General features: G+C 42.8%; 1 protein-coding gene across 1 annotated transcript; it reads right to left on the bottom strand.

Annotated features, from left to right (window-relative positions):
• Nucleotides 1–20598: 20598 nt before the first annotated feature.
• LOC123394148 (zinc finger protein 25-like) lies at nt 20599–42542 on the bottom strand. Its single transcript, XM_045087820.1, is given in 3 exon segments — nt 20599–20862; nt 20864–21513; nt 42492–42542. Coding segments are annotated over 3 exon segments (897 nt in total). The 3' UTR covers nt 20599–20666.
• Between the last annotated feature and the right edge of the window lie 22853 nt (nt 42543–65395).

Raw genomic sequence — 65395 nt, 5'->3', positions numbered from 1 at the left:
GACATTTTTAGGTAGACTTGTTTCTGATTCTGCCTTGTGACCTGACAAAGGTGGGATGGTGGCTCCTGTTACTGCTTGCTTATTACAGCTATGGCATACAGTGGTGAAAGTACTAAGTACTAAGCCACTAAAAATTTTGAGAAAGGATAAGCAATTCTAATAGTAAGGATATTTTCACATACATTATAACTAATTTAATATTTTAGGACTGAAACAAATCTAGAAGAATGTACAGACATTCTTCATCATTTCAGGTACTTTAACATCCAATACTACCCTAATCAAACCCATGGGACTTTAGTTTTATAGCCTTTTCCTTGTAGATGAATCTGAAGAATGGAATCAGTATAAACTACTTTATGTCTGAAAGAATTCATCTTTGAGTATAAGACTTGACCAGCTCCACAGAATTAATAACAAGTACCTTTCTTGGTGCAGCCACATTAGGAAACAGTGTGGAAATTCCTCAAAAAAATTAAAATGGAGCTGCCCTATGACCCTGCAACTGCACTCAGTATATACCAAGAAGATAGAGATGTAGTGAAAAGAAGGGCCATCTGTACACCAATGTTCATAGCAGCAATGGCCAAAGTCACTAAAGTGTGGAAAGAACCAAGATGCCCTTCAATGGATGAATGGATAGAGATGTGGTCCATATACAATATGGATCATTATGCCTCCATCAGAAAGAATGAATACCCAACTTTTGTATCAACATGGACTGGACTGGAAGAGATTATGCTGAGTGAAATAAGTCAAGCAGAGTCAATTTTCATATGGTTTCTTACTTCTGGAGCATAAGGAATAACACAGAGGACATTGGGAGATGGAGGGGAGAAGTGAGTTGAGGGAAATTGGTGGGGGAGACAAACCATGAGAGACTGTGGACTCTGAGAAGCAAACTGAGGGCTTTAGAAGGGAGGTAGGTAGAGGGTTGGGTGAGCCTGGTGATGGGTATTATGGAGGGCACGTATTGCATGAAGCACTGGGTGTGGTGCATAAACAATGAATTCTGGAACACTGAAAAGAAATAGAATAAAAAAAAGAAGTCCCTTTCTCCTTCTTTAAATTTCATAATCAATACAAAAAAATTATATGGTATTGGACTTGAGCTACTACTTGCTGTATGCCCAGCTCTCTTACTGACTTTCTTTTTTTTTTAAATTTTCAGCATAACAGTATTCATTGTTTTTGTACCACACCCAGCGCTCCATGCAATCCATGCCCTCTATAATACCCACCACCTGGTACCCCGACCTCCCACCTTTTATATACCTGGAGGCACTTGCATGAGGCAGACAAGTTCTCAACAAAGAACTTTAATTTCAATATAGTAAAGCATACTGTTTTCCACAGTGAATCTACACTATAGACTATTTATCAAATCAGAAACAAGTTCTGAAAAAAATACCCATATACAGATAGCTAACAAATACACAGCCCGGTACCTCTAAAGGTTAGTACTTCTACATCTTTCAAAATGCATCAAGTTTCTGCTGTTTTCCCCTGATCCAAGCATGCACATTTGTGTGTATGTAAGTAAACACCCAAAGACAACTGAATTAGTAGTCCACATTCACCACATGGATTAATGCCTGTTGTGATCTTTTTCCCTCCCAAATTGTTTCTGATTATTCACTTTAACTAATTTTTCCTGCTTTCCAATAATAGGGAGAAGAAAATTTGCTTCCCCACCCCATCACCAATCAAAGGTATACTTCTGTCCTGTGAGCCTTCATTTTTCATAGGGGAAAACAAACAAACAAACAAACAAAAACCCAAAAAACCCTGAGTAGTGAAACTAGAAATTCCCTCATGTTTCCTTCCTTTCTGGACCTTACTGCCCTTAGGTTGCACAGTTGCCCAAATATTCGCTCCCCCATAAGAAGCTGTAAGTAGCACCTAGTGGATGAAAGATCCAGGATATAAGGAAGGGCTACTCTGGGCAGTTGCATGGCCTGGGATGGTCTGCCTCACCACTGGGCAAGGTCTGGGGTCTGGGGTCACCATACCTCAACACCTTTAAGAGAAGACTTCAACAAGAATGTTTATTTCAACATCTTTGCATGAGAAAATAAACACTGCCTTCAATAAACACTTTCAATTAAAAATTAAAATTTTAAAACATAATTTTAAATATAATTATACCAAGAAGAATCATGACACATGTTGAATTATTTTAGGAGCCACAGTCTTCCTGAGGTACAAATAAATAGTTTGTACAAATAGGTAAAATCATTTATTAGGAAACTTTAAACCTCTTACAATAAAGTTACCATTAAATATAAGAATAAAGTGAATATTTTGCTTAAAAATAAACAAAGGTCACTTTGAAAGAGAATGGCAGCTTCCCTGTGGACATCCTCTATACCAAGCCCAATCAGTATTTACCAAGTACAAGTTTGTAGATTTTGCTAACATGGTAAATGATGGAAATAAATGAGGAAGACAATATTTTCAAAACAATATAAAAAGAACTTCATCGCTCCAGAGGCTAAACCGGGGCGAAGCCCACGCGGGGTCAGCGTGGCCTCAGGTCCCGCAGGGTCACAGAAGGACCGGGGGTGTCTGAGTGTCGCAGAGCTTGCGGGTATTGGAACGGGAAAGCCGGCTACAGAGACAGAGCTGACAGTAAGCTCACAGCTCCGTGTTACCTTGAACCGGTCGCAGGCTCGGTGAGCTCGGAGCGCGGCCGGAGGTCAGGCAGACGGGAGTAACTGGGCGCTGTTCTCTGAGGGCGCACTGAGGAGTGGGGCCCTGGGCTCTCGGCTCCTCCGGGCCGGAGACCAGGAGGCCGCCATTTGTATTCCCGTCCTCTGGAACTCTACGGAAAGAGCTCAGGGAACAAAAGCTCCTGAAAGCAAACCCAAGCGGATTACTCACCCCGGCCCCGGGTAAGGGCGGTGTAATTCCGCCTGGGGCAAAGACACTTGAGAATCACTACAACAGGCCCCTCCCCCAGAAGATCAACAAGAAATCCAGCCGAGACCAAGTTCACCTACCAAGCAGATTTTAAACAATGTTTACACATGTTAATATAGCCTAAACTTGTCTAACCTACCAAGGAGTGCGGTTTCAATACCAAGGAGAGCAGCAGAATTCCAGAGGAGGAGAAAGCCAAGCACGGAACTCATGGCTTTTTTCCTGTGATTTTTTTTAGTCTTGCAGTTAATTTAATTTTTTCTTTTTCATTTTTTTTTTTTTCTCTCGCCTTCGGGTAAATTTTTTTTTTTAACTGTTACCTTTTTCTTTTTTAACGATTTTTTACTAGTTTATCTAATATATATATATATATTTTTTTTTTTACATTTTTCTTAGGTGTTTTCTTTTTTTTTAAAATTCTTTTCTTTTCTTTTCTTTTCTTTTCTTTTTTTTTTTTTTTCTTTTTTCTCTCTTCCTTTTTGAACCTCTTTTTATCCCCTTTCTTCCCACTCACGATTTTGGATCTCTTCTAATTTGGTTAAAGCATATTTTCCTGGGGTTGTTGCCACCCTTTTAGTATTTTACTTGCCCCTTCATTTACTCTTATCTGGACAAAATGACAAGACGTAAAAATTCAACACAAAAAAAAGAACAAGAGGCAGTACCGAAGGCTAGGGACCTAATCAATACAGACATCGGTAATATGTCAGATCTAGAGTTCAGAATGACAATTCTCAAGGTTCTAGCCGGGCTCGAAAAAGGCATGGAAGATATTAGAGAAACCCTCTCGAGAGATATAAAAGCCCTTTCTGGAGAAATAAAAGAACTAAAATCTAACCAAGGTGAAATCAAAAAAGCTATTAATGAGGTGCAATCAAAAATGGAGGCTCTCACTGCTAGGATAAATGAGGCAGAAGAAAGAATTAGTGATATAGAAGACCAAATGACAGAGAATAAAGAAGCTGAGCAAAAGAGGGACAAACAGCTACTGGACCACGAGGGGAGAATTCGAGAGATAAGTGACACCATAAGACGAAACAACATTAGAATAATTGGGATTCCAGAAGAAGAAGAAAGTGAGGGGGGGGCAGAAGGTATACTGGAGAGAATTATTGGGGAGAATTTCCCCAATATGGCAAAGGGAACGAGCATCAAAATTCAGGAGGTTCAGAGAATGCCCCTCAAAATCAATAAGAATAGGCCCACACCCCGTCACCTAATAGTAAAATTTACAAGTCTCAATGACAAAGAGAAAATCCTGAAAGCAGCCCGGGAAAAGAAGTCTGTAACATACAATGGTAAAAATATTAGATTGGCAGCTGACTTATCCACAGAGACCTGGCAGGCCAGAAAGAGCTGGCATGATATTTTCAGAGCACTAAACGAGAAAAACATGCAGCCAAGAATACTATATCCAGCTAGGCTATCATTGAAAATAGAAGGAGAGATTCAAAGCTTCCAGGACAAACAACAACTGAAAGAATTTGCAAATACCAAACCAGCTCTACAGGAAATCTTGAAAGGGGTCCTCTAAGCAAAGAGAGAGCCTACAAGTGGTAGATTAGAAAGGAACAGAGACCATATACAGTAACAGTCACCTTACAGGCAATACAATGGCACTAAATTCATATCTCTCAATAGTTACCCTGAATGTGAATGGGCTAAATGCCCCTGTCAAAAGATACAGGGTATCAGAATGGATAAAAAAACAAAACCCATCTATATGTTGCCTCCAAGAAACACATTTTAAGCCCGAAGACACCTCCAGATTTAAAGTGAGGGGGTGGAAAAGAATTTACCATGCTAATGGACATCAGAAGAAAGCAGGAGTGGCAATCCTTATATCAGATCAATTAGATTTTAAGCCAAAGACTATAATAAGAGATGAGGAAGGACACTATATCATACTCAAAGGGTCTGTCCAACAAGAAGATTTAACAATTTTAAATATCTATGCCCCCAATGTGGGAGCAGCCAACTATATAAACCAATTAATAACAAAATCAAAGAAACACATCAACAATAATACAATGATAGTAGGGGACTTTAACACTCCCCTCACTGAAATGGACAGGTCATCCAAGCAAAAGATCAGCAAGGAAATAAAGGCCTTAAATGACACACTGGACCAGATGGACATCACAGATATATTCAGAATATTTCATCCCAAAGCAACAGAATACACATTCTTCTCTAGTGCACATGGAACATTCTCCAGAATAGATCACATCCTCGGTCCTAAATCAGGACTCAACCGGTATCAAAAGATTGGGATCATTCCCTGCATATTTTCAGACCACAATGCTCTAAAGCTAGAACTCAACCACAAAAGGAAGTTTGGAAAGAACCCAAATACATGGAGACTAAACAGTATCCTTCTAAAGAATGAATGGGTCAACCGGGAAATTAAAGAAGAATTGAAAAAAATCATGGAAACAAATGATAATGAAAACACAACAGTTCAAAATCTGTGGGACACAACAAAGGCAGTCCTGAGAGGAAAATATATAGCGGTACAAGCCTTTCTCAAGAAACAAGAAAGGTCTCAGGTACACAACCTAACCCTACACCTAAAGGAGCTGGAGAAAGAACAAGAAAGAAACCCTAAGCCCAGCAGGAGAAGAGAAATCATAAAGATCAGAGCAGAAATCAATGAAATAGAAACCAAAAAAACAATAGAACAAATCAACGAAACTAGGAGCTGGTTCTTTGAAAGAATTAATAAAATTGATAAACCCCTGGCCCGACTTATCAAAAAGAAAAGAGAAAGGACCCAAATAAATAAAATCATGAATGAAAGAGGAGAGATCACAACTAACACCAAAGAAATACAAACTATTATAAGAACATACTATGAGCAACTCTACGGCAATAAATTTGACAATCTGGAAGAAATGGATGCATTCCTAGAAACATATAAACTACCACAACTGAACCAGGAAGAAATAGAAAGCCTGAACAGACCCATAACCAGTAAGGAGATTGAAACAGTCATTAAAAATCTCCAAACAAATAAAAAGAACTTTAAAACAAATATCTTGATTCCCCTTATTCTTCCACTCTAATTTGTAGTCTTTGGATAATATGTGGGAAAGAACACATGTACATTTAAATTTTAACTTAAATGTCTACTGAAATAAAATGCTATCTTATTAAAATTCCTATCCGAAATTTAAAAAAAAAAAAGTCATGGTGACAAATAATGTTGACAATCATGTAATGTAATCCTATCTTAAAACTCAAATGATGCTAAGAATGAATATTTCAAAACTAAATGGTTCACTTTGTTAAAAATATTCTTACTGAGTATTTAAAAAAAAATCACCCAATGGTATCATGTTTTTAAACTCATTCTACTCATCATGCATGTATTTTATCCCACCAGTTCTCTCTAATGACTTAGCATTCTTTCTTGTCTGCTCTCCTCTCTCATTTCCTTTCGCCAGCACCAAAAACACAAAGACTCCAAAGTCCTGAGAGCAGACTGGAGTATCCCTTTGTCTTCTAGAAGCTGTGCATTTTGACCCTACTGGTCCATTCCACCTGCCCAATAGGAAAGATTGCCCAATAGGACAGTGCAGTCAGGAAGGGAGGCAAGGACAGAATCTTGAGGGATAGCAGAGAGAAATAATCCCCTTAAGAAAACTGGCAAGAATTCCTATCTCACATTGAGGTCTTTCATCCATTTTGAGTTTAATATTTTGTTCTAATAACACAACTCTGGGTGGGCTCCCAGATGGCTCCTCAGTGAGGACACATCACCAGGAAGACCACACCATGATTAGAATTTAGAATCTTTGGCACCCCCACCCCAACCCCTACATTCCCCCAGAGAGGGGAGGGGGCTGAAAGCAGAGCACATCTATGTAAGGAAGCCTCCATAAAAATCCTCATAGCAGGGGTTTCAGGGAACTTCCAGGTAAGTAAACATATCCAGGTACCAGGAGGGAGATAAAACCCAGCTCCACAGGAATAGACATTCCTGTGCTTGGGACCCTCCCAGACTGTGCCCTTTGTGTCTCTGCATCTGACTGTTCATCTGTATCCTTTATCATACCTTTCATAAATTGTAAATGAAAACAAATGTTTCCCAGAGTTCTGTGAGCCACTCAGTTGAACCGGAGGAGGAGTTGAAGGAACCTCTGATTTGTAGTCAAGTTGTAGAGAAGTTGTGGGTAACATGGGACCCTCCTACTTGTGACTGGCACCTAAATGTGATGGAACAGACTGATGGGACTGAGCCCTTAACCTGTGGGATCAAGGCAGACAATGTCAAAGCTGAGTGAAACTACAGGACACCCAGCTGGTGTTGCAGAGTTGCCTGGTGAGGGAAAAATCCACAGCCTCAGCCACAGTGTTAGAAGTGAAGTGCTCTGTGTGAATATGGTAATATGAAAGCAGATGGGAGAACTGAAATGTTTCCTTGACATACACTCTCACACAAAATATTATGTATGCCAGGTCTTTGCTGATGTGATATAGCACATATTCAAGTTCTAGTGAAATATCATAAAGAGTCAACTCAAAAAACAAACAAACATACAAAATATGGATGAGCTGGGAGAAAATAAGCAATGTTTCCTCTTTCCCATCAAGAGGAATACCATTCCTGAATTATCCAAGATTTTGCTTTTACCTGAATACCATACAGTTCAATAGTACTTGAAGGAAAAAGCATGTTTGGTCCTCAGTGATCCTTTCCCCTGATATGGCCGGCAAGAGTGGAGTGATTCTTGTGGATATATCTTTGCTCCAGAGTGGGGAAAAAAAGGAGTTCTTTCACCAACGTTCAAAGGGTTTTTAAAAAATGGCCTTCATTAAAATACATCTGCCCCTCCTTTGGAACCTGCTCACACTACACTCCAGGCCAGCGAGCATCAAAGGGTTGGAAATATGGTACAAAGTCCCATGAAGCCACCTCTCCCTCTAAACTATTCTTCTCTCTGCCAAATTCTGCTTTGGTCAGCCTAAGGATCAAATACATGTCTTTGGGCAATAAAGTGATGTGCATTAATCAATCAATGGCCCTAACTGGCAAGTTCCTTAAAAACTCATGGGACACAGATGGTTGCCATGACTTTCCCAGGAAGCAGCTACTGTCTTTCCATGAATGCAGCATGAAAATACACAGCTGGGTGAGCAGATGAATGTCCACTCGTGAAACAATCATGCTGAGGACAATAAACAGTAGTTTTGGATGGCAGATTTAAATTTCATTCACAGCCAAGAAAACACTCCAGATACATGATGTTTCCAACATCTGAGTCCTCCCTTCCATTCCTGTTTCCACTACTTCACTAAATGTCGCCTGTCCTCATTGCATATAAAAAAGGCTCTGATTCTTTCTAATGTCTGTAAGACATTACTGTGAACAAGAGCAGGGGATAATTCCTCCTCCAAACCCATTTATGAAATAAAGGGTTCTATTCAGGATCATGACAAGCTGAGGAATCCCTCAAGAGAATTTCCAGAGTCATTTCAACCTGTAAAGCTGGCCAAAATGTTCCTCACCATCTGCCACACCAGGGCTAGGACTGATGAGTGTCTCCACCATGCAGGTCCCTCTGGATGACATGATCGCTGGGAAACCAGGCATGAGGCAAGCAAAAATCAGCACCTGCTCTTCTGCAAAGTTTGTCTGAAGTGCTTGAAGCCACCGAAGAAACAGATTGACTCCTTCAGATCTTACCTAAAAACAAAATTAAAAGTGACAAAATTAAACACATGTTTATGCAGAGATGCACTGCAATGCAGATTCAGTTCTGAGAAAGAAAAACTAGAAGTTAAAGGTACTGTTAAACTCCTGCACCAAGTTCTTAGTGTCAGGGAAGCAGGCGTGCTGCAAGAAGCCCAAGGGTGAAGAGTTGGGGTCTGGAGCCACAGTGCCTGGTTCCAATGCAGGCTCTGCTTTTTGCTTTTTGCTAGCTTAGCTGTGGCCAGTGGAGAACCACCAAACTTCTCCTTTGCATCAGTCTCTACCTCTGAAAAATAAGGATGATAAAAGAATTTACCACAAAGTCCTGGCACAGGGATAAGTGACTTACAACAATGCCTGTATCATCAACTGTCAGTTAATCACAAAAATAATGCAAAGACAATCGTCCTCCAAATTTACAGTGTGTTTTGAATAGGGTTTTTTCTATAATATGCATATGTATCATGGAAAGTTCTTCAAAAATCTCAGAGATAAATAAGACCTTAAAGACCTGGCCCAGTTATTTGACCTTGAAGCCCATTCATCGGGCATTTCTACACCAGCCCTCCTTTTTGCCTGTGCAGGTATCTACCTCAAGGGCTGCTGCCAAAGCATCACTTCCACAAAGAACCATTCAGAAATTTCTAGAACTCATATCATTGCTGGACTTCTGGCATAAGTCCATTGTTCCTGGTGGATGCTACCAGTAGTAGGAAATGGAACATGCTCAATGAGGGCAGGGGGTTGTGTCTGACTTGCCCACTGCCATATCTCCAGCACCTAGAAAGGTGCCTGAAACACATATCTGGCATCCAGTAAATGTATGCAATAAATGAGTGAACTAGACAAGAATAGATATGCACTGGTAGACGTGGCCTGTGGAGTACAGCTTCAAAAGGAGAATATTGAGACTCCTACATGGTAGGTTGCATGGCACTGAGTTAAAGAAAATGGGTCCTACAATCAGACCAAAGGTTAAACCTCGAACGCCGTGCGATCTCGGACAAGTCACCTACAAGAACAAAGACCCCTGTCTTCTATTGATAACAGCTGGGAAGAGAGAATCCATTTCAGAAGGAAAGGGGACACAGGACGGCTGTGTACGACACTTACATTGTGGTCAAGATGGCAGTGTAAATTCACTTCATGGGGTCCCACACCATCAACCCCCACTACCATTTGAAATACTTGGCAATGATAGATGAAATATGTATATATATATATTTTTTTTCAGTGTAACAGTATTCGTTGTTTTTGCACCACACCCAGTGCTCCATGCAATCCGTGCCCTCTCTAATACCTACCACCTGGTTCCCCCAACCTCCCACCCCCAACCCTTCAAAACCCTCAGATTATTTTTCAGAGTCTATAGTCTATCATGGTTCACCTCCCCTTCCAGTTTCCCTCAACTCCCTTCTCTCCATCTCCCCTTGTCCGCCATGCTATTTGCTATGCTCCACAAATAAGTGAAACCATATGATAATTGGCTCTCTCTGCTTGACTTATTTCACTCAGCATCTCTTCCTGGAAGATATTATATATATATATATATATATATATATATATATATATATATATATTTTTTTTTTTAAGATTTATTTACTTACTTATTTATTTGACAGAGAGAGATCACAAGGAGGCAGAGAGAGAGAGAGAGGAGGAAGAGGGCTCCCTGCCAATGCAGGACTCAATCCCAGGACCCTGAGATCATAACCTGAGCTGAAGAGACAGGCTTAACACACCCACTTAGCCACCCAGGTGCCCCTAGATTAAACACATATATTTTTTAAAGATTTTATTTATTTATTTGGCAGAGAGGCAGGCAGAGAGAGAGGAAGGGAAGCAGGCTCCCTGCTGAGCAGAGAGCCTGATGTGGGGCTCAATCCCAGGACCCTGGGATCATGACCCAAGCCAAAGGCAGATGCTTTAACCCACTGAGCCACCAGGCACCCCTAGATTAAATATATTTTTAAGAGAAGAGAAAAGTTAGCAAGTGAACCTCGGTAAAAAACAAAACAAAACAAACAAAACCCAAAACTGACAAACATCTCCATGAAGCAGCAACCGCAGAAATTCTCAGTGATGCACGGATGTGTAGCGACAGGAAAAGATGTCTGGAGGCGGACTTCAAGGAGGACAAGTTGATCCCACTGGAGATAAATGCAGACAGAAAGGCCTGCTCGCTTGCTGCCTGAAGCCACAACTTCAACTGGGCTGGCGGACTTGATTGCACACCACTTGCTTCACCAGAACACTGTGAGGTTTCCAGTAGCTCATTACATCTAAACACTACTGCCTCCTTTAACAAGGTTTCCCTTCCGGATTGCCCCTGACTTACAGGGATAGGCAGTAGGTGTTCCTACACATGCTCCTTCCAAACTCTCTCCTCTCTCTGTTTTCTTCTGATCCACTTTTTTTTTTTTTTAAGATTTTTATTTATTTATTTGACAGAGAGAGATCACAAGCAGGCAGAGAGGCAGGCAGAGAGAGAGGAGGAAGCAGGCTCCCCACTGAGCAGAGAGCCCGATGTGGGCCTCGATCCCAGGACCCTGAGATCATGACCTGAGCCGAAGGCAGCGGCTTAACCCACTGAGCCACCCAGGCGCCCTGATCCACTTTTTATTTATGGGCTAGCTTTACAGAATATCCCTTCTGTGATTAAACAGGTCTTAATAATTCTACCTTTTGTAAAGGAAGCCTTCCTCAATTATTTATATGTTGATAAATATTTACCTCTGAATCTCCATAAATCATCACTTTATATGGCACCAACATGTAGAAAATAAGAATGAAGTTACCCAATTTTCAGAATGAACCATACAAATTACAACCTACCATCTAAAGCCAGAGACAGAAAAAGAACATCTGCATAAACAAAAGTAATGCAGGTTCCTTATTCATTCATATTTATTGTGCAAAGTGGAAGTTTTAGGAGGATTAGAATAATGCATACTTGTTCTATTATATAGGCAACTAATCCTCTGTAGATGGTAATGTATCCATAACTCCATCTCCAATCTAGAATTTCTAAACACAAGAAGGAGAGGGTATTAAAATCTCCTCTGTGGGAGATAGAGCATTACAGTGTCTGGCTCTGGCCTTCCTGCTGCAGGATGAGACTTGCAATTAGTGATGGCAAATGGAATTCACAAAAAAACATTTCTGGGCTTTAGAGGACATCGGAAAACTACCAAAGGACTTAGAAAACGGTAGGAAAAAAAAAGCAGGAAGAAGAGAGGTGGCAGAAACAAGTGAGCCATGGGGCGCCTGGGTGGCTCAGTGGGTTAAGCCGCTGCCTTCGGCTCAGGTCATGATCTCAGGGTCCTGGGATCAAGTCCCGCATCGGGCTCTCTGCTTGGCAGGGAGCCTGCTTCCCTCTCTCTCTCTCTGCCTGCCTTTCTGTCTACTTGTGATTTCTCTCTGTCAAATAAATAAATAAAAAATCTTAAAAAAAAAAAAAAAAAAAAAAAAACAAGTGAGCCAAAACCTGATCTGTAAGCAACAAGCTCAAGAGAAACAAATCCCCCTGGGGATAAAAATATATGTTTATAAAAATAAAAAAATTAAAACCTAAAAAAAAAAAAAAAAAAAAAAGAGAAACAAATCAGGGTGCCAGAGAACAAATGCCATTTTCACTGCAGGATCTCTACAGGCCTGTGCCCTCCAGACCCTGTTCCCACCACATGGTAAGTTGGGGGAACTGAACCTGAGCTTTCCTTAATAAACCAGGACCCTCAAATGGAATCAAAGTGTGAACATGGAACTGAAAGAAGTTAAACAGGGACCAAAAAATCACTGAGACGTAAAACACAACAGAAAACACACCAGAATGGTGGGGCAGTAGATGAGCCCCAAATGAAGGACTTCACACACTGCACACAAGAAGTGAAGACATTCCCCAGAATGCAACACAAGGAGGCAGGAGAAGAGGATGAACGCCAGCTTGAGAGACATGGACAACAGATGGGAGGTTTAAATAAGAATCCCGGGAAGTACAGCAGAAGGACAGAGTCAACATTTCAGAAGACAACAGCAGAGCATATTACAGAAATGATAAATCCAGAAATACAGGAAATGCACAGATATCAAACAAGACAAGAAATCTTCAATTAGACATTTTGTGGTAAAGCTATAGAACACCAAAAACTAAGAAAAAGGTTTTAAGGAAAGCCAGAGAGAAAAGGCATTTAAAGGAATGAACAGGGTTTAAAGCTGCTACAGTGGTAAGGAGATGTTAATAAAATGGTACCTGTAAAGCATGACAGGAGTATTTTTACTGCCACTACTGCTAATACTGTGTCTAATGCACATAACAGCTGAAGACTGTGAAGGTTAAGCTGGAGCAGAAAAAATTAAACAAATTATGACCCTCAAAAGAAGGATCATGCCAATGAATTTCACAACTCTGGTGATCACTTTCAAAGCATCTCCTCTTTTTTATCATAGCATTTGTATGAGATATTACAGCACACATGACAGAATATTTTAAAACAATAGTCCATTTTGCTCAAACTCCATGTTGAAAGCAAATGACTGTGTCAAACATTTTGAAGAAGGTAAAAGTGGTGGAACCATGTTTTGTCAAGAAAGCCCAGGGAGAAAAGCAGGTAGTAAAACCAAGTAGCAGTACGGAGGAAGGGCAGCCTCAGGAAGAAAATGAACACCGTTTTCTTCTGCTTTGTTCTCTTTTTTGTCTTTTTGTTTTTGGTATCTTTTTTTTTTTTTTGTCTTTCCCAGAAATCACTTCATATATATACATTTATCTGTTCAACTTCAGTGAAAGTTGGGAGGAAAAGGTGCCAGAACTTTTGAATGGTTGTCTTCAGCTGAGTGCTTATTTTCTTCCTTCAGTTTCTCTGGGGTTTCCCACTATTCTTCAATAAACATGTGTTGCTTTCTGGCAGGATAAAGCCAAATGAATTTTTAAAAGATGTAATGGCAGGTCATCCATCCATCCAGATCAGGAGAGAGCCCATACCAGGGCAGGCAGAGAGGGTAGTAGACTCCCCTCTGTGAGTTCCTGCCCTCTTGGTCTTTCCTCGGCCCTTGCTCTCTGCTCTGTCTCTCCAGTCACACCCCAAACCCAGAGCAACAAAAGGACTGTTCAAAACTTAAACCCTGTGAGAAGGGCCACGCAGAGGCAAGGAGATCCCTGGAAGACTCTGAGCCATGTGGTCTGTATCTGAGACTGCACATCTCCTCGAGCCACGTTCCATTCCCTCCATGCCTAATGTTGGCCTCGCATTCTACAGAAGCAGTCAGGGCATCCATACACTCTTCTCTGTGTGCTTTTCTGTATACCTGATCCCATCTCAACCCACAACACCCAGCACCATGCACCATCTGTCATCTCCCTTCAGTCAACCTGCAAATAGGTAAACACAGCCTGGAAAACCCACCCTCGTCCAAGCTATGTCTGGAGTTATGATCGTCTGTCTTTACCATCAAACTTTCTAAAAGGCTATTCTTGTGTGTGGCCTCCATGGTCTCACGCCCAGTCACTCTATCTCTCTGTCTGGCTTAGGACTCCACTACTCACCTCCCATTTTCTTTCAGTACTCAGTGACAACCTCCTCGATCTACCCCCACCCCCCCCCCCCCCCTAATCAAGCTGCTTTGCAACTTTACACATCATCGAACATTGCTGACATTTCATTCCTTAAAATCTCTCTTCTCTAGACATCTGTGCAAAAATGCCTTCCTGGCATCAAAGCCACGTCGTCCCTCCCCTTCCATCCACTACTCCTTTATTCTTCCTCTTTATCTGCCCAAGAAAAGAAGGAATTACCCTAAATCCTTAACTGTCACTCTCTCTACAAGGAATATATCCCTTGGCAACAGCATGACTGCATCTCTCTTCCCCCAAGCACCCCCTCCCTACATTTTGACTGTCCAACCAGAACCTACACCTGCGGGTCCCACAGACACCTCAACTCAGATTGCCTAAAGCTGCACTCCTCCTCTTACCTCCTGGACCTGGCTCCCTTCCTGAGTTGCCACGACTGTTGTGGCAGTTGACACATCAGACTCAACATTCTGAAAGCACAGAGGCACCCCTAAGCCTACTGCAGCATTTTTTTTTCCATAGCCGAGATATGGAAGCAGCCCAAGTGTCCAACAACAGAAGACAAAGTGGTACATACACACAATGGTATATTACTCAGCCATCAAAAAGGACGAGATCCTGATATTTACAACAGTATGGATGTATGTAGAGGGTATTGTGCTAAGCAAAACAAGTCAGAGAGAGAAAATCAAATACTGTATCTCCAGGAATGAATCCTTGAAAAATGCCCTACATATTCAAGTTTTAATGTAGGACCATAATCAACAGTTTTAGCATATATGACCACGATATAAAATAAAATCTTTAAAGAAAAAAGGAAATAATAGGACAACAGTAGCTAGGGTAAAAAGACTTAACAATTGTCTTGCTCATCATCACCAGCACCACACCAGTTACACGTCTGACTCCCAGGCCAGAATAGCAGGTGTGAGGACAGGTCCAGGCAGAGAAAGTGTTACTTGTCACATTTTTTGAAAAATGATAAACAGAAGGGATGCCTGGGTGACTAGGCTGGTTGAGCGGCCAAGTCTTGATCTCAGCTCGGGTCTTGATCTCACGGTGGTGAGTTTGAATTCCACACTGGGCTCTGCACTGAGTGTGGAGCCTGCTTAAAACTAAACTAAACTAAAGTAAAATAAAATAAAATAAAATAAAATAACACCTCTGTCAAAAGTATGTGAATTCACAACTTACATGTAAGTCAAATTCTACTTGTTCTAAGACAGCATGAAACCCAAGATGTCATTATCAAGACAGGAAGCAAGATAAATTGTGTATTCCATGTGCTGTGAGATGACCCCAACTGCATCCAAGTCAGCCATGGCCCTCCACACATCTGCAAGAGAGGGTATATTATCCCCATTAGCACAGAGGAAACCAAGGCTCAGAGAGGTTAAAAAAAAGAGTCCAAGATCATAGCATCATTTAGCAGCACAGCCAGAATGTATAGGAATTACCTCAAAACAGGGAACACTAGTGGAAGAATACCTTAGTGTGGAGCTATGAAAACCCAGGTAGAATGCTGCCTCAGAAAGGCAGATAATCAATAAAGGAAAAATAAAGAGGCACCTGGGTGGCTCAGTCGGTTAAGCATCTGCATTGGGCTCAGGTCATAATCCTGGGATCTTGGGTCCTGGGATCTTGCCCTATGTCAGGCTTCCTGCTCAGCAGGGAGTCTGCTTCTCCCTCTGCCTCTGCTCCCCATTCATTCTCATAAACAAATCAATAAAATCTTACCCCCCAAAAAAGGAAAAATAAAGATTATAAGCTTACAATAAAGATATGAATGATGAGTCAAAGTTTTCAGTGACACACACACACACCTGCCTACAGTTCTCTGGCTAAAACATGGGTGGAATTGATGGGATTAGAAGAACAGGAGGCACATAGGCCCGGACAGCACAGCCCCAGCAGATGGAGAAACCTGGTGTAGGTTTAGCTACCTTTCATTGTCCTTTAAAATGTCAAAACTAAAGAAATCTGGTAGGGTTATTGAAGTCTGATCCAGGGGGATGCCTGGTTGGCTCAGTCTGTTAGGCAGCAGCATAACATGACTCAGGTCATGATCACAGGGTCCTGGGATCAAGTCCGGCATCAGACTCCTTACCCAACCAGGAGCCTGCCTCTCCCTCTGCCTTGTGCTCTCTCACTGACAAATAAATAATCTTTAAAAAGAAAGAAGAAAGAAAAAAAGAAAAGAAAAATAAAATCTGATCCACAGTATAGAACAACACAAAGGATGGTACTTTCTTGGGCTGATTTCTGTTTGTTTGATTTTAAGTAGGCTCCACAGCCAGCATGGACACTAGTGCAGGGTTTGATCTCAGGACCCTAAGACCATGAACTGAGCCAAAGGCAGACAATCAATTAAGCCACCCAGGCACCCCACTTTCTTGGGTTCTAGTGGGACTTTTCCTAGGTTCTAATCCTAGCTGTACTGGCTGCCAGGGGGAATGAAGTCCAGCACCACAAGTAAAGCATCCTAAGGCAGCAGTCCTCTGCAGGAGATTTGCTGGTGGCTGCCATCATCAAAGAGTCAGTGGGTGAAGGTGTTGAAGCACAGTGGGAACAATGATAGCCACTGCCTTTTGGGTGTCACTGAATCATCCTATTCATCTTCAGGAAGCCTGGCCCTTCTCCAGTCAACGCAGCAAAAGCAAACTTGTTAGAAGAACAGTGGAGGGGGTCATCTCCCTCCCTCCCAGAAACTGAAGCAACCAGCCAAACAGTGTAGCACTGGAGTAAAAATAAAAATATGAAGGAATGTGGGGGCACCTGGGTAGCTCAGTCTGTTAAACATCTGCCTTTGGGTCAGGTCCTGATCTCAGAGACCTGGGATCTGAGACCCACATCAGGCTCCCTGCTCAGTGAGGAATCTCCCTTTCCTTCTCCCTCTGCCCCTGTTCCTAGCTCATTCTCTCTCTCTCTCTCTCTCTCTCTCAAATAAATAAAATCTTTAAAATAAGAAATTTAAAAATGAAGGAATGAATCAAAATGGAGAATTCAGAAACAGAACTACAGATATAAAAACTACATATAAAAACCTGAAATATGACCTGGTGAGAGATGAAGGATTATTAAATCATAATACTGTATGAACTGATTGCCATTTTTTTCTTAGAACATAGAGCACACTGTACTACACCAAAACAAAAACACAAAATTAGGATTAAATACAAAAACAAAATTATCAGTGTTATTCCATCAAGTGTTTCTCTAACCTACTGATCAAAACCTCAGTTTATCCTCCAAAAGAATCTGGGCACCACCTCAGCACACACGAACACATTTTCAGGCCACAGTTCACACTGCTCCAGTTCCCACTCTAAGTCCTGAGCCATGGGCTCCTCCAGGCAAAGCCACCACCAACTATGTCAGGGCCCCTGCCCTAGAAATCCCCAAACCCAACCACTTCACAACAGAGAGACTCAGGGAGATTCAAATGGGCAGAAACGTGGGACTTTGACTTTTTTTTTTTTTTTATTAAAAGGAAAATACAGCAAGAAACATTTCTAGCACAAAGTGAAGAGCTAATCTCTCACAATGTCAAGAGTATTAGAATTATCAATACCATCAATAGTTTGATAGGTCAAACGGGCCAAAAGCTGGAAACACCAGAGGAAATGCTCACAACAAACAGAACTGAAACCCAGGGCCTGGACCGGGTTTCTTTACAATCCGAGAAACTTTACTTCTAAGTATTCAGCCAAGGGAAATAACAATAGGCCTATATTAAAATGCACGTGAAGTTCACTGCAGCTATGCTCGTAATAATCAAAAACTGGAAAGGGAATGGGTAAACAGAACTGTAGTACTAAACATACAATAAAATATAACTTAATCAAAAAATGAAGGTGTTATTGACAGATACTAAAACACGGATGCATCTCAAAATCAGGCTGAATGAAAGACAGACAAGGAAGAGGACATATTGTGCATCTCCATTTATGTGAAATGGTATTTTAAAAAAATCAGTCTAACCTAGCTACAGAAGGCAAATCACTGGTTGTCAGAGGTCAGGAGGGAAGGAGGGGGAAGTCCCAGGAATGAGAAACCTTTCTGGGTAGTGGGTGTGTCCTCTTAACTGTAGGAGTCATACATATGAGTATACTCTTATTTTTAAAACTCAAGTTGGTGACTTAAATAAGGTCTATTTAGCCATATTTCAATTACTGCCCAGAGTTGATTTTTAAAAATTTGGAAGCACTATTATTTTAATAACAAAGATCTTAAAATTCTGAAAATCATTAACAGGAAAATAGACAATATCATTATGGTCATATATTAAGCTTTATTAAAGTGAATCAACTAAAGCTAAATAGATCAGTATGTATAAATATCAAAACCATGCATTTCAAGACAAAAATAATTTGCAAAACATGAGTTCCCACTAATATACTAGCAAAACAATGTTACACACACACACACACACACACACAAACACACACAGAGAAATATATGTGAAATATTACTGTAAAAACTAGTAAGACCTGAGATCAATACTAACCAAATTCAGAAAAGTGCGGAAGGTGGTAGGAGTCATAGGGTATGGAATGGATTTGAGGATGGTATGCAGATACTTCAACTATTCTTGTACTACATTACTTCCAACCTGCAGCAGACACACCTAATGGTTAAGATATGCCTCATAATTAGATAGATATATGAAATATTACACTAAAACACCACCAAGTTTCTCTCCCTGGAAAGGCGGGCTATCCCTGGGTCAACAGGCCTGAATTCAACAAAGCTAAGCCATGAGGAGCTTCCTGTAAATTTCAGGTGGGACACAAAAGTCCCGGCACTCTAGGCAGTCCTCTACTTTCATTAACACACTCAATGTTACTTCTGGTTCCTGAACCCAAGAAGAAGAAGCAGACACATCCTCAACTGTCCCTGGCTGCTGCAGTGTACATTCTGATTTGGCTCTAGTCCACGAGGAGAACCCCCAGAGTAGATTACAGGATGAACCAGACCATCAAGCATTATTTGCAGAAGTATCAGCATAGGTTGGGGACAGACTAATCAAAAAACCCTCTGACAGGGGGATGGAGTGACATATGTCTCTCCAAAAAGTGAAATCGGGGTCTGAGAAGAATATTCAGTTTATCTGTTCTTTTTCAAAAAGCTTCACATTCCACAGTTAATGTTTTTATAAATGTCTATTTTCAGTTTTATTTCTATTAAAAATTTTGAGATCAGAGATAATATAGCTAAAGGAAAATTTCTGTCCGTATTTCCTAAAGACATACTTCCTTCAATACAATCTTCAGATATAAGAAAGTCCAAATTTTGTTTAAGCGTGCACGCTCAAAATATCTTTACGATGTCTTCTGATATCAACTGTCTTGCTCAACAAAATGGCATTTCTCGATAAAGGCTGAACAACATTTGTGCATTCTTTGGGTATCTTCCCTATTATTTCCCTGACATACATTGAGTACAACTTGTGAATAAAGCTCTCAAAAGTATACAAAATGTTGACACATTTCTCCCAAGTGTGCTATGATTGTTATTTAAGGCCAAATTCTGGAAGAATATTTTCACACATCTGTTTGATTGACAGGATTATCTCCTACGTAAGTTCCTTATTTAATATGTTCTATTTCATAATAATCCCCCATATTTCCTACATGCATTAATAGGGTTTCTTCTACAGTCATTTTATTTGTCTTACTTCAACAGGTTTTCAGACATTCGACAAATTCAGAGTATTTCCCACTACGAGTATTGTCTTGTTTACTTTGGAAGATGACTTAGGGTAAAAATTTGGGGCGGGGCGCCTGGGTGGCTCAGTGGGTTAAGCCGCTGCCTTCGGCTCAGGTCATGATCTCAGGGTCCTGGATCGAGCCCCGCATCGGGCTCTCTGCTCGGCAGGGGGCCTGCTTCCTCCTCTCTCTCTGCTGCCTCTCTGCCTACTTGTGATCTATCTGTCAAATAAATAAATAAAAATATTAAAAAAAAAAATTTGCCATTCTTTACATTCATAGGGGTCACGTCCTTTGTGAATTTTCTGTGGTATTTTGAGGTATGAATCACAGGAGAAAGATTTCTCTCACTGCTGTATTTATAAATTTTCTTCCCCTGTGTGTAACCTTGCAAGTACTGTGATAACTGATTTCTTGGAGGTTTTCTCACTCTCGATACATTCACAGGGTTTCTCTCTTATGTGTCTTCTCTGATGTACTTTGAGGCCTGAGTTGCAACTGAAGGTTTTCCCACAATGATTACACTACACTTACAAGGTTTCTCCCCTGTGTGTATTCTCTGATGTACTGTGAGAACTGATTTCTCAGAAAATGACTTCCCACACTGATTACATACATCGGGCTTCTCACCTGTGTGAGTTCTCTGATGTGATCTGAGGACTGAGCTGCAAGTGAAGGCTTTCCCACACTGAGTACAGTGGTATGATTTCTCTCCTCTGTGTGTTCATTTATGTATTGTAATGTCTGACTTATGGCAAAAGGTCTTCCCACGTTTTTACACACATAGGGTTTCTCTCCTGTGTGAGTTCTCTGGTGTACTGTTCAGGTATGAATTCCTAGAGAACTTCCCACGTTCTTTACATTCATAGGGCTTCTCCCCTGTGTGAGTTCTCAGATGTACTCTGAGGTAGGAGTTTCTAGAGAAGAATTTCCCACACTGATTACACTCATAGGGTTTCTCACCTGTGTGTTTTCTGATGTACTGTGAGGACTGAGTTACTTACAAAGGTCTTTCCACATTGATTACATTCATATGGCTTCTCCCCTGTGTGAATTCTCTGGTGTACTGTGAGATATGACTTATGGTAGAAGCTTCTTCTACATTCCTTACATTCATAGGGTTTTTCTCCTGTGTGAGATCTCTGATGAATTATGAGGTGTGAATTTCTAGAGAAGCATTTCCCACACTCCTTACATTCATAAGGTTTCTCTCCTGTGTAGCCTCGCTGATGTATAGTGAGGAGAGATTTGCGAGAGAAGCATTTCCCACATTCCTTACATTCATAGGGTTTCTCTCTTGTATGTGTTTTCTGATGTTTGGTGAGTTTTGACTCTTTGCAGAATGTTTTTCCACATTCATTACATTCATAGACTTTGCCTCCTATGTGTGTTCTCTGAATTATATTAAGAACTGACTTCTCCCAAAAGGGTTCTCCCAAGTTGTTATATTCAAATATTCTCTCTCCTGTGCCAAGAAAGCCTGATCTCCCATTGAAATTATCCACTCTTCCAATATACTCATAACCTTTCACCTCTAAATGAACTCTTTGTTCCAAGAGAGATGATTTCTCAAAAGTTGTAGCATATTCTTTAAACTCATATTTTCTGTTCTTTGTGCCATCCTACTGACCATGAGGGTTGAATTACTACAGAATGTTTTTTATCAGATTCATTATGTTCACAAGGACTCTGTCCTATGTAAGCTTGGTTATATGGGATGACAACTGCCGTCTCATGGAAAGCTTTCCCACGTTCCTTGTATTCCTTATTGCTTTGAACAAAGCATTGCTCTATATTTTTAGTTCTCTGATACAGGATTAAATCTTCATTATGACTGAGGTGTTTTCCATTTTGAATGAATTCACAAGGTTTCTTTCCCATTTGAGTTTGTTCATGGTTAATCTGCAGGAACAATTGTTCCTTATTGTATTGAGGCCAATAGCCTTCTTACTTAAATAGGTTATCTTATTAATAATTAATTTTGAAATACATTTCAAATTCATACCACAGGAGTCACACCTACATGGTATTTTTATGGAAGGAACTGTGTCTATGCTGAAATTAAAAATCTTTCCTAATAAATTACCTCTGTGCACAGTCAGTGTTTTGTTGTTGATAAATGGAGCTTGCCAGAAACATCTGTCCTGGGTTTCTTGAGTCTCTTCTGCTTGGCTATCAACTTTGCAGACTTCTAAAGATGACAAAGACCAACAAACCATAAGCCATGAATCGTGTCTTAATTATGATGAAATTACACTTAAAACAAATGCCCTTCTACGTCACTGACTTAGTTTTTGTGAAATAAGAGTGATCCAAACAGTCATATTGCCCCCATCCGTTTGGATTAGAAAAAAACAAAACCTGAAAGGGTAGAAAAGGGGATTAAAAACTTAGAACACACACATCTACATTTGGCAATTTACAAATACATACCCTCAAGACTTAATATGTACGTTACAAATAAATATAAAAGCGTGGTGAAGAAAAGACTTTAAAAAAAAAAAAAAGGCTCATCTAGGAAGGGGAAATGCAGAGACCAGAGAGGCCATGAAACTTAGTAGACAAGACTGCCCTAAAGGAGAATAGAGGAACAATTTGGTATTATTTAGAAGGATCAGACTTTACATAATTTTCCTCTCATACTTACATTAGTGCACCTAAATTCTCTCTAAACTTTACATGTTTCCAGTTTCATTCTTCCCCCTTTAAAACTACTTCTGTTTTGTTATATATACATTAACTTAGTATACTGTTAATACCACATTAAATTTCTGGAAACACTGATTTCTTTGTGCCTAGGAAGAGAGTCCTGTAATGTAGTTTCTAATTTTCCATCTATTCATGTTACTTATAAAAAATACAAATGTCGGGATGCCTGGGTGGCTCAGTAGGTTGGGCAGCTGCCTTCGGCTCAGGTCATGATCCCAGCATCCTGGGATCGAGTCCCACATCGGGCTCCTTGCTCCACGGGGAGTCTGCTTCTCCCTCTGACTCTGCCTTCCACTCTGTCTGCCTGTGCTCGCTCTCCCTCTGAAAAATAAATAAATAAAATCTTAAAAAAAAAATACAAATGTCTACCAGGAAAAGTAAAATAAAAAAAAAAATTAAAAGATGAGGAAGAAGACAGAAAGACAATCAAATCCTTCCGTTGTTTTTAGTTGTGGTATATTCAAGCTTATTTGGTCAGATATCCTACCACCAAATGCTAATTTCTCCCCACTATAAACTTACTCTGACATATTATTAGTAAGAATTTCTCTTTTATACCTGGATTTCTACATTTCTTGGTTTTATGTGTATTTATAAACATGGAAGACCTGACCCAACTCAATGATCTATCTATTCACCCTAAGAATTCTCAGCTATACTTCACATTACCTTCTTGCTCAGTACATACAATGTAACAATGATGACCCTGTTTAAAAACCTCTTCAAAGCACATTGTCTCCAAGCACCATTAAAGGAAACGTATTGCAGTTATAATGCTTGGCTGGAGGGGGAATGTGTCCTCAACTACATACATATTGGGTATTAAAGTGATCGCTTCACTAGTCCATAATAAATGTCCTCTTTGTATAAATGCCAGACTATTAATTTGTCAAAAATCATTCACGTTCAAGCAAGTCTTTTCAACTCAGCTGGCTTACATTCCCATTTTGGACTTGCTCAGAACTTCGCTCTTTAGGAAAATGACACTGTCTCATAATAAGTCTTCACAAACATCTCCACCATTTCAAGTCCTACTTATACATCAATTTAAAAAAATTAATTGCATTCTATACATATCATTCTATGTTGTGTGGTGCAAAAATAATGAATACTGGTATGCTGAAAATAAAAAATAAATTAAAAAGAAAAACAAAAAACAATCTGAGGGTTTTGAAGAGGCCCAGGGTGGGAGGTTGGGGAAACTTGGTGGTGGGTATTAGAGAGGGCATGGATTGCATGGAGCACTGGGTGCGGTGCAAAAACAATGAATACTGATACACTGAAAAGAAATAAAAAATTAAAATAAATATATAAATAAAAATGTAAAAAGGTGAAAAAAAATGTTGGCTAATACTCCCTTGAAACATAAACATACCCTATTAACTGCCGAAATTTGAAATACTCAGTAATCTTTTTTCTTTTTCCAACTACAATCTATGGTGTGTGGCAAGTATTTATATATGATTTCCTCTGAATACACCTGAGTGATTATGAAAGTAATGGTCCTTAACAAATGGTGTGCTTTTTCAAAATAAAATTCAAGTTTTCTACAAATCTGTAATTTTGAACAAGAACCTACAGGTTTATAACCCAACAGGTCCATTTAGAAATTAATTCCTTATAGTATTTAATGAATATAAAGGCTCTCTCATTCATCAAGAGCAACAGTTAATGAATTAAGTAATGATCGAATAGCCACTATATATTATATAACAAAGTAAGATATGCTGCTCTCTTTGAAGAAATTATAATCCAGAGAACAGCTTCTTCATTCAACATCCACAACACTACCAGGAATCAGATTCTATAGTAGATAATGTAAATTAAAGGAACGAAGGAACATTTTAAAAGCTGTGGAAAGCTGAGCTTAAATTTGAAAATGTGCCTAAAACCAATGATGATATTAACAACAAGAAAAGTTAACAGGAAAACTAACCATTACCATCAGCTAAGCACTGTTCCAGGTACTTTTCATGTATTAACTCACAAAAATCCCCAAGTATGTTAGGAATGAAATGTAGAGTTATATGGCAGGAAAGCGCATCTGTGGGTAATCCTAAAAAGAAGGATTAGCACCTGTTCTGTGCCATACAGAGGAAACGTAGCCATATTTAAGGGTAACTGGGGCACCTGGGTGGCTTGAGTGGTTACGTGTCTGACTCCTGGATTTCAGCTCAGATTGTGATCTCAGGGTTCTGAGATCAAGCCCTGTGTAGGGCTCCATGCTTAGCACAGAGGTTTTTTTGTTTGTTTGTTTGTTTTTTAAAGATTTTATGTATTTATTTGACAGAGAAAGAGAGAGGGAACACAAGCAGGGGAAGAGGGGGAGGGAGAAGGAGGCTCCCTGTTGAGCAGGAAGCCCAACTCAGGGCTCAATCCCAAGACACTGGGTCATGACCTGAGCTGAAGGCAGACGCCCAATGACTGAGTCACCCAGGCAACCCTCAGCAGAATCTGCTTGAGATACTTTCTTTCCCTCTTCTGCTGGTCCTCCCCCAACTCATGTGTGCTTGCTCTAAAAATAAATAAAATATTTTTTTTCAAAGGGTAAAAAAGATTAAGGGACACTAAATGAGAAAAACATAAATTTGCTATATTATGTATTGGGCAAAAGACAACTCAAGATATTAACATGATAAATTAGATGCTTTGGCGGGCAAAGTCTAACTGCATTTAGGAATCAGAACAAAGGAAAACAGTATGCCCCAGTGTTCTGGGTGGTATCAGCGCAAACTGAGAATATAAAAAGAATTTTTTTAAAGTTTACAAAAATATAACAATAGTGATCTAACATTAATAAGAAAGGAAGACAGAAAAGTAAAATGACACAAGGACACAGTTACAAGAGAAGATTCACAGGAGGTAACAAATGAAGTGGGGAAAATTTATGATTTGTAAATGCTGACTGTGATATTACTTCTTCCCACACTGAAGGGATCAGGATATCCTGTATCTTCTGTATACACACAGGTATAACACTGAATGTAGGGTGGTCAAAAGATGCAAAAAATATAAATATGCAGATAGCAGAATAAGTGAAAACCTTTTATCTTAGCTATAGGAAGGTATTATTTTATTTCAAATATCCAATTTGAGAATTTGTACTTTAACAGGTAAATGTAGTCTGTTGCTATTTATGGTAATTCCTGAAATATATCAAGTCATCTCTCACATTTTACTTGGTACTTTATATCTGTCACAATCTTACTACCAATTCTATTGTACTTTTCTTCCTCCTTTGTGAAATAATTTATCTTTTCCATTTTTTCTCCCTTACAACTTTAGAAGTTATACACATCTGTTTCTCAGCTTTAAGGGGCTATCCATCACATAATACCATGAATATTTAACTTAAAATCTAGACTAATTCAATATCTTAGATCTCCCTTTCTGAAGAACAGAACCATCAAACTCAATTTGATCACCTCTCACCTCATTTATATACAGTTAGCGCTTTGTGTATGTTTTTAGCCCTACATATTAGTATCATAATTGCTTTACACACCCATTTGTTCAGATTCACCTCTGTGTTTTGTCATGACTTATCACTTGCCACTCCTCTCAAGCATTCTTTTTGGGTTTCATATTCTATTCCTGTAGTATGTCCATTAGAATTTTACAATGAAACTACACAATTAAAGGTACAGCTGCTATAATTTATTTCATTACCAACGCAAATTTAATGATACTCTGAGACGAACTCTCCTGTTGACTAAACCTCAGTTAGTGTCCTCTGAGCCCTGTTCTCAACTAGGCCTTGACTAGGTCTTCCAGGTCTATCCAGGCTGAGCTAAGTTTCCATAAGAACCCTTTGAAGTCAGTCTAGTGACAGTCCCTTCACCCTTGATATCTGATCAAGTTCCTTAAACCCTGTCCCTGATGTGTTAGTGCCTGATCTGCATTCAGCAAGAATCCCCCTACTGTTGGTGTTTCTCTTACTAATCTTCTATCCAGTGATTCCCCCCCACTCTGCCTGTTGACTGTAAGTCCCTAGCTGTCTTAGCAGTATGTGGAGTTGAGCTCGGTTTTACTGAAACTTCTCACCCCCTATTCCAACAGTTACTGAATAAAATCTGTATCTATCACTGTTAATGGGGACTGGCTTTATTTCTCATTGAAGCAGCATGAGCCCAGCTGACTGGTGGAAGAGAAACAGGAGTAAAGAAATAAACCCTTTGTGACACAGGCTTGGATGGGCAGCCAAAAGCTGAAAATGGAGCACAGACACTGAGGAAATTCTGACATGACAGATCCAAGAACTAGGGAACAGTATCAAATACAGCCACATATAAGGAACTGGAGTGCCAGGAAAAAATTAAGAATGAAATACATCAAACCACTTATTTAGGCACTTATTTAGGAAACCGAGAAGGCAACAAGAAAAAATAACCAGGAAACCCACCCACACACACACTAAAAAGAAAGAAAGGTAAGTCTGGAAACAACAGAGTTGAACAGCTAAAAACCAAAGATGAAAAGAAAATCTTGATGGCAACAAGAGAAAACAGAATATTAAATACGGAAAAACAGAGATTTAAAAATCAGAGAAGGCAGTATGTAACCCAGAAGACAGTGAAGTGAATCAAGTATGAGCAGAAAAGTGTCGATCCAGATTTCCGTACTGACAGAAAACATCCTGCACCAGGAAGGCTTGTAGGCAGAAAGAGCTGCTTGCTGCCTTGTGGGGTTTGAAGTAAAATATCACACAGAACGGGAGGAGGAACAGAAGCATATTATTATAACACTGCAAGCCTCTTATAAAATAGCATGATGTCATTTGAAATCACTCTGTGACAGTCTGAAGATATCGTATTCCACAGGGCATCCACTTAAGTGGTGAAAATATTCCCATTAAAAAATGAGAGATTTTCACATTAGTTAAAAAAGACCAACCATAGGAAACCCACTCTAAATATAAATAGATTAAAAGTAAGAAGATGGAAAAAGATACACCACACAGACATTACAAGAAAGCTGAAGGGACTAGTTATGTTTTTTTCTTTTTTTTAACCTCCAGGGCTTCTTACTATAAACCGTGGGTTCCCATGACTAGCCATCTCACCTCAGACTAGTAATTCACTAGAACACCTCAAACACCCCCAAAACTATTTACTTATATATTGCTAATTGGTTTTATTTTATTTTTAAAGATTTTATTTATTTTTCTGAGAGCAAGACAAAGTGAGAGAGGGAAACAAGCAGTGGGATTGGGAGAGAGAGAAGCAGGCTTCCCTCCCAGCAGAGAGCCCGATGCAGAGCTAGACCATGACTTGGCCCAAAGGCAGACGCTTAATGACTGAGCCACCCGGGAGCCCCCTATATGACCAATTTATTATAAAGGTTTCAAATCTGGAGCAGCCAAAGAGAACAGATATATAGGCAAGGGTTGGGGACGTGTGTGGTATGTGGAACTCCCACACCCTCTCTGGGGCACACCACTCGAAGCTTCCTGAACTCTGTTGTTCAGAGGCTCCTAGAGAGGTTTCATTACCTAGGCTTGAGTGATTAAGTCACTGGCCACTGGTGATGGCCACCCCACCCCCCAACACACCTGAAGTGATCTAGCGGCCCCCAGCCATCAGGTACTTCAGTATACAAAAGACACTCTTTTCATGCCAGAGATTCCAAGGGTTTTAGGAGCTATGTGCCAGTAACCATGGGGAAAGAGCCAAAAACTTTTTTTTCCCCCTTTGGTTATATTATAGTCTCTCTCACAGTAAAAACTGCAATGGACCCCCATTTTTTTTTAAGGACATTCAAATTTTGCAGCATGGCCTAGAACTTCCAGATCAAGTTTATGCTGGTGTCTCCAGCTTTATTTCATGCCATTGCTCACTGTGCTTGTCGTGACAGAAACACACTAGCCATCTTGCGATTGACTGAATGAGTCCAGGGTACTCCTGACCAGGACGTTCCTGCCTCTCTCAGCAATGCTCTCCTCACAGATCTTTGTTGTCAAGATTTTTCATATAATTTAGGTCCTTTCCAGATACAATCTTGAAGAGACTACCCCTGGCCACTTGGCTGAAACTGTCTACTTATCCCCAATACACTCTATCATTATGGTCTCATCTTCTGGTCTTTAAAACCCTTCATAGTATTTAGCATGACTTGAGATTATAGGATTAATTTATTTCCATCCTTTCTTCCTCTGTGGTCCTTATCTCTACACCTTCCTCCTGAATGTAAGCCCAGCAAAGGGAGAGTCCTTGACTTTCTTGTTCATTGATGTATATCCTGAGCTTTTAGAAGAACATTAGTTAAATGCTGGTTAAAAGTAAAAATTTCCCAGGGGTGCCTGGGTGGCTCAGTGGGTTAAAGCCCCTGCTTTCAGCTCAGGTCATAATCCCAGGGTCCTGGGATTGAACCCAATCCCAGGGTCCTGGGATCAAACCCGCATTGAGCTCTCTGCTCAGCAGGGAGCCTGCTTCCTCCTCTCTCTGCCTGCCTCTCTGCCTACTTGTGATCTCTGTCAAATAAATAAAATAAACAAAACCTTTAAAAAAAAAGAGTATAAACTTCCCAGATGCCTATTTTAGGAAGGCCCTGTGTATGTGTATCTTGCCTCTTCTGATGCTCACAAATATTGTGACAAAGGTCTTATTATCCAAATTTACAATGAGGAAACAAAGGCTCATAGAGATTAAGTGACTCTTCTAAGCCAGTAAGTGGCTTAGCTAGGATTTGTGGGCTGGCAGTAGTAATATTAAAGTAGGCTTCAGAAAAAAGGGTTCTACCAGAAATGGAGACATCATGATAAAGGGGGTCAAAGGCTCAAGAGGACATAAAGATCCTAGTATTTATAAACTTACTAATTCTTAAAATTGGTAACGCAAAAACCAGTAGAACTGAAAGAAGTAAACACAAAATTATAGCTACAGAGTTCAACACTGCTTCTCACTGTGTCACTGACAAAGCTCTTAGGAATTTTATCCCCAAACCCATTTTTCCATTAGCCCTGTGATTTTCAGTACACTATTTTATATGGAGCAGTGATTCTTTTTTAGGAAAACACACATCACGTTATAAAAGAACTCACTGTATTTGTATACCTTCTCTCCTCTCCATTTGTTTTTAGCCTCCTCTTATCTATATAGATACATACCCTTTCTGTGTTGCCTAGATTTGCAACTCGTACAATCTGTCACCTAGGTCCCACATCTGTTTTAACATCAGTTCTTTGTGGGGGGTTGTCAGGGTGGCACAGTTGGCTGACTGTCTGACTCTTGGATTCAGCTCTGGTCATGATCTCGGGGTTGGGGTAGAGTCCCTCATCGGGATCCATGATCAACACAGAGTCTGCTTGTTTCTCTCTCTGTCTCCCTACCATGTTCACTCTCTCTCTCAAACAAGTAAGACTTTGGAAAATAAAATAAAATAAAATAAAATAAAATAAAAATAAATAAAATAAAATAAAATAAATTAGTTCTTCAGTTAAAGTCAGAGTCTACTACCAGCCTTTTTTTTACCATGCTTCTTTATGTCACTCCCGGGTTACCTGATACTCATTCTCTAACAGAGGCTTCTAGGAACAAAGATCCTAGAGTTCTTTTCCCTTCAGAAAAGACTTGCTGTCTTTGTTGAAGAGTATCTTCTTAACTGGGTGTAATACTCTCAATGTGACACCTTGAGGATTTTGTAGAAACTGCTCTTGCTGACTCTGAGCTACAGATTTTACTATGGAAAAGTCTGAGGCTATTTGGACTTTCTCTTATATTGGCCGGTTGTCAAAATAACTGTTTTTGAAATCTAGTCCCTTGATCAGAATATATCCTAATGTTGCTAAGGACTGGCTCTTTTACACAGATTCAATCACAAATCTCTTCCCCCACAAAATGTATTCTCAAAATATTTTAAACATTTGTTCTATTTCTTTTCCTTTCTATTTTGGGGAATGAGTTCTATGTATGGTATGTATGTGAACTCTCTTTTTAATGTAATCTTCTAATTTTATTTCATTTTCTTCTTGCTTACATCTATCCTTTCTTTCTGAACAAATTTTTTTAAAAAATATTTTATTTCTTCATTTGAGAGAGAGACACACAGTGAGAGAGGGAACATAAGTAGGGGGAGTGGGAGAGGGAGAAGCAGGCCTTCCGCCAAGCAGGGAGCCCAATGCAGCCCTCAATCCCAGGACCCTGGTATCATGACTTGAGCTGAAGGCAGATGCATATTGACTGAGCTACCCGGGCGGGCCCTGAACAGATTTTTGACAGTATGTATTCATCCTAGGGATTCTTCCAGTTTGCTTTCTTTTTTTCTTTTTCTTTTTTTTTTTTAAAGATTTTATTCATTTATTTGACAGACAGAGATCACAAGTAGGCAGAGAGGCAGGCAGAGAGAGAGAGTAGGAAGCAGGCTCCCTGCTGAGCAGAGAGCCCGATGCGGGGCTCTGTCCCAGGACGCTAAGATCATGACCTGACCCGAAGGCAGAGGCTTTAACCCACTGAGCCACCCAGGTGCCCCCGATTTGCTTTCTTTACTGTAATTTTATTTTCTGTTCTCTTTTCTCAGTTTGACACCCTGCCATGTGTTTGCATTTCCCTTATTAATATCTTTCTTAAATACTTGTATCACAGAGATAATTAATTCAATTAGTTCACCCTTTGGAAACTCACGATTTAATATTTGGTCACATAACTTACCTACTTTATGACCACTTTGATCAGATGACAATTCCATCACCAACTACCTTTCTTCCCAATACTTTTCACCCCTTTTTTCTTATAATCATTTTGCATGCATTTGTGCTGGTTCCTTTTCCATTACTTGGGCTAAAAGGATGTGAGCTTTTCAAGGAAGACCACACTGCAAAAGGTTTACTTGGGAGACAGAACAGAGTCATCCCTTAGGCTAGAGGGGTAATTCATTATGAACAAGTGTTCTGCACATGTGTTGGTCTCGGTTTACAGATCAAAGAGGATGTGCCTTCCTTCCTCATTGGAGTAGCCTCCAGAACAGCTTGCTCTCTTGGTCATCACAGAGCCAGCTCACTGGGGCTGGCATTGCTGCAGCTCCAAATTGAGGAACACCGAGTGTTGCACTCATTTCACAGAAACAAGCCCAGAGGCCGAACTGGGCCCAAGAATGAAAGTGCATACTAGGAGTCTACACGGGAAACAATTCTTACCCACTGAGACAAGGTGGCTATAGTTCTCCTCCATCACCTCCCTGTTACAGGGTCCTCTGAGCAGGGTCCAGGTGCTGCCACTCCTCCTGGGTAAAGCCCACAGTCACATCCGCAAATGATAAGGATCCCTGAAACAGCACATTTGTGTTCAAATGTAAGTAATCACAATGGGAAGACATGGAAAAGCTGTCGAAGAACTGTTACGGAGTTCACTATTCACAATTAGAAAATGTGTTCTGGCATGCCTACCTTTGTACTTGGTTGGAGGAGAAAGCATGGCAGACATTCCTCACCAGTGTGATAAGTTACCGGTATCCCATCATGTGCCTACATGCCATAAAGAACTCTCCTACCTTGAGAATCTGAAAACCAATAAAACCATGACACTGTTCTCAAGGAACATATAATCTGACAGACACAAGCATGAAGCATCCAACCACCATGTAGCATAAAACCCTACTACAGTAAAACAGGTGCAAAGTAGAGTGGGATTACAGAGGGGAGAAAACTTCTATTCCTGCTATTAGGATGGGTTTCACTGATAACATAGTATCATTCATGAACCTGGCCCAAAAGCACAACCATGTACACTTCTAAAATATGGAGTTAAGGGGCACCAGTTGGATTAATGTTTGCCTTTGGCTCCGGTCATGATTTCAGGGTCCTGGGATCGAGCCCCCCATATCAGGCACCCTGTTCAGTGGGGAGTCTGCTTCTCACTCTCACCCTGTGTGTGTGTGTTCTCTCTCTCTGTGAAAGGAATAAATTTTTTTTTAAAAGTGTAGTTAAAGGAGTCAGTGAACACACAGGAAAGGACTGCTGGGACTATGTTCACATAAGAGCTACAGTTGTCTTCAGGGAAAATGCTATTTAATAATTCTGAACATAACTCTTGTAGGACGGGGTGTCCAAAATGTTTGGTTACTGTTCCATGTAGAAAACCTTTTTCTTTCTTTCTTTCTTTTTTTATTTTTAGGAAACCCTTTTTTATAAACAGTAAACTTACAATGTCAATTTATATATTTACTAAATTCCATTATTGTTATTTTTCCTAAGTCACTTTTATTTTTTCAAATGAATATATTTGGCATGTAACACTGTATAACTCTGATAGGCTTATATACTGTAATGATGCCAATGTAGCTGTATTTATCACATTACATAATTACAGTACATTAATGTGTATATCCATTTCACTGCATACTGGATTTCTTCATTCTTTTTTTTATGGATTACAATAAATATAGGGAGATACTCAAATATTTTCTTCCCATGACTGAATTGACTGTCTTATACAGTTCATAGGTTTTATACCACCCATTTATGAAATGACCACTGCGAAAAATATAGCATGAAGAAACAGAGACATATCATTCCCAGGTTATCAAAACAGTTAATCAATGTTCATGTCAAACACTAAAAATTGGTTAATAGGAAAAACAAGACTATTTTCCAGAAATGTATAAGGTATTATTGAGAAAAAACAAAAAAACAAAAACAAAGTATATCTAAGTAAACGAATACAAACAAAGAATATCTAAGTAAATGAATACAAACAAAGAATATCTAAGTAAATGAATACACTATATTCATGGCTTGGACAATTTAATATTACAAAAATATCTTATTTCTCCACAAATTGGCCTATAAATTGAAGACAATCAGAATTAAAATCTTAGCAGATAATCTTTTTGTGGAAACTGATTAAGCTTACTCTCAGACTTACATAGAAACTTGAATGGCCAAGAATAACCAAAGCTACCTTGGAAACAGGATGGATAAACTCACACTAATTATGGTAGGCAGAATCTAAGATGACGACCTCCAATGGATCCAACAACGTGACATAAACTCCTCTTAAATGGAAGAGACTTAAGTCCCTGTGATTGTGATACATTCTACGGCAAAACAGATTTTGCAAGTATAAATGAGATCCTTTAATCAGTATACTTTGGCCTAAAGGGAAGATTTACTTGGGTGGGCCTGACCTAATCATGTGAGTCTTTTATTTATTTATCTTTAATATTTTATTTATTTATTTGAGAGAGAGAGTGAGAGCGCATGAGCACACAAGCTCATGTGAGGGGCAGAGGGAGAAGCAGGCTCCCTGCCGTGCAAGGGACTTGATCTCAGGACCCCGGGATTATGGGACATGGGACTTGATCTCAGGACCCCAGGATTAGGACTGAGCCGAAGGCAGACCCTTAACCAACTGAGCCACCCAGGCATCCCTCATGTGAGTCTTTTAAAGAACGTAAAATACCAGAGACCCTTCTTCTGACCTCAAAGAAGAAACAAGCTACTGTGAATCCTACGGCTGTCCAGAAAGAAATTCTGCCACATATGTACAGATGGGAACCCAACCAAGCCTTAGATAAGGAGTCCCAAGCAACACCTTGATTGCAGCATTAATGCCTAAGAAACTTAGCTAACCTACTCCTAACTCATTCTCGTCTGTACATCAGGACAACTGCAAATGGACTGGTCAAGCTTAAATGTAAAAAATAATAATAATAAAATGTAAGAGCTATGTAAGTACTAGAAGAAAACATGGGTGAGTTCCCCCATAACTTAAGAAAGAATAAAACTTTCCTAACCATGACTAAAAATTCAGATGCAGAGCTCACATAGTTCAGTCACTAGAGCATCAGACTTGTAAAAATCCAGATGCAATAAAATAAAATACTGACAGACCTGACCACATAAAATTATAAACAACCAACCAATTGAGTCCTCTACAAAATAAAAGAAAAACCAAAATCAAAAGAAAAATGACAACCCAGAATTAAGTGTCTGCAACTTACATGACAAAGAAAGGGTTAGGGTCCCTATATAAAGAATTTCTAAAAAGAAAAAAAAAAAAAATAACCCTCTAAATATGGGCAAGAACTGTGAAGAGAAAACTCACAGGAAGAGAAATGCAAATGGTACTAAACTTAGAAGATCAAGCTTACCCTTTAAAAAGAAAAATATAAATAAAAAGTATACTGAACTATTTCCCTCCTATTGGACTGGCAGAAATCCAAAAGAATAACCACACATACTTAATTTGTTATATGCATAAAAGCATCCTCATATCCTGTTCAAAATACAAAAAAGATTAACCACCATTAAGTGAAATATGGCAATAGTTAGCTAAATTATACATGAATTTACCATTTAACCCAGAAATCCCACTTCTGGGGACCAACCACAAGGGCACACTGATCAAAGAAGAGCTTATATCACTATTTATATTTGCAAAAGACTAAAAACACCCCCGATATTGATTACTAATGGACTCGTTGAATGTGTTATGTTATACTCACACCATGAAGTGCTAAGCAACTGGAAAAGGAACTGAGGAATATCTCTTTGTGGCACTACGGAGTGAATTCCATAGTACATTATTAAGTGACAAAGCAAAGTTTAAGTTAGGGGCACCTTAGTGCCTCAAATGCTTAAGCGTCTGCCTTCAGGTCCTGGGATCCAGCCAGAGTCAGCATCTGGCTGCCAGCACACCTGCTTCTCCCTCTACCTGTGCCTCCCCAACGGCTCAGGCTCTCTCTCTGTATTCTCTGTCTCAAATGAATAAGTAAAATCTTAAAAAACAAAAACAGCAAAAAAAAAAAAAAAAAAAAAACCCACAAAAAACAACGAAAAAGAACTGGGTGCCTAGATGGCTCAGTCATTAAGTGTCTGCCTTCAGCTTGGGTCGTGGTCCTGGGATCATACCAGCATCCCTCCCCGCTCTGCAGGAAACCTGCTTCTCCCTCCTGCACTCTCCCGACTTGTGTTCCCTCTCTCACTGTCTGTCAGATAAATAGACTCTTTAAAAAAAGAAAACCCACAAAGTTTAAGTTAAAATCAAGTACAATATGACAAAGATCTACATATGGGCCTTCTTATATTAAAAAATAACAAAATGAGAATCACTATATTGCATATCTAAAATTAATATGAAATTGTATGTTGATTTCACTGGAATTAAAATAAAAACTTAGGGGTGCCAGGTGGTTCAGTGGGTTGAGCCTCTGCCTTCAGCTCAGGTCATGATCTCTGGGTAATGAGGTGGAGCCCAGCATCAGGCTCTCTACTCAGCAGGGGGCCTGCATCCCCCACCCCCCTCTGTCTGACTCTCTGCCTACTTGTGATCTCTGTCTATCAAATAAAGAAATGAAAATATTTAAAAAGAATAAATGAGTAAAATAAAAAATTAAAAACTTAAAGAAATGGCTACCCACATTGGGTAAGGGCAGGAGTAGGATAAGGGGACAGAGAGAAGCCAGACTGATCTCTGAAGATGCTTTGCTAAATTTATATTCACAATCCATCTTTAGAAAAATTTAAATATTTTTAATACTTATACAAAAACAATAATCAAAATGAAAACAAAACCCTAAAAACAAAGAGCAAATGAAAGAAATCAATCAAATTGTGTCTCAATTTGATGGTATACCTCAGAGAGGAAATACCTGCTAAGTTTAAGACACAGGAATGTGACTATGTGCCACAATGGGAATACACTGAAGGATAAGAGAACTAAAACAAACAAAACAAAACAAAACCAAAAAAACCACCAAAAAACAAAACAAAACTGTGGAAAAAAGATTCACAAATCTGACCACATCAACATGTAAAACTTTCATATTACCGATGATACCACAAAGTGAAAAAATAAGACAAACTCTGGAGAACATATTTACAATGAATAGAACAAAGATTACTATACAACACTCATAAAGGATATTTATCAATCAGTAAGAAATACAGAACAAAATTAACGGAAAAGTATGTAAAACTATACAAAACATGTAAATCAACATTTCACAGAAGAAAAGTGAAAGGCCCAATCTTATCCAAAATCATAGAAATACAAATCAAAGCAATAAGGTTTTCATCATTCATCAGACTGGCCATAATTTTGAAATAACGGTATCAACTGTGAACAAGGAGACAAAGAAAGCTGTCCTGTCACCTAACAACTGGTGGGAGTCGTATGGTCACTTAGACCAATTTGGCAGCATAAATTGACACTGGAAATGCTTAGTCTCTCTGACCCAACAATATGTATCATGTGTGTACACTACAGAATACTTGAAATGCTTGCTCTTCTACAGGGACAGAAAATGTAAAAGATGGTCACTGCACAATAATTCATAATAATGATAAACAGAAATGACACAAGAAACAGACAACTAAATATAAGCTGTCATAACAGAATATTAAAAGGAATGAAGTAACCAATTTGGATAGATCTTAAACACAATATTAAATTCTAAACACAGGGCCACCTGCGTGGCTCAGTTGGTTAAGCATCCAGCACTCGATTTCAGCTCAGGTCGCAATTTTGGGGTCGTCAGATCGAGCCCCATGTCGGGGTCAGCAAGAGATCTGCTAGAAATTCTTCTTTTCCCTGCCCCTCCTGCTTGTGTGTGCTCTCTCTCGCTCTTTCTCAAATAAATAAATAAATCTTAAAAAAAAAAAAGGCAGCCAAAACAATACTGACAAGTTTGTCAAGAAAATTTGTTCAGTAGAACAAACTGAAGAACTTACATTCCTGATTTCAACCTTCTATAAAGCTACAGTATCAAACACAAGGAACCAGCATGATAATATCCACATAAGGATATTATCATATCCACAAATGAACAGAAGTGGGAGTCCAGAAACAAACCCATACACCTATGGTCAACTGATACTCAACAAGGGTGAGCATTAAGCATTCAATGGGAGAAAAAAAGAGTCTCTTCAACAAATGGTATTGGAACTGAATATCCACATGCAAATGAATGAAAATGGACCCCTTCCTCATATCATATACAAAAATTAACTCAAAATAGATCAAAGACCTAAATGTGAGAGCTAGAAACAATAACACTCTTAGGAAAATACAGGAGTGAATCTTCATGATCTTAGAATGACAACAGATTGTTAGATATGACCTCAAAGGCAAACACAACAAAGGAAAAGAGATAAAAAAGACTTTACCAAATTAAAACCTTTTGTGAATCAAAGGATATACTTTCAAGAGAATGAAGAGACAACTCACAGAACAGGAAGAAATATTTGAAAATCACATATGTGATAAAAATCTATTCCCCAAAATACTCTTCAATAAATCCAATTAAAAACAGGCCAAGGATTTGAATGGACATGCCTGCGAAGCAGATATACAAATATCCAACAAGCTCACGAAAAGGTACTCATTAGACATTAAGGAAAAGCAAATCAAAACCACAATGACATGCTACTTCATATCCACTATGATGGCTATAATAAGACAACAAGTGCTGTAAATAAAGAGAGGAAACGAACTCTCATGCATTGCTGGTGGAAATATAAAATTGTGCACATGGTGAAAAACAGGCGGTCCTGCGGTAATTTAAAACTACAACTAATGCATGATCCAGCATTTTCACTTCTCAGTAAATACCCAGAAGAACCAAAGACATGTATTCTACCAAAATTTGCACATGAATGTTCAGAGCTCATTATTCACAACAGCAGTAAAGCAGAAACAAGCCAGATGTCCGTTAACCAGTAAGTGGATGAACAGAACTCGGATCCATCTACACAGTGGAATATTCTTCAATGATAAAAAGAAATGAAGGCTCGGTAAAAAGGTACACTTAGCTATAAAACGAAGGTCTGAGGATCTCATGTATAACACGGTGACTACAGCTGATATCACAATTAAAATCTGTTGACTGCAGAGCTTAAATACTCTCACCAAAAATAAAAGAAAACCAAACCCAAAAACAAAGAAAGAAAGAAATATGTGAGGTGATGGATGTGTTAGATTAGATGGGAGGAATCCTCTCACAATGTATATGAATATCAAAATCATCACAATGTTCACTACATACCTTATAGTTCTGTCAAATATACCTTAATAAAGCTAGAAAAGAAAAACAATGAAGTCTGTAACGTGCTCCAATATGATGAAGTTTAAAAACATTACACTAGGTGAAGGAAACACACAAATAAAATATACATTTTGTATGACTATACTCCTACAAAAGATCCAGAAGATCCAAGTCCATACTGACAGAATGTAGATTAGTGGTTGCCAGGGTCTGACAATTTTGGAGTTATTTTAAGGACGTGCAGTCAATTTATTCTATAAAAATTCGAGGCTTTGTAAAGGGAAAACAAAAACAAACCAAGACCAAGGGAAAGCTCTCTACATGGGCTTTAGTAATATCTTCTCCCCAAAACTCTCATTAACTGGGTTCTGCTTGGTAATCTGTCTTTTGCTCCCACTGAAGAATAATTATAGGCATTTAGTTTGTGGTTTGCCACAAGAAGGTTGTTCATCATTTATATAAAGAGAAACAGAAGTTTTTTATTCAGCTCTTGATGCCAGAAAGTTTTTAGGCTCCAGAAGGAATAGGGATGCTCTATGCATGTTTTTTGGGGGTGGGGGTGGGGCGTGGGGAGGGAGTGTGTGGGGAGTCATGGTTAAAAGTCCGAAATATTTGCAAGTTTGATAACTATCTAACTTTATATGATGTGTGTGTGTGCGCTCACGCCATCTTTGCCCTATTGATCTGCTGATCCGATGCTACTGGTCTACAGACCTCAAGATCACCTGCAACCTTGTTCAAAACGAAAATTCTCGGGCCCCATTCTATGGTTTAAAACACTTCCCAGTTTTGATCTCATGCACACTGAAGTCTGAGAACCACTGTGTCAGGCTGGTTCCCCCCCCCAGTTCATTTTATCTATTTCTACTTTTCTACTTTAAACACGAGTCATTATCCTCATAAGTTCCATTATAAAACAAAGCAGAAAATGACTTCAATAACTCACACAGGACTTCTTCATATTTTGGTGGTTTCCCTTGGAAAAATGCAGAAATCTCTGAAGGCAGAGCTGGGATAGAGAAAGAGGAATGAAGTCATTAAAGGTACAGACTGCCTTGCAGTTCCCGGACCGGCCTGCTTAAAAAGTTGCAAACATCACCTGGGTGAAATACCCCTCTGTGGGAGAATATCCTTTTCACCTCGCCGAAGGGGCAGGAAAGGACATATGATAAATCACCCACACGACTACATATGACTGTGATTTGGCCATGAAGAGTTTGAGTTCTATTCAAGCTCATATTCAAGCTTGAGCTTGAATAGAACTATTGTCTAGGACATTTTTAAACAATGTCTGTACCCCTCTGTTCTGTTTCAAAGAAATTTTAAAAATGAGAAAAAGTGGTTAAGCAAATTATAATACGCTAAATGAAGGAACACGAAACCTTCAGCAAAGGTTGTACAACAAAAGTTGTTACATCTGTATTTCCTTGTTTACTCAAGTTAGAGAAGGTAACCAAAGCTAAGAAAAAAAGGATGGAGGCACTTTCAAGTGAGTGTACCTTTTGTTTTTCTAAAGCATTGCAGTTTCTCAAATGGCTATCTTTTTTTAAACCGGTGGTGATGTGGTCAGTACAGGACTGGGGTAGGAAAACTCAACGTTTCCTCTGGGTTCTGCCCCCAACACAAAGACAGGGAAATTCACTTACATTCTCAGCACCAATTTCTTCTCAACCTTCAAGAAGAAAAATAGGTAACTCTCCTTGTACTGCTGTCTTGTAAAGAACTCAACAGCACATCTTTAAATGCCAGATTCATTGTGTGAGCAGAGCTCAGAATCTGGGAAGAGGGAGCACAAAACAAAGAGTAGGGGTTGAACTGGGATTGGTGAGACAAAACTGACTCACATCTAGTTTTAAGGCCCTTTCCCACAAATCTCTGGAATGCCTCCAGCACTGTTCTATTTCCCAGGTCATCTAACCATCCTTCACTCCTTCCATCCCAGCTGCCCTGGTCCAGGCTTCTCTCCATTAGGCAGCCTGGGAGCTTCTGAATAGGGCAATATTCTCAAATCTCACTTGTTCTGAACACGCCTGTGAAAACCTAGGATCTGCTCCTCTCTGGGAACTATACTCTGCTGAAAACTCACTCAAGAGGTGCCTGGGTGGTTTGGTCAGTTAAGCAAATGACTCCATCTCAGCTCAGGTCTTGATCTCAGGGTCATGAGCTCAGCCCTGCAGTGAGCCTACTTAAAAAAAAAAAAAAAAAAAAAGAAAAAAGAAAAGAAAAGAGAAAGAAAGAATAGAAAAGAGAAAGAAAAGAAAAAAGAAAGAACCTCAAATAGTTGTAGGGTTCTCTCCAACTAACATATACTTAGAGACTCCTCCTTCTTACTTCACAAGATGTGCTTTTCTAACGTAGATGAGAAAGACACCTGAGGGGCAAATTCATTTTAGCTGGAATTGTCACCCAGGCTCACAGTGCCAATGTATTTGTTATTCCATAGACTCTCAGGTCAGACCTTCCATAAATTTAAATCAAGGCTGCTGAGAACTGTTACAAACCTAACTTGGATACAATTATACCGTCTCTATTAGAGGCTTTGAAGACATCTAGAAATCCCATACACAGAGCTACTACACGGTTAAAATTCAATCGTTCAGATATGATTCAATCGTTCAGATCATTTCTTCACACGCCTAATTATTTCTGCTAAGTGCCCTGCAGGATGACATGCTGGCTTTTATAACCAAGAGGGAAGCTGCAAAGACCATGACATTTGGAGAAACACCTAAAATTGTCTTCTGGGGCGGCTGGGTGGCTCAGAGGGTTAAGTATCTGCTTCTGCTCAAGTCCTATACACAGAGGCCTGGAATCCAGCCCCTGCATTTGGCTCCCCACTGGGTGGAGAGCCTCCTTCTCCTTCTGCTCCTCCCTCAGCTTGGGCTCTCTGGCTGTATCACTCTATCAAATAAAATCTTGAATGAATGCACGAATGAATTTTTTAAAAAAACGTCTTCTAGTGGAGCGCATGGCTGGCTCAGTAGGCTAAGAACTGCCTTTAGCTCAGATCATGATTTTGGGGTCCTGGGATTGAGTCCTCTGGTTGCGGGCAGGGGCAGGGGGAGGTGTTCCTGCTCTGCAGGGAGTCTGATTCTCCTTCTTCCTCTGTCCCTCACCCTGATCATGCCCCCTTTCTCCTCCTCTCTCAAATAAAATCTTTAAAAAATAAAATAGTAAAATTGCCTTCTAGTTTATCTGCTAGTGTTGTGACATAGGGTATATAACATTCCTCTCCACCTCAGTTTTATAATGTTATGGCAGAGAGAGCTCTATCTATCTAAGTGAGAGGTTGAAAGCATAATGCAACGAGTGATAAGAATAAAAATTGTATTAACAACAGCAGCTAATAGTTACTGCGAGGCACTGAGCTATGTTATTTAATCCTCTGAACAACCCCACCACCACACAGGTGTTATTAATATCCTCAGTATTACAGACGTGAAGTCTCACGCAGGTTTGCCTTTCTCAGATGATACTTTGATAGTTCAGCCCCCGCACGAATCAAAGCCATCTATCTGCTCAATTCCCGCCCGCCGCTCTATGACCAAGCGTGCACCCACCGCGCATGTGCACCGGTCACTCCCCACCACCCTCCCCCTGCCTCCCTCCTCACCCCACTCCACGCCCCCCGCTGCCGCACAGACCACGCGGGCAGATCTGCGCAGAGTCTGCAACTTCCCGCGGGCACCCAATCCCCACCTCCCTGCCTTCCAAGCCGACCTTTCCCGTAGTAAAGAGTCTCCCGTCTCGTGATCCCTCCATCCGACCGAGGCCTCCTCGTACCCAGCTCTCCGGAAGAACAGCCAAGGGTCCTGCCGCTCCGGCTGCACTAGCTCCGAGAATGGCAAGCAGACCGCCAGAAGCCTGGAGGTTCCGATTGTCTCTCACAGAAAGCCGGAACATTGGGAAGCACCTGCGAGGTATTGTGCATGCGCAGAAAGAGCCGCAGGCTACTAACTCCCATAACCGCGGGCTGCGGGCTCACAAACTTCCGGACTTCATTCCCGTAACTGCTTGCCTGGGACTGGGGAATTTCGGAAACGTTCTCTCTTCAGCAATTCGGAGACAGTGGCAGGGGGGTTGTTGCTTCTGTATGCAGCACCGGTTTTTTTCAGTGCCTCAAAGAAATAGTCTCACAGACACTTTGCTTTCTGAACGCCAAGCGACCAAAGGAGGCAAAAATGTAAAATCTAGGTAGAAAGGCTCGCTTACATACTAGAAATACAAAATACCTCTGTGGATTGGAGAAACAAGAACTCTCGTTCATCGGGACACCTGGGTGGCTCAATCGGTCAAACACCTGCCTTTGGCTCAGGTATGGATCTGAGAGTCCTGGGATCAAACCCCCATGTCAGGCTCCCTGGTTAACATGGAGTCTGCTTCTCCTTCTGCTTCCCCACTACTCAGGCTGATGTACACGCTCTCTCTCTCAAATAATCTAAACAAACAAACAAACCCCTCTTATTCATTACTGGTGTGAATGCAAAATAATACAAACATTTTGGAAAACAGTTTTACAATTTCTTATAAATGTAAACATGTACTTACCACGCAACCTAGTGATCCTACTCCTATGTATTTACCTAAGTAAATCGAAAACTAAGTCAACACAAAAGCCTTAACACAAATTGTTTTTTTTTTCTTTTTTTAAAGGTTTATTTACTTATTTGAGAGAGAGTGAGTGAGCGAGAGCAAACAGGGCTCCGGGCAAACAGAAGTCCGGGCAAAGTTAGAGGGAGGAGCAGGCTCCATGTAGGACTCCATTCCAGGACCCTGGGATCATGACCTGAGCCGAAAGTAAACACTTAACTGACTGAGCCACCCTGGCGCCCAACACAAACGTTTAGTATCTATTAATAATCACCAGAACAGGTAAAAGCTCAAATATCCTTTAATGGGTGAATAAACTGTGGGACATCTATAAGTGGAATACTATTCAGTAATTTTATTTTATTTTTATATATTTTTAAAGATTTTATTTATTTATTTGACAGAGAGATCACAGCAGGCAGAGAGAGAAGAAGGGAAGCAGGCCCCCTGCTGAGCAGAAAGCCCAACAGGGGACTGGATCCCAGGCCCTGAGATCATGACCTGAGCAGAAAGCAGCTGCTTAACCCATTGAGCCACCCAGGCGCCCCACTATTCGGTAATTTTAAAAAAGGAATGAATTAATGTCTTACACTACGATAGAAAAAATCTTTTTTTTTTAATTTTTATTTATATTTACTTTCAAAGATTTTATTTATTTATTTGACAGAGATCACAAGTAGGCAGAGAGGGAGGCAGGCAGAGAGAGAGAGAGAGAGGAGGAAGCAGGCTCCCCGCGAAGAAGCAGAAAGCCAGATGTGGGGCTTGATTCCAGGATGCTGGGATCATGACCAAGCCAAATGTTGAGGCTTTAAACCACTGAGCGACCCAGGCGCCCCTACCATACGAAAAATCTCAAGTGACTTTTGCTTATGTGAAAGAAACCAAACCTAAAAAGTGCATTTTGCATCAATCTATTTTGACATTTTTTTAAAGATTTTATTTATTTATTTGACAGAGAGAAATCACAAGTAGATAGAGAGGCAGACAGAGAGAGACAGAGGGAAGCAGGCTCCCCACTGAGCAGAGAGCCAGATGTGGGACTCGATCCCAGCACCCTGAGATCATGAACTGAGCCTAAGGTAGCGGCTTAAACCACTGAGCCACCCAGGCGCCCCAATCTATTTTGACATTCTTGAAAATATTCAATTATAGGACAGAGACCAAATTAGTGGATGGGGCTAAGGGAGGAAGGAGGGGTTGAGTAAGAACAGGTCACCCAAGGCGAATTTTTATAGTAATAGGATTGTTGTGCACGGTACAGGGTGATGCATTTGTGGAATCTCAGAGCTGTACACCACCAAGACAGAATGTAACTCAATTTAAATAAAGAAAAAAAAATCAAATAGGTTACAGATATAAAGCAGACTGTGACAAGTGACTCTGTTTTTACAAATGTATGTATCACGTAGCCTGAATTTTAAAAATGGGGGAAAAGCAGCTGACCTAAATAATTCCATAAAACTACATTTTGACTGGATACATTAAGACTGAAAACAAAAAGAACTGTACATAAACACTCTGGCTGGTAAATTCTCACAGGGGTTAGCAATTCTGAAACTACTTTCCATGTACACAAGGTCAAAAAGAATATACATGTCGTAGATAATGATAACCAGGTATTCCAGTGTATGGATGAAGTTAAAAATAAGGAAGGGGTGGGTGGGTGGGAAAGATATCAATGTTAGCTCATTCATTTTCAAATATGTAGTCATGTGTATGTAACACATCTGTATACAGATTTATATGTATACATATCGATACAGAAATATGGATACTGTGAGGCAGATGACTAGCATGGACTGGTACACATACATCTATTTCTTAGATATGTAGGCAGGCAGCATCTAGAAAGGTTCACCCAGTACCAATCAGCATACCAGAGCTCAGATCTTGGTTTCTCCAATAGAAGGAACTAGGGCTCCTTGGAAAAATGTCTGATTCCAGGGCTTAGACACAGAAAATACAAGGAGCCTGGAGCACCTTGTGTGTCAAAAGTAAGGAAGTCCTTTAGAAACTATGATAAGGATTTGTTAAAAGTACCTAAAAGCTAACCTATGATAGCTCTCAATGCCCAAGCTGGGACAATTTGAGCAACATAATAATAGCATGGGTGAAATGAAAAGAGTGGAGAGAAAGGAGCTGATCTGAGAAAAGGACCAAGAACATGAATGAATCTTTTTTTTTTTTTTTAACACAAATGAGTCTTCAATGAATTTTGCTAAGTGAAAAAAGCCAAACTCAGGAGATACATATTATAAAATGCAGTTGACATTGTAAAACATAAAACAGATCAAAGGGTTGGGTGAAAAAGGCGGGGTTGAGTAATGACCACAGGGAATGAATTAGATTATCCATGAGCCCATACTGACATAAACAAATGATGAAATAAATGAGGAAAATGAAAATCTTTTCTTTACAGAAGAATCCCAATAAACATATAAGTAAAACAGAAAAATCTCCTTTTAGAACACCACAGTAAAAGTGGTTGCAGGCAAGACCCAACAATGAAAGTGAAAATTAGTGGCCAAAACTATAAATATAAACAGGATACTTGGGTAGCCTCAGAGAGTTTTTCCTCAAATTTACTAATACACCTGGTGGTTTTAAAATATGACCATAAATTCGAAAAGGGGGCTAAGCGAATTTCCTCTGTCCCTGGGTGTGCACTGGACTTAGCCAATCCACTCTTAAGTGTAGACTGGATATGGAAAAATCCTAAATATATAGTGCAGAAACCCCGCTGATACCACCTTAACCAAGTACTAAAGGTTAGTAAGACGAATCACGTTGATATCACGTGTCACCTGATACACAGGTAGGGCACATCCTTCCAAGGGTATTCTTCCTAAAAATATATACCTCAGTCTAATAAGGAGAAAACATTAGACAAACGTCAATTCAGAAGCACTTTTCACAATACCTGACCACTATTCTTCAATCATGTGAATGCCATGAAAGACCAGGAAAGACCAAAAAACTTACAGGTTGGAGCAGACATGATGATTAAATGTATCATGGTATCTGGACAGAATCCTGGATCAGTAAAAGGGCATTCGTGGAAAAACTGACGGAATGTGAACAAACTCTGTAATTTCGTTAATACAATTGCGCCCGAGTTGGTTCCAGTTTTGATAACGGTACCATGGCTCTGTAAAATGTTAACATTGGGGGAAGTTGCGAGAAGTGTATATGGGAGGTTGCAGTAGATGAGAGTGTGCTTTCTTCATGTTTGGTATACGGACAGTTTTTTACACATGAACGGTTTTTAGTATTAATACCGAATTGCTAGTTTGCTGCTTTTCTCATTCGAGAATAACCATGCTGGTCACAAATAGCGGTACAGAGATGAAATCCAAACACAGCATCCCTTCTCTTGGCTTGCCTTTAAAATTTGGTAGAAGGACAAGGACAAAAGCCTGGCTCCAGGCAGCAGGAGTGAGTACCTCAGACAGCAGTCTCTCAGCTCAGCTGACTTGGCAGAAACTCTCCAGCTGGTTTCTCAAGAAAAGCTCATGGGGTACACCAGGGAAGAGAATCTTGAGAGAGGTACTGAATAATTTATGCACCAGATATACATGGTAAACGCCTCTAATCTTCACAAAACCCCTGCTAGCTCGGTAGGATGAGTTACTTTTTAAGACTTAGGGGTGAGATAGCCCTCTTAAGGGTAGACGCACTTTCCCAGCACTAGCTGCCAGGAGCAGAGTTCTAGCTCCCCGCCGCCACCTCCTAGCGCCGCTCCCTCTGCCTCTGCGCAAGTGCAATCCCCGCCTTCTCCTCCCCGCTCCTCCGTTCCTGGCCTCCAGCTCCTCGCCGCCCCGCGCCGCGCCGCTCCCTCCCTCTGCCGAGGTGCGTCCGCGCCTTTTCCTCCCGCTGGTCTTTCACCGGCCTCTAGCTCCTCGCTCCTCGCCGCCGCCGCCGCGCCGCTCCCTTCCTCTGCACAGGTGCGTCCCCGCCTTCTCCTCCAAGCTCGTGCGTTCTGGGCTGCCAGTTCCTCGCCGCCCCGCGCCGCTCCCTTCCTCTGCACAGGTGCTTCCCCGCCTTCTCCTCCCAACTCCTCCGTTCAGGGCCTCCAGCTCCTCGCCACCCCCGCGCTGCTCCCTCCCTCTGCGCATGTGTATCCCCGCCTTCTCCTGGCTTGTTCTTCCCAGGCCTCCAGCCCCTCGTGAGAAACCTTCCCTGGCTTCAGGGTTCACGAAGTGAGGGAGTTAGGGGTGAGTCCTGGGGGATGGGGGCGAGTGCCTAAGGGGCCCTGTGCGGAACGGAGGTCCGGCGGGGGCGGGGGTGCCCGGTTGTGGGTCAGAGGCCCCTGGCACCCTGGCCTCTGATCAGCCTGCAGAGTTGAAGGAAAGCAAGCGGGGGCGTCTCTACGTGAGGGACCAGGATCCGGATTGGGAACCTTGGCTCTCCGGTTCCCAAGGCCCTCAGGTGTCCTGCTGCAGCGCTAAGCTGGCTGCGCCATCCTGCGGTGGCGGGTGGGAGTTTGCATGCGTGACGTGTGCGCCGGACCCACGGGGAGGGGGTGGGGCTGCGGGTAGGGTTGAGTGTGCTTTTGCAACGTGCGTGCACTCTTGGCGTTGTGACCTGTGTGTGTGTGTGTGCGCCCGCGCGCATCTTAGGTGCGCCTGGCTTCCTAGGAGGGGCGCGGTTGTAGGAGAACCAGGCAGGGTGTCTGATGTGAATGAGTTGCTCTGGAGGATAGTCCACGTGATTATTCTGAGCATTCACATTATTATTATTTTTTTAAGATTTTATTTATTTATTTGTCAGAGAGAGAGAAAACATAAGCAGGCAGAGTGGCAGGCAGTGGCAGAGAGAGAAGCAGGGTCCATACTGCCTAAGGAGTCCAATGCGGGACTCGATCCCAGGACCCTGGGATCATGACCTGAGCCAAAGGCAGCAGCTTAACCAACTGAGCCACCCAGGCGTCCCCTGAGCACTCACATTTTGTTAGCTGCTCTTGTATTTGTTGTGTATGTAATAACGTGAGGCTGGAGCTTTGACAATTCTTTAGGGCTTTCATTGCTAGGTTAACTCATTTGTGCAATGGAGGAGGGGAGAGGCTGTACTAGCTAGCCACTAAGGTCCTTTCCCCGCTCTAACATTCCCCAGGCACCCAGTTATTATTTATTATGTATTTGTTATTTTTTATGTAAAAGCATGACAGTATCCTGAAGCCATCGAAGGCTGTGTGTCGGTGGAAGGTCTGGGACAAATTTAAGAAGAGCGAGGTGAGCTGGAGCTGAGAGGGTGGGCACACAGGCTACACAGGAAATGTCACTTCTTTGGAGAGTCTGTGAGGGCATGGTCAGGATGAAAGGCTCAGCAGCCATAGTGAAGGAAATTCTGTCATCACCCCTCCCTGAACACCCGCTCCTCCCCTCAATTTCCATTCCCCATTTGCCATTGTTGATGGCATCTAGAAAGATGCAGAGGTTCCTGCTCTCCTGGCCTTATAGACGTACAGGATGGTAGTGCAGGCACAAGATTATCTGTTTTGGCCTTAAATGAGAAAAAAAAAAAAACTTGAGCCTGAGAAGGTGACTGACCAAGATCATGCAGTTTGTTGGTGGCAGAATCATGGTTAAAAGTCAGGTCTGCAAATTCCCAGGCCAGGGCTCATTTTGTCACCGTTAATTACGTCAAAGATAGTTTCTCATTAAAAGACCTTTTGAAAGTTGTAAGAAACAAACATTAAACATTTATTTTTTATCTTGCCTTAAACACTCCCATCTCTTTTTTCCAGAGGCTTCTTGGATTTTCTGACCTCAGGGGATTAATAGTGTTCACAGGAAAACAGATGAACAGTTTGGCTTGAGATTTTTAATTTTTAATTTTTTCCCACATCAGTTCTGAAAAAAGCCATAGTGTTTCCTCCTTTTAGGTTACTGTTAAATGTTAAACTCATCTTCTCGTGTTTTTAATTTTTCTCTGTCACAGAACCTAAATTGGTAATAAATCAATAAGAAACAGATGTTTACATTCACTCAGTGAAAAGTATCATGTCTAAGCTCAACATCTATCGGAGCCACACATGGAGACGTAAGTATCTTGTATGTGGCGCTGTGTGGGCAGGTACCAAGAACTGCAAGGCAGGCCAAGTCTCTTCTAACTTCCTTCTTCCTTCCTTCTTCCTCAGCTGTCCCTCCTCCACTAAGAGCAGAAAATGAACACATCCCAGGTGAGCTTTTTTTGTTTGTTTTTTTTCCAGTTTGTTTGAAAATGAGTTTTCTAAAATTTGAAAGGATTCATATTTTTAAATCCAAAAAATAGAGGGGCTCCTGGGTGGCTCAGTGAGTTAAAGCCCCTTCCTTTGGCTCAGGTCATGATCCCAGGGCCCTGGGATCGAGCTCCACATCGGGCTCTCTGCTCAGCAGGGAGCCTGCTTCCCTCTCTCTCTCTGTGCCTGCCTCTCTGCCTACTTGTGATCTCTGACTGTCAAATGAATAAATGAAATTTTAAACATAAAACCGAAAAGATAGAAATAGGCAAGAATTACTTGAAGGGAAGTATATCAAGAATATTAAGCAAATTCAAAGAACAGTTAGTAGAGTGAGAAGCAGGACTCTTAATTTCACAGAGTTGTGCAAGTTGTAAAACTTCCTTTGATTTTTCTAGTAACAACACTGAAATTGCCTATAATTTCTGATAGACACAGCATTGTGCTAGAAGTGTTCGGATGCTTTTCAGGGGACCGAACTATGAGGTCTGAGTAGACAGCTCTCTCATGATCCTGCTTGATCCAGGAATAGGAGTTTGAAGATCTGATGGAACGGAGGGACCACGCGTCCTCCAGATGACTCTCCCTAAGGGTTTGTGTCCGCTTGTTCACATCTCTAGCTTGAATAGCCGACTGTTCCGGCTTTGGTTTCTGCATTTCTCATTCATATTTCAACTTCATGAATGCATTCTTGCTTCTTTGACATTCACCTGAGTCAGCTCTGGAAAAGGCTACCAAATTGTAGTCAAATCCAGTTTTTGGCTTTGTCTTACTTGACCATCCTGCAGCATAACCCTCAGTCTCTGTTGTCTCTGACACCTGCCTGCTAGCTTTCCTTTTTTAACTCTGATACATCCCCTTACTGTTCCTCACAAAGTTGTCTTTCCCTTTAGCCCCAGACGTTGCCTCTCCTTGGGTTTGTTGCTCAACGTTCCTTGGCTCACTGATTTTTTTCAGTCTGTGCTTTTTTTCTGACTGGTCTTCTCTCTCTCTCTCTCTCTTTTTAATAAAATACTTTTGAATTAGTAATAACACGGTTAAAAGGTTAAGTGATGTTCCCTCTAGGAAGGGTGACGTTTTTCATCTCAACTGAGACACTTCCACTGAGAATGAAAGAGGTTCCATAAAGTTATGATGGGACATCTGGCTATATTGGGACAGTCCCAGACAAACTGGAGTTATGGTCTTCCTGCTGTAGATATCTGTCTGTCTTGTTTGTCCTAGCAGTGCTGCTTTTTTCAGGTAAAAGATACCCTTGTATGCCCCCTACTTTTATTTAGAAGGGAATCCATCATCTTTAGGGCTTTCCGAACTTAGATGCAGCTGTACACCACTGGCATCCTGTTAAAAGGCAGATGTTCATTTTAGTGGATCTGGTGGGGGCCCTGGGTTTTGCATTTCTAAAAAGCTCCCAGGTGAAGCTGACTCTGCTGCTCAGAGAGCCACACGTTGAGTAACGAGTCTATACGTGATTTTCTGTTCTTCCTTTGCTTTTTTGTCACTTCTTAAAAGCCTGTCCCAGACATCTGTATCTAAACAGAGCATGGATTGTTTCTTTGTTATAACTGCACAGTAATTCAAGCATGGACGTTCCATAGTTCATTAACTGGTTATTGTTAGTTATGCATTATTTCAAACCTTTTGCTATTACAAACCATGTTCTAATGAATGACCTTGTACATACAGGTTTTTTCTATCCGATAAATTCCTAGGAGTGCGCTGCCAGGTCAACGGGTGCATAAAATTGATAACTCAATCATTCAGGATTATGGTATCATTTTGTGTCACTCCCATCGACACCACCTGAGTGCTTGTTTGTCCACAGCTTCTCCCATAAAACATGTGGTTCAACTTCTGGAATTTTGGCAGTGGAAAGATAAAACATGGTATTTTATGAAGTTTATATCTGCAAGTTTCTTAACTATGAGTGAGGTTAAGTATTTTTTCATGTATCTGAAAGAGGTATTTACGTTTCTGTGAACCCTCTGTTCATATCTTTTGCCCATTTTCCTCTTAGGTTTGTGGCTTTTTTTGTTTTTCTTCTTCTTCTTCAGTGTCTAGCTCTTTATATATTAGGGATATTAGTGCTTGCCCATTTTCTGGGTTGCAAACTCTTATTTTATGGGATGTGATTTGTCTTTTGATAGTTGACCCTGGTGTTTTCTCCCCATGCAGGTATTCTGTTTCAGAATGCCACATTTCACTTAGTCGTTTCTTTAGGCTCCCCTTGGCTGTGACAATTTCTCAGACTTCCCTTGTTTTTGATAACCTGGGCAGTTTTGAGGAGTACAGTTAGGTGTTTTGTAGAATGTTCCTCAATTGGGAATTGTCTGCTATTGTTTTCATGATTAGACTGAGGTTTTGGGTTTCTTGGAGGAAGACCACAGAGATAAAATATGATTTGGTCTTATCATATCAAGGGTTAGTGCTCTGGACATGACTTATTACTTTGTTTTCTCTGTCCTCATACTGGACTCCTTGGAAGGAAGTGGGCAATTACACTATACCACTTACACTATACCTCCTTCCTGTTGGAGTATCTACATAATTATGCACATAAATTTTTTTTTCTTTTTTTTTTAAGATTTTATTTATTTATTTGACAGAGAGAGATCACAAGTAGGCAGAGAGGCAGGCAGAGAGAGAGTAGAGGAAGCAGGCTCCCTGCTGAGCAGAGAGCCTGATGCGGGACTCGATCCCAGGACCCTGAGATCATGACCTGAGCCGAAGGCAGCGGCTTAACCCACTGAGCCACCCAGGTGCCCCTAATTATGCACATAAATTATCAGGAATTCTGCGTAGGAGATTTTTCTGTTCTCTCCTATTTACTAATCCATTTATATCAGCATGAATTCATGGCTAGTTATTTTATATTTTGGTTATAGTACAATGATACCTTGTTCCTTTTGTTGCTCAAGTTGTTCCAGGTTGGTTAGTAAAAGCATCTTCTAGGGGTGCCTGGGTGGCTGAGTTGGTTTAGTGTCCGACTCTTGATTTCTGCTCAGGTTATGATCTCAGGGTCCTGGGATCCAGCCCCACGTTGGGCTCTTTGCTGAGTGTGGGGCCTGCTTGAAATTTTCTCTCTCGGGGTGCCTGGGTGCCTCAGTGGGTTAAACCTTCTGCCTTCAGCTCAGGTCGTGATCGAGGATCGAGCCCCACATCGGCCTCTCTGCTCAGCAGGGAAACTGCTTCCACCCGCCCCCCCCCGCCTGCCTTTCTGCCTACTTGTGATCTCTGTCTGTCAAATAAATAAATGAGTAAGTAAGTAAATAAATAAATAGAAATTCTCTCTATCTCCCTGTGCTTCTCCCTGCTGCTTATGCTTTCTCTCCTTTTCCTACTTTCTCAAAAACAAGTAAATAAATTTTTTAAAAAGCACCTTCTGTTGGTTCCTGTGTCTATTGACATACCCTGTTATTGTTTGAATATTTCTTCCTTACTCTGTGGCAGTAGGTTTTCCAGGTTCATCTTCTGTCTTTCCTGCCCTAGAATTAGCCACTCCCCCCCCCTCAGTAGTTCTGGTTCTTTTCATTGGGGCATAGTATGAGAAACCAAGATTGGGTGACTAGGTGTGCCTGTTGTGACTGTGAAGTCATTGCTCAAAGACCCTCTCAGTTAACTCAAGGGAATATGTATATACTCTCTCATGTATATACAGGTGTCTATAAATAGTTTAGTATGTAACCATCTGTATCTATAGTAAGCTAAGTATTCCCACTGTTGTCTCCTGTTGTAATCATTACCAAATGGAACATTCTAACCTTCTCTCCTTGCTTCTCTGTATTCTCCTGCACTAACAGTGAGAATCCAGCTAATATCTGAATTTCATTTATTTGATAGTTCAATTCCAGAATACACACACATGATTTCAGAATTACATACGTGATTTCAGAGTTGTTAACCCATGGATGCTTGATTCTCCCAGTTTGGGACCATTTGAAGTAAGGTGCTAGAAATATTCACATGTAGGTTTTAAAACATAAGTTTTCAAAAACATAGGGTGTGAAATTGCTGTGTTGGTTATGTATGAATGTATGTATGTATATTTAGCTTTGCAAGAAATTGCCAAACTATTTTTACAGAGTGGCTGTATCAGTTTTTGTTCCTACCAACTATGAATCAGAATCTTGTTCTGATTCTGGACCTGAAATTGGTACTGTCATTATTTTTGATGTAACCATTCCAATACCTGTCATGTTGTCTGCATATCCCCAGTGAGGTGATGTGGAGCATCACCTTATATCTTTGGTGGAGTGTTTGTTCAAATCTTTTGCATATTTTTCATTTGGTCATTTGTTTTCTTACTATTGAAGCTTTAAGAGCTGTTTTGTGATGTTGGACACAAAGCCTTTATTAGATATCTGTGTTCCAAATATTTTCTCCCTGTCTGGGCCTTATCCTTTCATTTTCTTAAAAATGTCTTTCACAGAGCAGACGACTTTCTTTTTAATATATCCAACGCATGTTTTTCCCCATGGAATACGCTTTTTCTGTTGTATCTAAAAACTCATCATCAAATCCAGTGTCCGAGAGATTTTTCTCCTGTATTCTTTATTCTTGCATTTTTACATTTAGATCTGATTCATTTTTAGTTAATACTTGTGTAAGGTCTGTGTCTAGTTTCATTTCTTTTGCATGAGTGTTCAGTTGTTTGAGCACCATTTGTTGAAAGATTGTCTTTTCTCCTTTTATTCCCTTTGTGCCTTTGTCAAAAAATGTTTGGCTTTATTTTGGTAGATCTATTCCTGGTCCTTGTAATCTGTTCTGTTGATCTGTGTGTCTCTCTCAGCACTAACACACTGTCTTGGTTACTAGTAGCTTTATAGTAAGTCTCAAGACCAGGTGAGGTGAATTCTCATTTTTCTTCCACATTGGGTGGGCTGTTCTGTTTTTTTTTAAACTTTTTTTTTAAAGATGTTATTTATTTGTCAGAGAGAGAGAACAAACGGGATGTCAGAGGCAGAGAGAGCAGAGGGAGAAGCAGGCTCCCCTCTGAGCAAGGAGCCTGACTTGGGATTTCATCCCAGGACTCTGGGATAGTGACCTGAGCTGAAGGCAAATGCGCAATTACCTGAGCCACCCAGGTGTCCAGTGTGTTGGCTATTCTAGATCTTTTGCGTTTCTGTGTAAACGTCAGAATCTTCTTGTCAATATCTGCAAGATAACTGGGAGGTTTTATTTGGATTTCATTGAATTTATAGATTAAGTTGGAAAGAATTGACGTTTTTGCCATATTGATTCTTGCTACCGATGAATACGAACTCTCTCTCCATTTATTTAGATCTTTGATTTCTTCCATCAGGTTTGTCTTCCTGTATAGATGTATTGTGTCAGATTTTATACTTGAGTACCCCTTTCTAGGGGTGTATTGTAAATGGTATTTTTTTTTTTTTGAAAATATGGAATTCAATTCTTTATTCAGATATAGGAAAATAGTTGACTTTTTTATATTGACCTTGTATCCTATGATGTTTTGGTATTTCCTCATTACTTCCAATAGTTTTTTTTTTTCTTTTTATAAGTTATTTGGGATTTTCTACATAGACAATAAGAATGACTTCAGATCGAGTTTTGTTTTTACTTTTCAGTGATACACCCTCGTTGTCTCATGCCCTCTTTCCACCCACCTTCTCTCTAGCAATCACCAGTTTGTTCTCTATATTCGTGAGTCTCTTATTTTGTCTCTTTTATGCTTTGTTTTGTTTCTTAAATTTCACATATGATTGAAATCATAGGATATTTGTCTTTCTTTGACTTATTTCATTTAGTTTTATACCCTCTAGATTTATCCATGTTGTTGCAAATGTTACGAATTCATTCTTTTCTCTGGCCAAGTACTATTCTATTAGAGATCTGTCTGTCTGTCTATCTATCTATCTATCTATCTATATCTATATATACGTTACTTCTTTTTTATCCATTCATCTATTGACGGGCTCTTCCATATCTTGCTTACTGTAAATAGTGCTGCACTGTAAACGTATCTTTTCAAATGTTTTCCTTTTCTTTGAGCAAATACCCTGTAATGGAATTACTGGAACATATGACATATGAACATATGACATATGACAGTTCTATTTTTAATTTTTTTTTTAAAGATTTTATTTATTTATTTGACAGAGAGAAATTACAAGTACACTGAGAGGCAGGCAGAGAGAGAGAGAAGGAAGCAGGCTCCCTGCTGAGCAGAGAGCCCGATGCGGGACTCGATCCCAGGACCCTGAGATCATGACCTGAGCCGAAGGCAGCGGCTTAACCCACTGAGCCACCCAGGCGCCCCTATTTTTAATTTTTTGAGGAACCTCCCATTGTTTTCCATAATGGCTGCACCAGTTTTCATCCCCACCATCAGTACACAAGGTTCCTTTTTCTTCACATTATCACCAACTCTTGTTCTTTCTTGTTCTTTTTCTGCAGGCAGAGTCCCAGGCTGGCAGGAGGAGTGGGCGTGGTCGCTGGTGCAGCCCTCCAAAATGGGTCAGGTGACCTTTCAAACTCTGGGGAGGTGAAGGGTTCCTCACATCACAGCAGCACATAGGCGGGTTTTTCTGGACCCTTCAGACAACCTGTGCAAGACGTGAGGATGAGTGAAATGCGCTGCCTGGAATGGTGGTTGTGTTGGCTTCTGGGGCTTCCGTTCTGAGGGGATATTCAGGCCGGTGGGGTGGGGGGGCTAAGGGGCAGGTTATTTGGGGCCGATGTGCCTTGCTTCTGAGGCAAACCTGTGTTTGAGCAGGAGGGTGGGGGCTGCAGTTCGATCTGGCACCTGGGCCCACGTTGGTTACCACGGTTGTTGGGTTGAGGGGAGCACAGGGCCGGCCGGCTGGAGTCTGCGACCCTTCAACTGCCTTCTGACGGCCTGCACCCAGGGCCCGGGGTACCTGGGGCAGAACCAGAGTACCAGGGCCCAGGCAGATGCTCATAGGAAAGGACTGGAGCCAGGGAGGGAGGGAGGCAGGCAGGCCCAGGCAGCCACGGCAGCCAGCCAGGTCGCCGGGGTGCCCAAGCCTAGCTCTATGCTCTGTGCTTTATTGGAGGGTTGACGTTTATCAGGGCAAAATGCGCACAGTGTGAAGCCTGCCTTATCCACGACCCTATAGTGGAAGGGTGTTGGGGAAGAGGAAGGTAGTTGTTGTTGTTGGGTTGTTTGTTTTGTTTTGTTTTGTTTTTTTTTTGGGTTTTTTTCTTTTTCCTGTGTTGAGTTCTGGCAGCCAAATCTCTAAGCATGTATTAGGGGAAGGTCTTCCATCAGCCATGCTAAGACTTTGACAGATGGCAGGGCCCTGTGATTTTGGCCTTTTTGAGCCTGCACTCCCTGCTGGGAGGGAGGGGCCTGCTTTCCGTTATGGGTGACTCTGTGTCTCCCCATGTGTGGGTCCTGAGACCTCGACTGAATGCTCTCCTTGTTTTTACAGGTGGTGCTTCGAGGCTCAGGGGACGTGGCCTCCTGGGCAGCATCCAAAGCGTCTGGCCTCTGTCTCTTCAGTGCAGATGGAAGTGCAGCACGTCCAGGAGTGTGACCGCTGCCATCTCCCTGGTGCACGTGCATCGCAGTGGTAAGTTGTCTTGGTTCTGAATCTCCCCCCTGGGTTGAGGTTCAGGCCTTGACCTGGGTGTCTTTCTTGCCGGCTTCATCTCTCTTCCAGAGGAAATGATAGCCTCTTCTTGTTGATTAACTTGGAGATGTACCCTTAACCAGAATGTCTAGAGTTGGCTGTGGGGGAAATTTACTTCTGGGCACATGTGGAGAAGGCTCTGCAAGTCCCTGCCCCACACAAAACCTCTGAACTCCATGTTGCCCCTGGTAGCAGAGTCCCGAGTTATTGCCGCCTGACTTAGTAAGACACACGACTGACTTAATAAAAAATAAATTATTTTATATAAAATAAAACAATAAATAAACATTCTCTCGACCATCGACGTTCTGCCCACACTTGCTTTATTGGGCCATTCATCTAGAGCCACGAATCCCGGGCATCTTTACAAATGGATGTCTGAGTGGACTTCCGCACACGTTCTCTCTCTCTCTCTCTCTCTCTCCTGTTTCTTTTTGGTGGGAGTGTGGGAGTTGCAGAGGATGAGAGGGACCCTTCAGCAGGCTCCCCATGCCTTCCAGAGCCTGACTCCGGGCTCAGTCCCATAACCCTGACATCATAACCTGAACCAAAGCCAAACATTGGTCCCTAAACTGAAGGAACCTCGCAGGCATTCCTGGACAGGCTTTGTCTTTATGGAAGGGAGTGTAAGAACCCCCTCCTGTTCTAAAATCTTCCGAATCGGGGAGTATTTCCATGTCTGTAGTGGTCGTACACCCTCTCAGGCCCAGAGATACGTAGCTGACTTGGTGGTGGAGAAAAGCCCTTGGCTCCCACGTTCTCATAGACGGGGAGGAAGCCTTCACTGCCTGATGCTGAACTGTCGAGGTTTTTGTGCCCTGGTCCACACAGGTCTTCCAAAGAACACCTTTGTATGAGATGAAATTAATTTGCAAGCCCCCGGGTGCTGCAGTTGGGTAAGCATCTGCCCTTGGCTGAGGTCAGGATCCCTGGATCCTGGGGGATCAAGCCCTGTATTGAGCACCCTTCTCCGTCTTCCTCGCTGCCCGACCCCGACTGTTCTTGCTCCCTGCTAGCTCTGTCACTCTCCGATAAGTGAAGGAAATAGAGATATTTCTAAGTGTGTAATTAATTTGTAAATCCTTTGCACTTTGTGAGGACAATATTAGTAGAATGAAGGACGTGAGAGGTAGATCACAAACCATGTGTTTGTTGAATCTTGTGGCCATTCATCCTTGCGATCTACCTACATGGTTAGGTTCATGTTTTCGTGAACATCCATTGATCGCCTTGTGTTCTGAGATTCCGAGCTCACCCTCGACTTGATGTTCTCATGGATCCCGGGCAGCGTTACTTCCTGTGACCCCAGTTGCTAGCAAGAGACAGTACCTGTGTCAGTTGTGAGAGGTCGTAAAGGAAACGTCCCCCGTTCTTACTTGGTACAGTGTGCAGTGTTGTGAGACCCGCCTGTTCGGTGAGACTGGCCTTTATGCAAGTACTGCTGGATCGGAGCAGATGTGCTTGATTTCTGGCTATTGGTTACTGGAATAGCACATTCCGCATCCCTCAGAACGGGGCCCTGCTGTATGTGTTTGCAGTGTCTGAGTTTGTATCTCAGTGTCACCCCCGAGGAATTCCTTGGGAGGTAGTTGCCCAGTGATTCTCTGATGGGAGTGTCCGGGGAAGAATTTCCCCTCGTTGCGTTGGGATCAGTGATTCCTCGGTGTGAGGGTGTCATTGCTGGCTAGGGAAGAAGGGATAGCTGAGCCCATTCCTTTGCTCATCAGACCGGGAGGATTTTCCTGTGTGCGAATCCTCCCAGGTCCTTCCTGGGTTGGCTCCGTGAGGAATGGGATTTCCATATGGGATGTCCTCGGCATTCAGCCACAGTGGTGATGCAGGGGGTCCCCAGGGGTGCCTGCACCTTCGCTCCCGTGTGAGGGATGAAGTACAGTCTGAGATGGTAGTGGGAGCCTCAGGCCTGAGCCCCACCTGAAGCTTCTCCCACCAGGATACCGCGCCAGTGGCTCTCCCTGTGTGTGAGTTCTCTGGTGTTGGGGGAAGGGCCCACTTCTGGCTGAAGGCTCTGCCTCAGTGACGGGAGACAAGGGGTTTGTACTGTGTGATTTCTGTGGCGGTGAGCAAGGTGGGCGCTCTGGGTACAGGCGGGGCCCCAGTAATGACAGACACAGATTTCGCTGCTCTGAGTTGTCTGGTGTCCCCAAATGTGAGACCTGTATCAAATGGCTCTTCCACGTTGACCGCATTTGTCGGGGTTGCCTCCGGTGTGGATCCTCAGGTGCTGGCTAAGGGTGTGGCTGGCCTAAATGCTTTCCCCTGAAGATGGCATTCAACCGGTCTCTGTCTGTGGGAACGTGCCCATGGCCTGAAGGGATGCCTGTTGCTGCGAGCTCTTGTGCGGCCATCCCAGCACATGGCTTCTACCCCGTGTGAGGTCCTGGACATGAAGAAGAGCAGAGCTCTCTGAAGGAAGGGTCCCCCACCTTCTTTCCATCCCCGAGGTGCGTCTCCGGTGGTCTTACGGGGTACAGAGGTGAGCACTGCCCTGGGGTGGTTCCCCCTATGTGTGTCATGTCTCCGTTCCTCGGAAGGGTGAGTTCTCTCGTGTCTCCCGAGGTTAGTGCCCCGACTAAGGGCTCTCCCACACTGGGGAGATGGGTGTGTTGCGATCCAGGATGAACAAACTTTGATGTCCCTGGCACCAGGGACACATGGCTGAAGGCCTTTCCACATTATCAGCAAATACAAGGTTTGTCTTCCCAGGACACAGCACACCTGGAGTGAGGTGAGGCACGTGAGACCTCTCCGTGCTGTGCTCCAGCATTTCCCGGGTTCCTGTGCAGTGTGAACCCTCTGCTAATGGCCAGAGCACGAGGGGCTGTGGCAGGATCGCTCCCTCACGTTCCTCCCTTCCTGAATCAACGAACGTGTTCCAGCCCGTGTTCCAGCCCCTCCCTCCAGGAACGGTCACTGCATCTACCCCTGCAAGCCACTTGTAGTCGCGTACCTTGTTCCTTTCCGGAATTCAGATAGATTTTTCTACATGGTAGCCTCACCCCCATGTCAACTGCTGATTAAATTTTCGAAGTTTCCATTTCAAAGACTATATACCCGTGAGTCGTGCTGAAGCCAGTTGACTTTTCCAGACACTCAGGTGGCGGCTTGACTCGAGGCCCATTTCAGCCGAGAAATGAAACTCTTCAGGTTTCTGGTGGGACAGCCTGTATGCTCAGGGTCTTGGATGACAGGGGATTGTGGGGAATGCTTAACGTAGCCCGTGTCCAGCTCTAGTGTGGAAGGCCAGGGTTTATGACCCTGAAGCTTCCCGTTGACTTCCAGAGAAGCAGACCTTTGAGATGCCCCCGTGTGGGTCTCCCTTTCATCCTTTATAATAGGGAACGAATTGCCCTGAGCTCCTGGGTCTTGTACACACAGAATGAGTCCGAGAACACTAGGTGAAAAAGTACTGAAGTGCTGTGTGGGGGGACTAACAGAACAGAAGGAGTAAAGGAAAGAGGGGGAGGGAGGAAGGAATACAAAGAATGAAAAGATCATGCAGGGAAGAAAAGGAAGGAAGGGGGAGGGAGAGAGGGAGGGAGGGGAGGGAGAAAGGGAGGGAGGGAGGGGGGGGCTTGAAAAAGGAAGAAGAGAAACTGGTAGAGAGGCATTAGGGGAAAGAAGAATTTTGAAAGTTGTGAGACAAACATCTGAGAGTTAAGATTTGAGCTTGATGACAAAGGAAAGGAATGGAGTCCTCTACTCAGGAGCAGAAACCGATATAGGGTATTGGTGATGAGAACCTATGGACCAGATAAACCTGTGAGACAAAGAAAGTGAGGGTGGGATGCTGGGGAGTTTCAGAAGGGCAACGTCCACCACGTCGAGGACCGAAAGAGGGGCCATGTGAGGGTTTGAGTGCAAGAATCACAGAAGGGTCCAGTCCTCGGAGGACATAGAATGTACAGTGGGTGAGGTGGATGGAGTTGGAAGAGTTGACAGAAATGGGCCCGTGTTGCAGGGTTGTTTCCACAGGAGCCCTATAGGAGACAGGACTGATGTAGGAAAGAGGTTAGCATTCAAGGCCGATGGTCAAGAAAGAAGTCTTGAGACGGCTCTGCTGGCAGGAGGTGCTTTTTATTAAGGCACAGGGATACGACCCTTGGGTAGAAAGGGCTGCTTGCTGGGGTCGTGACAGGAGGCTGACTTTCTGGGATGGCATTGGAGGAGGTCAGGCAAAAGGGAGGTTTTGCAAGAATGTGGCAGGACGACAGAGGACACTGAGGATACAGTTGGCTTTGCTCTTGTGAAGGGAAGGTGGTTTTTCCTGCTAGGAAGGCATGAATTGAAAGATGGTGCCGAGCTTCCTGGAGGAATGTTACCTTCCTCCTCTCACAGGTCCATCCCAGGGACTGCACGTTTGAAAAGAAACTCTGTCCTACGGACATTTCCTTCGGCCTCAGCCTCCCTCCGTGTCGTGGAGGGGAGGGAGATGTCAGGGCTTCAGGAAACGGAGATCTGGGCCTCTGGCAGGTCGCTAGGCTCTCGTTAATCAGGCCTCCTCCTACAGAATCAGGAGGACTTTTACAAACCGAGGGAGACTCCGGTCTTGCCGGGTTTTGATCTCCATCTGTGGAGAATCTGTTTTTTCCTTTCCTCAGCTTGAGGGCAGTCAGAGCGCCTGAGGGATGTCCCCTGTATCACAGGTTGGGGGGCGGTGTGGCGTGCCAGCTCCTGCTAGGCGCTCAGCTAGCCTTCCCCTCCCTCCTCGTGTGCCCCTGACCAGTGCGGAGCCTTGCATGGTGAAGGTTGTTGAAGGAGGACGGTCTCATCTTCTGTAGCTTCTTCCTGCTGAATAGGGGCGTAGAGCTGTCCCTCCGCGTGGGTCGTTCTTGGTCAGGTGGCGGAGGCCCAGCTGGGGGAGGCCTCTGCTGTCAGAGTTGTAAAAGGAAGAGGCCGCTGAGTGCAGGGGAGAGCCTCTCCTCCCTAAACCTCTTGCTGCTGCCAAACACACAGGCTGAGCGGGGCCCGTTTTGTGGGGCTGCTGCCAGTGTTGAGCCCAGCATTGGTCACGGTCCCGTGCGTCGAAGCGACGGGGGCAGTTCCGGTGCGGCACCCTCGGGGAATCCAGCAGGGGTAGGGCTGCTGCCCCTCGAGTCGATCCCAGGGTGGTCAAGGGGCCCTGGCAGTGCCGCTTCGTCCTGCATGTGTCATGCTCTGCAGGGTTGTCGGGGACTGCAGGGGACAGCGGGAGGAGGAGGAGCCCCCCTGCAGCAGACAGGGGAGACAAAGGGAAGGCTGCTGTCCCGCCCAGTCCCAGGTGGGCCCAGTCTCCCCACACAACGGACTGTTGTGGGCCCAGGTGGTTGCCTCGTGCTCCAAGTGTCTGTCATCGGCAGGGCCCGGGCAGCCAACTCTGGGTGTGGCAGCTGACTCAGAGGGTCCTATCGTCTTGTCTTCGGGGCTCCAGTGCCGTCCTCTGGTGGGCTGCTGCCCAGAAGTCTTCTCTTTGGCCTATGGAGGTCAGGCGTAAGAGAGCCGTTCCTGCAGGCATGTTTCCCTGTACGTTCATGCCGAATCCTCCTCCAGGCCCAAATCGGAGCAAGTGGGGCCCCCAGTGCCATCCTGGCTCCCTTTGTTGGAGCACCCTGGGAGCCTCTGGTGCCTCGGGTGGTGGGCACACTGTCCTGTGGCACAGCTGTGGAGACAACGGGTAGAGTGGTGTGAGATAGCGAGTGGCGTGTGGCCTGGGCCTTACCAGAGGCCTGTGGGGTTTTTGCGGGACGTGTCTTCTGAGGTGTTGAGGTGGAGGTTTTCCTGCAGGACCCATGCGTGACCTGAAGAAAGGGGAATTTCCTGTGGGCCCCCTGGGGCTGAATGAAGGCTACACTGCCAGGGTCCCTCAGGCCCCTTCCCTGAGCGTCCTCCTCCATGACGGCGGGGTCCTCCTCCTGCTGGGCTGTCCCTTCCCCAGCCTCTCTGAGAGCCCTGGACGTGCCCTTCTCTGTGGGGGGAGCCTTTGCTCACATGAGTGTTGCAGGTGGCTTGGCAGAGACGATGTGCTCCCAACCCCCATGGGAAGTGAGTTCGTACAGTCCATGGGCTGTGGGCAGGTGTTGGGCAAGGTGGGAGTAGGCAGGGTGGCCTTTCACTGGTGGGTCTCCTCTGCCGACTGAGGGATCGAGGTGAGTCTCTAGAGTATGAAACTCACAAAGCAAAATGTGCCATGAGGGGACCCACTACCTCCCACGAGGCATCTTGGAGGCTCTGGGACTGGAGGTGTTGATTAGATCCTATGGGAGTGGCCAGCGGACATGACGCAGCTGGAGACCAGACCCGACTCCCCGCCCACAGGGATGCAGCGCTGGGAGGGGTGAGCTGTCCTGCTCCTGTGAGCCCGGGGGCCTGTCTTGTTTGCTCATTTCTCACGTGCCTGAAGTGGGAGATGAGGCCACCCCACCACTGTCTCTTCGCGACTAGTGTTGTCCGGGAGCAAGCCGTCTGCTGGCTTTTGCAGGGTGGGAGGGCCAGGCTTGTGTCGTGCAGAGGGAGGGGCTCAATGGGGGGCGTGGAGCCCTTTGCCAGAAGGTCACTGTGCCTAGGCTGCCTGGGGTCCAGTCCCTCCAGGCAGCCAGGGCCCTCCCTCCAAGATCAGCAGCTCCTGGACGACAGTGCCCAACCACCACAGGGAGTTGCAGGGATCAGGTGGAGGTTCCCCGTGGGATGTTCTCAGGACTTCCTAGTGCCGCAGGGACTGGGATCTTCCTCTCCTCTCCTCTTTGTGGTCAGAGGCTAGGGCAGCACCCCGGGTTTTGTGCTGTTTGCTGAGGTACCCACAACAGGGACGGGGCAACGAGAGAAAAGGTGTATCCATGTTCACCGGCCCCTTTTCCTGCCCGACTCACCCTGTTCCCGAGTCCTCCTCTTCTTCTGCTTCCCTTGTCGTTTGCGCCAAGTCCACTGAAGGAAAGTTTCTTGAGAGCTAAGAGCAAGAGCAGAAGTGGGCATGAGCACAGACTCCCCGGCATCAGAGAACCAAGTGGGGACACCCAGGCCCAGCTTCCCTTCCCGAGGCCCCTCCAGCCGGGTGAGCCATGCCCTGCCGACTCCCAGCCCTCCTCCCTGCTCTGCTGTCCAGGGCTGCTTCCCAGAGTCCACGGTGAGGGGTCAGGGTGATGGTAGGAAAGGGGTAAGGAGGGCTGCCCAGGGATTTCATGCAGCAGTTCCCATGCAGAGCCCGAGTGCCTGCCAGAGACGAGGGCCTCCAGGGTTGGCGTCATCAAAGCAGGGAAAGGGGAAGAGCTGGGCGGAGGCGCTTAGGGACAGAGGAGAGAGGAAGACCAAAAGATGGAGGTGGAAGTGAATTACAGGCGCAGGGTGGCTCCTTCCATCGGAATCGTCTTCTGTTGAATCCTTCTTCGGATTAGGAGCAGCGAGGATGCTGGGGTTGGCCCTGAGAGAGAACAAAGGGGAGTTAGTGCAGGTGATGACCCACGGCCTGCTGCTCTGGGGATGCTGGGGCTCTGCCCTCAGTGGGGTGCGTCCCTAGCTCCGAGTCCTCCCTGGCCTTGGTCGTTTGATCTCCGCAGGGTACAGGGGGGGCTCTCTGGTTGCCCACCTGCTCTTCCCACCTCCGATTCTCTCCAAGACCCGGAAGCCTGGCTGTGTGATCCTTTCCCCGCTGGAGGCTGTCACTGTCCCTAAGACTGCCTCTGTGGGACTTTGTCTTCCTCTGTTCTTGTTCCTGTCCTTCCCTGCTCTCCTTCGTCCTCCTCCTCCTCCTCCTTCTCCTCCTCCACACCTCCTCCCCTAGAGATGCTCCATGTCCTTCTCCCTTCCAAGCTCCACCAGTCCTATTGTTGTCCAGGAGGGGGCCACCAAGGAAAGAGAGGAGATATCCTGGGTCCCCCGGAATCAATCCCCCGATCCATCTGTGCTGGGAGCAGCTGTCATGGTCTGGGATTGCTGGGGAAGTGCCGGGAGAGATGGCCCACCACGTCCCCCACAGCCCATGTCTGCCCAGGGACTGGGATGACCTTCCCAGTGACCTGTTTCAGGGAACGCAATGCCCTCTGTGTTCCCTAAGTGTTACAGAGGTTGAATGGAGACAGGGAGCATGGGAAATTGTGCAGGCGCCCTCAGCTGTTCATGGGCTGGAAAACGTCCAGCGGTGTGGTGTTACTGAAAACACAGGATTCCTGCCGGTGCTCCTGCTGAGGCTTGCCAGGAATGGACGGGATCGGGGTGTGTTGTAGGGCCATCGGGCAGGCCTGAGGAATGTTTTGCCGTTTGGGCATGCCTAGGGAGTGGGGAGCATGGCCAGGCCTGTGGGCCAGCGAGGTGGGTTTTTTGTGAGAGGAACCAGACTCCCTGGCCCTGCTCCCAAGAGGCTCTGCTGCTATGCTTCGACGCCAGCTAGTGAGAGGTAGAGTG

Source organism: Mustela putorius, unplaced genomic scaffold (genome assembly GCF_011764305.1).
Source record: "Mustela putorius furo isolate JIRA1106 unplaced genomic scaffold, ASM1176430v1.1 tig00001553_pilon_pilon_pilon, whole genome shotgun sequence".
NCBI lineage: Eukaryota > Metazoa > Chordata > Mammalia > Carnivora > Mustelidae > Mustela > Mustela putorius.
This window is presented reverse-complemented; position numbering and strand designations above follow the sequence as displayed.